General features: G+C 46.5%; 9 protein-coding genes across 15 annotated transcripts in view; 4 read left to right on the top strand and 5 right to left on the bottom strand.

Annotated features, from left to right (window-relative positions):
* LOC124692607 overlaps positions 1–4268 on the bottom strand; it is a 4930-nt gene extending 662 nt beyond the window's left edge. Inside the window, exons 1-10 of one of the 3 annotated variants that reach the window (XM_047226009.1) lie at positions 4034–4268; positions 3751–3948; positions 3517–3669; positions 3299–3415; positions 3151–3191; positions 3015–3059; positions 2567–2638; positions 1991–2047; positions 1838–1851; positions 1636–1748 (exon numbers count right to left, since the gene is read on the bottom strand). In XM_047226009.1, coding sequence (XP_047081965.1) covers positions 1847–1851; positions 1991–2047; positions 2567–2638; positions 3015–3059; positions 3151–3191; positions 3299–3415; positions 3517–3669; positions 3751–3948; positions 4034–4176 — 831 coding nt within the window. In that variant the 5' untranslated portion in view covers positions 4177–4268 and the 3' untranslated portion in view covers positions 1636–1748; positions 1838–1846. Of the gene's footprint in view, positions 1–1635; positions 1749–1837; positions 1897–1981; positions 2048–2566; positions 2639–3014; positions 3060–3150; positions 3192–3298; positions 3416–3516; positions 3670–3750; positions 3949–4033 lie in introns of those variants that run through there. The other 2 variants (XM_047226008.1, XM_047226007.1) reach the window with 2 other exon arrangements.
* A 152-nt stretch (positions 4269–4420) lies between these two features.
* LOC124692608 lies at positions 4421–6880 on the bottom strand. Its single transcript, XM_047226010.1, has 6 exons — positions 6805–6880; positions 6107–6253; positions 5894–6010; positions 5734–5774; positions 5608–5652; positions 4421–4979 (listed from the first exon to the last, which is right to left on the bottom strand). Exons 2-6 carry the CDS (start codon positions 6226–6228, stop codon positions 4873–4875), a joined length of 432 nt encoding a protein of 143 aa, XP_047081966.1. The 5' UTR covers positions 6229–6253; positions 6805–6880; the 3' UTR covers positions 4421–4872.
* A 2676-nt stretch (positions 6881–9556) lies between these two features.
* On the top strand, positions 9557–11038 carry LOC124687714 (probable aspartyl protease At4g16563). The gene has a single exon (XM_047221467.1). It carries the CDS (start codon positions 9557–9559, stop codon positions 11036–11038), a length of 1482 nt encoding a protein of 493 aa, XP_047077423.1.
* A 12987-nt stretch (positions 11039–24025) lies between these two features.
* On the bottom strand, positions 24026–25746 carry LOC124692606. The gene has a single exon (XM_047226006.1). It carries the CDS (start codon positions 25711–25713, stop codon positions 24268–24270), a length of 1446 nt encoding a protein of 481 aa, XP_047081962.1. The 5' UTR covers positions 25714–25746; the 3' UTR covers positions 24026–24267.
* A 254-nt stretch (positions 25747–26000) lies between these two features.
* On the bottom strand, positions 26001–35020 carry LOC124692605 (RNA-binding KH domain-containing protein RCF3-like). 5 transcript variants are annotated; one of them, XR_006999599.1, is made up of 10 exons: positions 34907–35020; positions 33538–34331; positions 32922–33422; positions 31355–31609; positions 30911–31168; positions 30325–30395; positions 30130–30238; positions 29887–30048; positions 27570–27685; positions 26001–26372 (listed from the first exon to the last, which is right to left on the bottom strand). XR_006999599.1 is itself a non-coding variant. In XM_047226003.1 (9 exons), exons 2-8 carry the CDS (start codon positions 34318–34320, stop codon positions 29905–29907), a joined length of 2121 nt encoding a protein of 706 aa, XP_047081959.1. In that variant the 5' UTR covers positions 34321–34327; positions 34907–35003; the 3' UTR covers positions 26001–26372; positions 29887–29904. The 5 variants fall into 5 exon arrangements, 3 of the variants coding, with proteins under 3 accessions (XP_047081959.1, XP_047081960.1, XP_047081958.1); XR_006999598.1 differs by having other exon boundaries at positions 33538–34327; positions 34907–35003; XM_047226003.1 differs by lacking the exon at positions 27570–27685 and having other exon boundaries at positions 33538–34327; positions 34907–35003.
* Positions 35021–44581: 9561 nt separating this feature from the next.
* Positions 44582–46745, top strand: LOC124692603 (transcription factor MTB1-like). The gene has a single exon (XM_047226001.1). The coding sequence runs from the start codon at positions 44582–44584 to the stop codon at positions 46415–46417; it is 1836 nt and encodes a 611-aa protein (XP_047081957.1). The 3' UTR covers positions 46418–46745.
* A 4257-nt stretch (positions 46746–51002) lies between these two features.
* On the top strand, positions 51003–56342 carry LOC124692602 (exportin-2-like). The gene is made up of 2 exons (XM_047226000.1): positions 51003–54087; positions 55893–56342. The coding sequence occupies exon 1, from the start codon at positions 51139–51141 to the stop codon at positions 54085–54087; it is 2949 nt and encodes a 982-aa protein (XP_047081956.1). The 5' UTR covers positions 51003–51138; the 3' UTR covers positions 55893–56342.
* Positions 56343–58685: 2343 nt separating this feature from the next.
* LOC124692601 (WPP domain-interacting tail-anchored protein 1-like) lies at positions 58686–63074 on the top strand. The gene is made up of 5 exons (XM_047225999.1): positions 58686–58785; positions 59402–59923; positions 60001–61121; positions 62119–62277; positions 62714–63074. The coding sequence occupies exons 2-5, from the start codon at positions 59422–59424 to the stop codon at positions 62915–62917; spliced, it is 1986 nt and encodes a 661-aa protein (XP_047081955.1). The 5' UTR covers positions 58686–58785; positions 59402–59421; the 3' UTR covers positions 62918–63074.
* Positions 63075–63401: 327 nt separating this feature from the next.
* On the bottom strand, positions 63402–66224 carry LOC124687713 (heme-binding protein 2-like). Its single transcript, XM_047221466.1, has 2 exons — positions 65890–66224; positions 63402–64075 (listed from the first exon to the last, which is right to left on the bottom strand). The coding sequence occupies exons 1-2, from the start codon at positions 66108–66110 to the stop codon at positions 63631–63633; spliced, it is 666 nt and encodes a 221-aa protein (XP_047077422.1). The 5' UTR covers positions 66111–66224; the 3' UTR covers positions 63402–63630.
* Positions 66225–68770: the final 2546 nt, after the last annotated feature.

The raw sequence follows: 68770 nt of genomic DNA, 5'->3' as shown, positions 1-68770 counted from the left end.
TGCTGAGAAATTATAACAGGTACTTCTCTTTTTAATTGCTCCGGTGACCATAACCTGCAAGAAAAAGAAAGAGCATGTGCTTGGAACACCAAATGTAAAAATTTTGTAATCATCCAACTAACCTATTGGTTGTTCTTCGGCTAACATCATTTAGAGAAAAATTTAGCTCATTGTAATACTGACATTGGCCGCTCGATCGGTTTGGCTCCACCATGCAGGGTTGTGAGACTGGATCACTGGTGACGGTTAGAGAGAAGCTCTCAAGTCATGACCGACTGCAACATCAATCTAGATGATAATGTGGCGGATTGTCAAGACAATGGTGGTTTCGAAGTATGAGCAGCCCTTAGATGATCATTAGTTAAGCATTGCATATATGATGAATGCACAAAAAACACCAAGACAGGGAGGATCAGCCATCAGGTCAGTTCACGTGGGGATTTTTTCACTCACGTAGCAAGCAAAATGGTTGTGTAAGTACGTTGCTGAAAGTGGCATCGAGGTTAAATCAGAAATTTCTTGATCTTTAACTGCGGCAGTTTACAGAGACTTTAGAATACTTGTGACGGCAGATCTGAAATACTTGAAATAGATAACCATGCAGAAGCTGTGAGAATAGAATCAGCGACAAATAGCCACAACTAAATTGGCAGCAGATGTGAAATCCTTGATTATAGAATTCAGCTTGCATATAGAATTCACGAACCCATCTCCGAAAGCATCTGAGCACTTCCGAGCACAAATCGGAAGTATCTCTCGCCGAGCAGTGCACCAGCACTACCACGTCCCCCAGCTAGCGTGGTGTACTCCATACTAATGAAGAAGGCAAGACGCTGGACCATGGACTGTTGTACTTCCTTGGCTCAAGGTTACCATTGTAAGACGATGGTTGTTGCCCTGCATGCGCAAGGAGTGGGTGTGGATGGCGGTCCAGCAACCATGTAGATGAAGATTGCGCCGTAGACGGGTTGTATACCATCTCACGCGGCGGCGAAGCTGCACTGGAGGTCGAAGCCCGACATAGACCACCGTGGAGAATGAACGTGGACAGACGCCTGCAGTAGAGAAACAAATGGAACTGGGACGATAGCAGGCTGGTTAAAAACCACAGCGACTGATTTGAGAGAGAGAGAGAGAGAGAGAGAGAGAGAGAGAGAGAGAGAGAGAGAATATACACATAGTGGAGGAGCCAAAAGAGACATCAGTTACATTTACATAGTTCTGGAGTGATCGACTATTACTGACTGTCTAATTGTTAGTTTAATGTTCCGCTGTTCATGGGGAGAGGAAGAGCCTAGTGAGCAGAACGTGCTTCCTATTGCCGTCGTTTGGTTTTTTCTTATACTACCAAAATGAGAAAATAAATGCCCACTGTATTTCACGGCTAGCTGTAGTGAGCAGTGACCAATCAAGAATAAGAAAAATTGATGGACCTCATGCCGAAGGTCTCCTGTGGTTTGATGAGCATCAAGACACACTCTGGATGAGCATCACCAATCACCAAATAAACTTAACTCCCTCAGAAAAATAAGTGAAAGAAATAGTGAAAATGTTAGCTGAGGTGGCATGGTGAGGTGGATAGGCTGCATGTTGAGAGAAATAGGTTAGTGGGGATGAACTTCTTAGTTATATAGGATTAGCACGAAAGCCTCGAGATTTCGATTCACCTGTCTTAGCCACTGATAATATCCCAGAATTTTCAGCCGAATTAATCACATCGCCAAACATAGCATACCAGACAGGAGCACCTACCAGAAAAACATTTAAAGGGATTAATTTGCTATATATAGAAATTTTCCCTAGTAGAAAAATGACTGAGGCTGATCTACGAATTAACCTGTACCATTCACTGATGAGATGAAAGATTCTTAGAATGTATCACATTGCCAAAAGTATCTGCAATGACAATGCTAAGGTATTAATTGCATACATGGAGGTTTTTCCTAGAACGAAGATGGTCGAAACATTGGAAGTAATTTACCTGCATCAGTTGTTAATGGGACCGAAGATAATCTAGGGTTTATCACATTGCCAGTAACAGGAGTGCCTGCAACAATAACAATTTTAGGTATTAACTGAGCATAGCGGGGACTTACGCAGTTCAAAAATGATTGAAGGAGTTTGCCTTTACTCCTACGAGCAAATGGGGTGGGGCAATGTGCATAGCAACCGCTAGTGCAGTAGTGTTGACTACAGCACTACAGGTGCGTTGACTACAGCATAGGCAGAGCACTACGGTAGCCATACTGACAAAATCAGAGCAGCGAATAAAAAAGAACAGTTTTGTAAGGACAGTGGCAACACAAAGCACGGTAGTGGCAACTTTAGAGCAACATACAATGCATCAAAGTAGGCCAAGAGTTAGTTAATTCCAATTCTTAAAATGATTGGCATACAAGTGCTAACGTCTCCAAAAATAATTTGATGTCAAAATCAAGCAAAGCAGAGAAAAAAAGATATATGAAATAATGTTGTGACGATCGCTAATAAGATTCAACATAGCCAAGACACAAAGTGCTGATTGGCTCAATTTAAGGTTTGGTGGATTAAACAAGTGTGGATTTACCTTCCCACGGACTCGACTGAAACGCACACCCTTGATTGATCTCCAGGCATGTAGCAGCTTTAATGCATTGCTCTGAATATTAGAATATCACACCATTTCATCAGTTCATACTCTAATAAAATGTGCCAGCATTGAACGGATACTGAAATCAATTGGAAAAGTTGAATTACTCAAGGGAAGTGAAGTAAAAGTTGATTACAAATATAGACCATGCGTTTACACAATTTCTGGCTAGTCAGTACTAAGCATTCAGGCGAATGGGAACGGTCTAATGAAAAAGATGCAGCTTGATGGGTTGCACAGAAACGAAGTGTGTGGAACTTAGAAGCAAGGAGAGCAGCACAGGCTCTACAGAAATCATAACATACATGTGAATACTACTAATGAACAGAAGGTTAAGCACAACGTTCAATGCTTATACAGAGTGAAACCAGAGACCGAGTCCTACCAAAAATTCTCCGAAACCAATCATCCCGTGCCTTAGCTATGCTTTCTGCAAATGAGATTAAAAAAAGATTGTTTACAGTATTGCTTGATGGCAGAAACAGTTGCATAGAGAGAAACTAGCTAAGAATGAAGTATACCAGGTGACAACTCCTGGCTGCAGTGTCTGGAAGAAGGCAGGCTGAAAAGAGCAATGAAACATGCATGAGAGCGTGCGTGTGAATAAAACGGAAATGGCATGCATCCTGATCGAATCGAGGTAGGACGATAGTAATATCAGTATATTACCTCATCCTCTTGTCAAAATAGATATTAGCTAGGCGACGGGTATGTTCTTCACGTGCATGCTTGCTCGTAGGATGGGTACATTTCTTGGCGTGCCGCCTCTGTCGGAAAGGAGCGAAGCTGGCAGATACAAGCAATCAAATGACATTGATTAGTAAGTTGCAGCGTGATCATGGATTGCCACTTTGATAGCGATGCACTCGCTGTGTCTGCGTGCATACCTGAAGCCGATGGGGAGTATGTTCTGGGGACCCATCAGGCCGTCCGGCAGTAGCAAACGGTCTTTGAATTCTGGAGTTCTGTTAGCCAAATCCCGGACAATCTTTGCTGCTCTAGCCCACATGGGCCTCCAGTCCTGAGAAATCTTACTGATCCACAGAGTAGTACTATGAGTAAGAATATATTAGTTTGATCTGTATACTGCGAGAGAGGGGATATAAAAATATTCCACGTACCTGGCTACTTCCAATTGAAATAAACGGTGCACGCGGAGAAACTTGACAAGGACACTGGCCTCGAGGCTGGGCGGTGAAGAGGGCTCCAGCGGTAGAAAGCGAGGGAAAATGTAATCCAAGGCTTCGTTCCACAGGCCCTGGGACACGAGGCGCACCAGATGAAAGACGCAGAAGTAGTAGTTTGTCTGCTTCAACATTCTGCATCCATGCATTCTGTTGATCAGCAAGCAAAGGTAGATCAAAGCATTGGCAAAGCAAAAAAAAATGGGTGGTGGATGCATACGCGACGAAGGTGGAGCCATATCCTTGGAGCCTGAGGAAGGTGAGGAGACGCCTGTAACGGAACCGCCTCACACAGGGGTACTCTCCAGGGACAGACAGTTGCAACTCCTGGCCACACACCACCGCTCGCGTTCTCGTCATCATCTTGGACGGTCGCCAATTTGGGACTGGGGATTGTGTTTGGGGTTGGGGACATTTGCCGATTTGGGGCTGGGAATTTCCAGTAACAGAAGCACCTGCCACAGTAACAACTTAAGTGAATGATTGAATATCCAGAGGATTTCCACAGTTCAAAAATGATTGGCGGCATTTGATTTTATTGTTTACAAACAAATGGATGGGGACAATGTGCAACTGGGGTTGCAACAGTGTTGAATACATTATTACAGATCTTCTTCGGATCCAGCCCAATGAGCCAGAGTGGGCCAACAATCGAACTGTTCATATAAAGGCTATTGGGAAATCCCTGCCAACCCTATCCAACGTCTAGCTCCGCCAATGTTACACGTGCAAGTACCCCCCACAGAGCAATAATGGCAAAATCAGAGCAGCAGATAGAAAACTATTGTTTTGTAAGGATGAAGGTAACAAAAGACACAGTAACAGCGAAACAACAGCAACATACAATGCATCGAAGTAGGCCAAGAGTTAGTTGATTCTAGTTATGCAAATGATTAACATGCAAGTGCTAACGTCTTCAAACAAACCTGATGTTAAAATTCACCAAAGCAGAGACGGAAAGCTGTATGAAATAATGTCATGACAATGATTTACAATAGGATTCAAGGTAGCCAAGATATCGATTGAGTGGAAAGAGTGACAGATACTTATTGACAAAATTTAAGGTTTAGTGGATAAAACAAGTGTGAATTTACCTTCCCTCACACTCGATTGAAGCACGCAGCCTTGATTAAGCTCCAGGTGTGTAGCAGCTTTAATACATTCCTCTGAATATAAGAATGTTACTAGTTTATCAGTTGATACTAATAAAATGTGCCAGCATTGAACAAATACTGTTATCCATTTGAAAAGTTCAATTACTCAAGGTTAGTGGAGTAGAAGTTAATTACTAATGTAGACCGTGCGTTTACACAATTAGTTTCTCCAGTTTCTTTTAGCACGGCGGTAGCTACTCTTTTTTTGTCTCAGAGAAAGCAACTTCATTATTGTGGCAAATATTGTACCTTAATCAAGAAAACTATAGTAACACACAGAGCGAATTTTGTACCCCTTCCAAATTAGAAGAATGTAAAATTTGACCTGCTGCTGCGCCTACCAACCAACCCTTTGTTTTTTTTTTCTGGCTAGTCAGTACTATGCATTCAGGTGTGGGTTTGATAATACAAACAACAACATCAAAGCCTTTTTCCCAAGCAAGTTGTGGTTTGATAATGGTCTCATGAAAAGGATGCAGCTTGATGGTTGCATAGAATTGCTGCAAGTGGAATTTAGAAACGAGGAGAGCAGTAGGGGTTGTACTGAAATTATGGCATACATGTGAATACTAGTAATGAACAGAAGGTTAAGCGCAACGTTCAATGCTTATATGAAGTGAAACCAGAGACTAAGTCGTACCAAAAATTGTCTGAAACCAATCATCCCGCGCCTTAGCAAAGATTTCTGCAAACGAAATAAAAGAAATTGTTAAGTGAGGCTACATTATTGGTTGCAGAGATAGAAGTAGAGAGGAATGAAGTATACCAGGTGACAACTCCTGGCTGCAGTGGCTGGAAGAAGGCATGCTGGAAAAGCACCGAACCATGCATGAGATTGAGAGGCGCGCGTACAATGAAATGAGAAATGGCATGCATCCATCCATCCAGATAAAGAGAAAATCTAGGTAGGGGGATTGAAAGATTACCTCGTCCTCTTGTGAAGATAGATATAAGCTATCCGGCGGTTATGTTCTTGACGTGCATGCTTTGTGGTAGGACGGGTACATTTGTTGATGTGCCGCCTCCGTCGGAAAGGAGCAAAGCTGATCCGGATATATACAAATAGAATCAAATAGAATTGATTAGAAAGTTGCAGGTCGATGATGTATCACAAGTTGGTGGCTTGGTGGTGTGCATACCCGAAGCCGATGGGGAGTACGTTGTGCGGACCCATCAGGCCGTCCGGCAGTAGCAGCCGGTCTTTCAATTCTGGGGTCCTGTTAGCCAAGTCCCCGACGATCTTAGCTGCTTTAGCCCACATGGCTCTCCAGTCCCGAGAAAACTTGCTGATTCATTCATTCACAGACAGAGTAGTAACTATGATGAGCAAAAAGTGTCTTTGACACATGGGCACCAGTGCTCCCTTCAATTTCAGATTTTTAAATTTTTTAAAATCTCACACTTCTGTTTCTCTAAAAATTATGGTGTTAAATATATAGATAGATATGTACAGTATGGGTGTATGCAAAAAAGTCCCGTTAAAAAATACGTTATATTTTGGAAAATATAAAAAAGACAAATTTGTGACAGTAAATGGTAGTACAATAGTTTTAAAATAGTATGTCTTTTTGTCAAAAAAAATTGTTTATTTTGTATTTCTCAAAATTTAAAGTATTTTTTACTGGGACTTTTTTGCATAGAATCCTCCTATACATATCTATCTACATATTTAATGCCATAATTTTTAGAAAAATAGAAGTGTGAGATTTTAAAAACATTAAAAATCTGAAAGTGGAGGGAGCACTGGTGCCCATGTGCACCAAATCCCTATCCCTATGATGAGTAAGGAAATTTGTGTGTAATTGCGAGAAAAGAAAGGAATACTCCAAATAAATACCAGCAGGCTAGTTCGTGGAACAAGTGGTGCACGCGAAGAAACTTGACGAGGACACTGGCCTGGAGGCTGGGCGTGCAAGGGGCTCCAGCGGCAGGAAGCGAGGGAAGATGTAATCCAAGGCTTTGGTCCACTGGCCCTGGGACACGAGGTGCACTAGATGAAAGACGCAAAAGTAGGAGTTTGTGTGGTTCAACATCCTGCAGCAGCACCGTGCATTCCGGCCGGCCGGTTATCAGCAAGCAAGATAGATAGATAGATGAAATGAATGGCAAAAGAAAGAAGGGAGGTGGGCGCGCGGGTACATACGCGACGAAGGTGGAGCCGTAGCCTTGGAGCCAGAGGAAGGCGAGGAGACGCCGGTGACGCAACCGCCTGACACAAGGGTACTCTGGAGGGACAAACAGTCGCAGCTTGTGGCCGGACTGCACCGCTCGCGTCCTCTTCATCATCATCGACGGTCGCCTCGCCGATTTGGGACCGGGAATTGGGTTTGGGGTCGGGGACAGTCGGCGGCGATTTGGGGCTACGAATTAGGTTTGGGGCTGGGGGACGGTCGCCGATTTGGGGCAGGGGATTGATTGGGTTCGGCGACGGGGCAGGGACGGGGGCTCTTATTAGTTTCGTCCACCTCCACCTCGAGCGGGGCGAGGGGGGCGAGGGGGGCTGTGGGGAGGAGGGGGGAGACGAGGGGTGGGACCCACGTATTATTTCGCGGCCAACGAGCGATACGGGAGAGGGACCGACACATTGGGCATGTAGCCTGCGCCGATTTTTTGCATGACTGCGATGCGAGATGAAAATCCATGCGTGTTCAGAAAAGGCTATGGGCTAGAAAACGCCACTTATTTGGTAGTATGTGTAGAATTTTTTGGCCCAGCAGAAACAGATGGCTCAGTCTATTTGGTTTCATACGAGTCCAGTTTAAGCCTCACCACTTATCCCCATGGTGATATTACCTCTCACCTCATCACCTATCACAAAGCTTGACACCATCGGAAGAAAGCTGCAACATGTTGCCGTCGGCGTTGTCTGCCGTCGTCCGCAGAGAGGAGAAAAGACGGCGCCAGCGCGAGGCGCACCACTGCTAACTGTTAGCAGTGGCGCACCAATTGTGGGTCATTGGTAAACCAAATAGCAGTGGCCCACCACTTAGTGTGTCACTGTTATATGGTCGAGGTGCGCCACTGGTAAAAATTTGAAATTTGAATCTGGATTTTTTCGATTTTTTTTGTGTTTTTTCGTTCTAGTATGCAACTTGTTATGTTCTCTGTGATGTGAAGCTCTATTTGCAGCTGAAGAAGAGGAAGGAATGAGAGGATGAGGAGGAGAAGGAGGAGGAGGATGGGAGCGGAGTTGGCACGACTTCTCTTCCTTCCATCTACTAGCCATTAAATAATGAGCGATCCCTATATCAAATTGGAGGGATTTTACAATTTATCACACTTTTCTTTACACTTCTATTATTGGCTATTTTATGTCTCACTGATATGTGGTGGTCATGTGGTCTGGTGGAATGATATAGATTGGCTTTTCCTCCCCTTCTGATGCAAGGGATAGAAAAATCAGATGCTATGTAAAAAAATAAAACCTGCTAGGAATGATATAGGTTTGTCAATGGCAACAGACCTGACAAGAAATTAAAACCTAAAAATTGGCTTTACACACAAATGTCTCAAAATGATAATCTATATTACTCTTATCCTTTAACTTTTCAAAAAAAAAATCAATGAACTAACAAAAAGACATGCATATTCCAAGAGAGCATCCTAATGAGTTTGGTTCCATTTTCCCAAAATGTTTTGATATATGGCTTTCAAATTGACCAAGATCTCTGCCATTTGGCTTCGCTCCGCAAGTACAAGCAATCATTTATTTCAGCCATTAGTACAAGTTAACAGGAAACAATAATCCGCCTTAAGGGTTATATAACAATGGAAAGGAACCCCACCTTTGGACCTGATCTATTGTCAAGAGAAGGTAACACATTGGCCTACAACATGCCGAGCCCTTGAGCTTGATGAATCCAAATCACAGTATTTCAAATCTTCAGTATATGAATGATAAAAGCCTAATATATACTGGTAAAAAAGTAGACCAAATATCCAATTTATTTTTTCCCAGTGGATGAAATTAGGGTCTACGTTTGTGGATGTCTGATGGAGATGGGAAACACGGGGTGCCACCACAGCCCCCTCCCTAACCCTCTCTTCTTTGCCTATTCCATCTCCCTCTGTCTCCTTGGATTTGTCTGCTCCAAGGCTACTCGTCAACTTTTGCATAAGATTTTGAAAGCATAGATAATGCCATATAGTGTCCGGTTTTTACTAAGATAGCAGTACAAATTTAAACTAAGACTCCAAACCTTACTGTACATCGCATCAGAGGGAGTACACAACTGAATCTTTGTTCCGGAATTTTCCAAACTTTAGAACGTCATTTTAGAATCGCTCAAAAAACGAGATCCATGTAGGCCGAGCTATGAAAGTCCGCACTCGTCCTACTACCTACACGCGACGACGGTGCCGACCGCTTCCTGCACGTGATTTCGCACAGCGCCTCTATTGACTCCCAAGTCCCGTCCGCACCGCGCGCGCCCGTGACCACCCTCTCATGTTTGATCCATCCATCATAGCGGCCTGGACCTCGACCCCACACACTCACACTCATCTCCTCCTCCAACCCCACGCAAGGCACAAATACTCACACGACGCAAAACGCGTTTAAAACCCGCGCAAACCCCTCACTCATCCGCATGCCAATCACCGCCATGCCGATGCCGTCGCCACTCCCCTGCTTGCTCCTCCTCCTCCTGCCCCTCCTCTCCACCGCAGCACCGACCACCACCAAGATCCCGCTCTACCGCCACCTCCCGGCCGCCGCCACGGCCGCGCACCACCACCCGCTCTCCCGCCTCGCGCAGGCCTCCCTCGCGCGCGCCACCCACCTCCGAACCGGCCACCACCACCCGCAACCCTCGGGCTCCCCCGTGCGCACAGCGCTGTACCCGCACTCCTACGGCGGCTACGCCTTCTCCCTCTCCCTCGGCACGCCGCCGCAGCCGCTCCCAGTCCTCCTCGACACCGGCAGCCACCTCACCTGGCTCCCCTGCACCTCCTCCTACAAGTGCCTCAACTGCTCCTCCGCCGCCTCCCCCATCTACCACCCCAAGAACTCCTCCACCGCCCGCCTCGTCTCCTGCCGCAGCCCCGCCTGCCTCTGGATCCACTCCAAGCCCCACCTCGCCACCTGCTCCGCCTCCCCCGCCCAGCCATGCAGGCCCGGCGCCGCCACCTGCAACGCCACCGCCAGCACCGTCTGCCCGCCCTACCTCGTCGTCTACGGCTCCGGCTCCACCTCGGGCCTCCTCCTCACCGACACCCTGCGCTCCGCGGCCACCGGCCGCGCCGCCAAGCGCGGCTTCGCCGTCGGCTGCAGCCTCGCGTCCGTGCACCAGCCGCCCACCGGCCTCGCCGGCTTCGGCCGCGGCGCGCCCTCCGTGCCCGCGCAGCTCGGGCTCACCACCTTCTCCTACTGCCTCCTCTCCCGCCGCTTCGACGACGACCACGCCGTCAGCGGCGAGCTCGTCCTCGGCTCCTCCTCCACCACTGGCAAGACGCCGACGCAGTACGTGCCCCTGCTGAAAAGCCCGGCCTCGCGCCCGCCCTACTCCGTGTACTACTACCTGTCCCTGACCTCCCTCGCGGTGGGCGGGAAGCCCGTGCGCCTCCCGCCGCGAGCCTTCGCCCCCGGCGGCACCAACGGCGGCGGCGGAGGCGCCATCATCGACTCCGGCACCACCTTCACATACCTCGACCCAACCGTGTTCAAGCCGGTTTCGGCGGCGATGGTGGCCGCGGTCGGCGGCAGGTACAACCGCTCGAAGATCGTGGAGGACGCCCTCGGCCTGCGGCCCTGCTTCGCGCTGCCCGCGGGGCCGGGCGCCAAGACCATGGACCTCCCCGAGCTGTCGCTCCGCTTCAACGGCGGCGCCGAGATGCGGCTCCCCGTCGAGAACTACTTCGTGGCCGCTGGGGGCGTCGGCAGCGCGCCCGAGGCCATCTGCCTCGCCGTGGTGTCCGACGTCCCGAGCGCAGGAGACGGAGGTGCCCCTGCTGCGGGCGGGCCGGCCATCATCCTCGGGAGCTTCCAGCAGCAGAACTACCACGTCGAGTACGACCTCGACAAGGAGCGGCTCGGGTTCCGGCCACAGCCGTGCTCGCCGGCGTCGTCCTAGTTCAGCCTTCAGCTCGCGTCGGCGAACTGAAGCGCGCGCGGGAGCTAATACGTAAGCTCCTGCTTAATTAACCGATCGGCTGCATGGTTTCGATCGAGTTGATTACTCCACGTCGTAGCAAAGTTGATGGCAGGGCCATCTGATGGTGCAGCTTTGCGATCTACCGCTTAGATTCGAGGATTTTAGCAATAATAAAATAGTGCATGCGTGCGTGTTTGCTTGCTTAATCTACATTGTTCTTTTCCTGTGGGTGAAAGAAAAGACTGGCGCTCTGCTTTGCTCTTTTCCTTTGGCGATGGAATTGCTTTCGGGAAGAGGAAGCCAAACCAAAGCATTTCGTGCCGATGCTTTTGTGGACAAGCTTAATTAGTTATGCTTGAAATGGCATCTGTGACTACAGTACTCTAGCTAGCCATAATGTTGGCCATTTCGTTTGGTTGGGCTAGCGTTAAAACTCCCACCTAGACACCCTGTGGCGGCGTAAATGGGCATGTGCCCTGCCCCGCTACTGACGCCGTAGTGATGACAGCTAGCTGCTGCTTGTCGTTCAATTCCCACGTAAAGCTCTTCTGGCCGGCAGTCGTGCACCGCGTTGCGTTGCATCGCAGGCAAGGTCATGAAAATCTCTGCACGTCCTCAAGGACACGCGACGGACGTGTATGATTCCAAACTTCTCCTTCACCGATTGGATTGGAATCCAGCGTGCAGAGACCAATTCATCTGCCTGCATACCCCATGCCGTATATGGCGTGATTGGTTACCCATATGACGCGAGCTCTCGCGGTGCATCGAAAGTGTGGCCGGAGAATTTCGGGTGACCGTCTGTTTAAAATAGGTATCCTGTTTAGCTTCACTCTCATTGCTGAATCACAAATCCACCATTCCCCCTCATTTGAGCTATTCCTCTTTCGAGATCTATGGCGATGGCGCAAGCTTCTTCACCGGCTTGGACATCGTCAGTCGTCGGTGGCGTGCCGTCTCCATCTTCCTCGAGCCGTGTAGTGTTGAAATCTCTTCCGTTATATGTAAGAAAGCTCTAACCATGGATGTATAAATTACATCTGTGTAAGCATGCTAGATGTGTGTAGATTAGATATGCATGATAGATGTGCCTAGATATGCTACATATGTACTGATTGACTGATTTAGGTTACATGCAACACTTTTTCTCCGTCGATGGTCAATGTAAGGTTTCATTTCCATGGTTAAGGTGTAGCTGGTCATCATGCATTCTTCCTCGTCTAGCACGGCCAACGGTGGTCCTACATTCTTCTCCGTCTAGCACACCAACGGTTAACGCTCGTGTTCTGGTGACGTCCCTTTTTCCCCGACCTCTGGTCTAAATCATACTCCTTTGGTTGTAACTTGTAAGAACCTTTGTCCCTGATTTTATTGCCCTTGTGGAAGCATGTATGTGCTTCCTTGCTAGAGATTGATTGTAGGATGCATGCTTCTGTTACCATAGTAGTTTAATACTTAATGTGTAGCTCTTTGTGTAAGTCATTATGCATTGTCCCGATCTGATGTGCAAGCCTAACCTATCTTAGATGCAGCCTCACAATGCAATTCCTTATCCAGCTATGTATCTTCCAAAATTTACAATAGTGTAGGAACCATCTCTGTCGGAGTTCATCCTGAATAGGGTTTGTGAGCATGTCACAAGCCGGGTAGACTACTCCAGAGGCTTCAAAAAACGTCACATCCATAGTGTATGCCATGATGTTCTAGACTTCAGAGGCCTTAGAGTGACCTCTACTCAGGTTTACAACCACCTTAGGAGGTTGAGACACAAGTGGATGCTCGTGTGCAAGATTAGGAATGTTCAAGGACTGACAATTTGCAATGAGAGCATGACCTTAATGATGGATGCCTACAAGTTCTCGGCACACCTCATGGTCAGGTTCCATGTCACCGCTTAATTGTTGTACTTGTTCATTCCCTTCTTAGTGGGTTGAACTAACAGAATGTCTTCTGAAGCTTATCATTCCCCGAAGGGCATTGATTTGTTGAACAAGTCCATACTAAATTACAATCGGGTGAAGACAATCTTCGATCCTACACACGTGCCAAATGAGTTTCTCTTCACTCTGTGCAGACTCGTGGATGCTATCAACTATCTTGCGGACAATAAGGCCCATGGAAGGAGCCACTAATGCAGAAAAGCTTATAGCCGCCAGGTGTTAAGTGACAGGCAAAATTATGCCTGTCACTAGTAAATATTCTAGTGATGGGCACACACATAAGCCTATCACTAGTACATAACAGTATTGACAGGCTCATAAAAAAAGTCTGTCACTAGTGTTTTTTTAAGAGACCGACCAGAAGAGAAAATATGTTAGTGACGGGCTTCTATAATTGCTTGTCAATGTGCGGACTTTGTTTTCTCGCACGCCTTTTCCTAGGATGGCCCACGCACACGCCTCATCTCCATGTCGGCGTACCGTGCGACGCCTTAGCTGGGTTGGCCACCCGCACACATTCTCCCTGGTAGCTAGCTCGGTCTAGCCAAAAGAAAATCACAAGTCAACTGAAACCCAAAAAAAAATCAGGGATCACTAGATCGAGCCGCCGCCCTGCTCCTCCAAATCCCCAACCAAATCAGAGAGAAGGATCTGGCTTAGAACTTGGCTAGTGGTAGCACTTCTTGTTGCTATGTCTCATGCTTTGTAGGAGGGGCATGTGGCCACGATCTGATGGGCTAACTACCTCAATCACACAAAGATTATACAGGTTCAGGACTGGGATAAAACCTCGGTAAAAGCCATGTGTCCTGGTGCGATGTCTGTATTTGACAAGTGTGAGGTGCTCAATGTTTTACAAAGGAGGACAGCTTCCTAGCCTAGCCGGCCATATGACTACTCCTTCCTCTAGCCGGCTAAATGATTACTCCTTCGTCTACCAAACGGCTAAAGGAACGCATTCGTAACTCACTTTTATCCCGAAAATAAAACTCATGATCCAAAATCAGGGAAAGATGCACTCATTTGGTATAATAATTTTCCCATATATATACCCGGGAATTGGATAAATTATGCACTGCATTTTTAACTCACTTTTATCCTAAAAATAGAACTATGAGGCAAGACGCATAATTATTAGTTTTAACCATTTACGAGATGAGAACTTGATAAAATGTTACCATAATTTCTCCTATAAATGTTCTAAGAGTACCCGCTCATTGGAGGCACCTGAGAGGGGCAAATGCATCTGGTGCGTCCGTTTTCACCGCTACAGTAACACTGCCCACCCACTTTTCACTCTGGCCGTCGGATCTGGTAATTTCTTTCTCACTCCTTTGTCTTCCAAGCAGGTCCATGACATGTGGGACCATCTATGTGTGCGGTCCAGCAGTCGGAGGCAGCCATCAGCGCTCGTTCACGTCGCTTGTTTCATTCGTTTGTGTTGAGCGGTGAAAACCCTAGATCGAGATTGGTCCTCTCCTCCCCCAATCCACGCCCCCCTCTCTCCACCCCGACACCTCCTGGCTTCCTCCCAATCAGCCGCCTCCTGGCTGCGGGAGACCCGACGGTGGCGGCGGACGGAACGGAACTGGTCAGCGGCAACGGCGGCTGTGCTGGCCGCGGCAGACGCCCGGAGCGCGCATGGAGGTTTCGGTGGCGACACCCACTCCTTTCCTCGTTCCCGTCCTCTCCTCTTCCTGTCGCGGGACCTCCGAGGGCGACGACAATCGGGTAGCAGCGGGGCTCGCTCACCAGGCGGCTGGACGTGGTGGGGCTGGGCCGGTGCGGGTAAGGGCTGCTGCTGGTTTTTGCGGGAGCTCCGACGGCGGCGGCGGTCAGACGGCACCGGGGCCTCCTCACGGTGGAGGCTCTCTCACGCTGCCCCTCCTCGAGCGACGAGGCACAATAGGGCGGAGCTGAGCAAGGGCTTCACATGGCGCCCCCTCCTCCAGCTCCCCAAATCGAATCGGCCAAGGCACATGTACGGCAAGAGGAGGCGCCACAGCGTGGTGGTGAGGCATGGCGCGCCGGAGCTGCGTCCAGGTGGATTGCGCACGAGCGAAGTCGCTGGCCTCCTCGCAGGTCCGAGTGCACAAGCGCGGAGGAGCGGCGCAAACAATCTTGATGAGGCACTCGGTGAGTTTCTTCCCATCTTCCCCTCCGCTGTGTGTGTTGCTAGATTTTCTCTTTTGAAGGATGCAAGATGCAGAGGAGGCCAGCGTGATTTTCTCTTTCGATCTCGCCAGACTATGCACCATCCGCGGCTGTCGCTGCTCGTCGAGGCCACTCTCCCGGCCGCCTCTATGGAGGACAGGGGTTGGAGCGGAGAAGGGGACACGGGCGCGTGGTCCTGCCGCCAGGCGCGCGCGGCTCCGGCTCCGCCCCCTTTGACTCCTCGTCGTCCGCCCGCGGAACCGGCCGACCATCTCCAGAGAAGCTCCCGGTATGCATGCGCTCCCCCAATCCTATTCCAAAACTTCATCTTTCCCCCAATATTATTATCACTGAAAGATGTTGCTTCTTTTGACCAACCAGCCGGACAAGAACGAATTCGTATGCGCCAGCACCTTGTTCTGATCCGACAAGGCCATCGTCATCAAGGTCCTACCCTGCTGCAACCCTCAATACTCACACAATCTGAATACAACCATAGCACCTTGCTTTCTGTTTGTTTAGTCTAGCTGCAGTTTCAATCAATCGAGCTGCTGGTTTTGGTCTCACCAAAAACTGAACCATCATGTTGTTTGTTTACCTCACATACACGTTTGGTCGATGAAAAAAATCCTATTAAGACAATACGAATTAGAAAATAAATCATGTCATGTCTGTGTGTGTGTGTCAAGATCTTGATCCTGGCCATGTTACAGAGTTGAGGATGCTGGGACATAACTGCATATAGCATCAACGCAACTTGGTTAATTGAGTCTTTTGATTACCTCTTCAGAGTACTAAGCACTTAGCAGTCCATCTTGTTGCTGCAATTTAATGTTTTCAGAATATTGTTTGAGCTGAATTATATGCAGAATACTGAGTAGCCTGTTACACACAATTTACATCTATCCAGATCACTCATATGCAGAAATACTTAATTTTGTCTCCTCTTGATAGCTGACACTGCCTTCTTTCACTGCATTTTTTCACTGGAGTAGTAAAATGGAAGTGCGAGCAAAGCAAGCAAGTTAGCAGAGATGATCCGCAGCCTTGGGATCCCGGTAAACTGCGGCTGCATGCTCGACTACGAGGACAACTAGAACTGCCAGCTCCGGACCAACCAATGCCCGTCGGGCCCGCATAGCAACGGGTGATGGATTTTCTTAAGATGCTGCTGAAGAGGGATATACTCCATTAACTAATGCGGATCTCTTGAAGGAAGTCCTTGCTTGCTTGTGTAGTCCATTACTTCCTTGATTGCTTGGTGTGCTTTTATGAGTAGGAATTGGCATGCATGAATATCTTGATCATTCAACTTAAATACAGTCCAAACTGCAGTTTAAATTCATGCATCTTTTATGATCTTAATGATGCCATACAATGGAGCCAGTGGAAGAAGTAGATAAATGGAGATGACATTATCATTTCCAGGTACATCTATGACTTGATAAAAAACTGCATACTTTCTTTTCCTTCCAAACAAGCTCGTTGGGAGCATATTTGATTGTATATGTAATAGGGGTATGGTTTTTCTTTCACCATTCTACTATGACAAGCCTTGAGATAATTTTTTTAAAGTTTTGTGGTTTCAACAGATCATTGTGTACATACAGTTCAGTAATTATGTTTGCTTGTGAGAAATGCAAGGAGTTGTTGCTTGTTGCTTGTGAGAAATGCAATTTTCAACTTGCAACTGATATGAAGTTTAAATACGGTTCAAATTGCTACTGCCAATACTCCTATCGCTACTATCAATACTCCTACCGCTACGGCGTATTTCCTATTGTTACTGACATTATTTTAACACGTTGTTATACTCCAGGACGGTGGTGTCTTGGCGATTCAGCATGCCGCAGGCAACGAGCAGCTTGAGGTGTGCATGATCTTGTCCAGGAGCTGTGCGTGAATGTTCAATGTGAGCCAGCCAAGGAGCACCAGTTATCACACATAGTGGCGTACATATGAAAGATGCATACTGCTCCACTATACTTCAACATCTTCGCAAGGTGCATCACTTTCCTAATCTTGCATCTGCTTCTAGAGAACTCTTTATTTCGATCATCTGTTGAAATACAAGTCTTACAACTCGACTCGCATGTTGATTCCGATCGTCATCTTCTTCGGGTGGAGGATTGCAATTGAGGTCAAAGAATTGCTGAGCCATGCGCTGGTTGGACATCGCCCACCGCTGCTTGCCAAAGATCATGCACCGAAGATTGCCGGAGATCACGGCCATGTTACTTGCCGGAGATCACGGCCATGACCAGGTGCTTGCCGGAGCTCACGCCCTTGAGATTGCCGGAGATCACGGTCTGGTGCTTGCCGGAGATCACGGCTTCTGGGGCTGGAGGTGGCATCCATGGGAAGGGCAGCAGATAGAGAAGCAGATCGGGCCGGTGGTGGAGACGATGGGGAGGGTGGAGGGCAGATGAGGATCTGCGGTCTGTGGTGGAGTTGATGGGGAGCGGGAAGACAAATCGAAGTTGCGGCCGGCCGTGGAGTCGATGGGGAGGGATGATGGCGGAGGAGCAGCTAAGGACCGGTGGTGGTGTCGATGAAGGGGAATCCATGGCGATGGCGGTCGGCGGAGGACCAAGGACGAGCGATTAGGGAAGGGTAGAGTCGTCATTTCACATGGTTTTCACCTGGTCGGACCGGTTCCCAAACGTCTTATATTCCGGAACGGAGGGAGTAGTTCTTTGGGCTGCTTGAGGTTTTCATGATACACTTGAACTATCTGTAATTCAACTGAGCCTATTCTGTATCCGTTGTAGCTGCTCTTTGCTCACTGAATTTCTCTCAAATGCTTTATTGTGTTTTATCTGATAGGTGTTCTTTGTGCGGTGCAGGTTGAGGCCTTGAACGATAAGCTGCAAGAGCTTCTCCATAAATGCTAAATGGCAGCTGATGGAGTGTAATTATTTGGGTTGAAGAGAAACTTTTTGTTTCTCTCTCGAAGATGCAGTAGATTTATTGAGGGGCTTGTCGTTTTATGATTTATCACACTAGATCGCCGTCTCGACCCACGTCTTCAGTTCCGCCTCTGCCCATGACATTGGGAATGGCTATGGTTGGGCTTCAAGCATGGCAGGATCAGGACCAGCGAGGAAGACGAGTCGCCCCGACCATGGCCATGGTTCCACCAACTCCCCCACATGCCTCCACTCGTTGATAAGTTAATTGACGGATCTACCTTAATACTCGAAGACTAAAATTCTTAGAACTGTGCCATGCCACTTCTCTAATTATTGTTCGTGTGTTATTCAGAAAACCTCTTACGATGCAAACAAGGACCTGTCATGTGTGGATCCTTCGGCACTATCCCTGAGCAGCGAATTCCAGTTTATGTTTTGAATCTTCTTTTGACCACGAGGATTCTTTCTGTACCGGCAAGACCTCAGATTCACCCAATGTTGGTAAGATAAACTATGTCTCCAACTTTTCTAGCTTTGTTTCTTGAGCATATTAAATGGAAATTGTGTTTCCTAGGAAAAAAAACTCAAACAGAGTTTTACAAAAGTTAAGTAGAAATTAGGTGTTCGTATTACGCGTAAAAGGTTACTTCAAATTCAAAAACTGGTGTACTATAGTAGTAGAGATAAAAGATGAGAGATGTATACATCAGTTTTATATCTTGCTTGCGTTGTCTAGATTCTTAATCTTTGGCTTCGAATTGATTTATGCAATTTCATGACTTGCTATAAATGGTAGGAAGGGTTTCAAGCAGAACAATCAAATTAATGATGAGGTCCCGTTGATTTTCACTTTGGCTTCTCTTTTTGTACAATATTTGCAGTTGCTATTTGGACCATGGTGGAGTCGGCGCCCTTGCTGCAGCCTACGGCTCTCCCCTTGCCCCTTTGTCGAAGCCATCGGAGAGGACAAGGCCAGCAACCCATGATGATACACTCACAGGTCTGCACTTCACCCTCTGCTATTTCTTTCATGCCATGGATACAATTTTTCTTTGTGTCTCAAGGCTACTCTCATACACCATCTCTTGATTTAGACCTCCCTGGTCCTCCCTCGAATGTCCTTATACTGCCATCAGTGGCACCACTCGAGATCAATGCCATGAGGTTCAGATCTTTTCTTGCTTGGATGCTTGCCATGTTAGGGATTGGTCATTTCTCTTACAGGTCTTTTAACTGTTTAATAATTGTGTCCTTAATCACGAGTTTGACTTTAAAATTAGAACTTGCATACGTGTTTTTTGTTGTGACAGAGTTCATTTGATGTTTATTGATTCTGAAACTAATAATTGGAAATTATGTCTTGATGACTATTTGCAGTACTCTGTTTTAGTTAACAAACACATTATATTGGAGTAGCCTGGCAGCAATAGCTTAGTACATTGCTCATCTTAGCTCAAACTAAAATCGATTGTGCTAACTAGAATGTAAAATATGTACTATTGATCACCTAAGGTGAGGGAAGCATATGTTGCTTTACCTACAACTTAAGCATGGGCGGTACCTCTGCTTGTCCCTTAGAGATTCATCCAAGTGAATTGTCTGCGTTTGTGTCATTTTCAAGACCATCAAATTCAACTCATCCTTTCTTAGATTCTTTACTTTGATACTTTCCTGGAACCATTTAGGTTGTCTACCATGTGCTTCCAGAGCAAATTTCTGCATTAGCTGCTATCATCGATGTTTCTAATGCTGTGAATACCGTTGAATCCCTTTGGTATGCTTAGTTATCTGGTTATTTGGATCAAATATAATATCATCTATTAATCCTTTACAATATTCTACAGTCACATGAAAAAATCATAATTGTTTCTCGTCGAGCCAAGGTCCACTGGACCCATGCATTTTTCGTTCATGTTTGTTTGGATGCCTCCAAGAGATAAGGTGTCAGATCGTTTTATTTAGAAACTTCTTTTACTCCAATGAGGGATACATATTCTATAAGAACATTGTACATATATTAGAGGAAAATAAAAGCTATATTTTGAAGGTATTTTTCTATTATATAAACAAAATTGTATCTAAATTTTGGTTCAGTTTTATAATTTGATACTAATACACTATGATTGGCTAAGTATAAGTAATGCACTTTCTCCTTACAGTCGTCGTGTAATCTTGGTAGTGAGTGGTTTCTAACCCTGCTACGATGTACATATAAGAACATTATACATATAAGTAATGCACTTTCTCCTTACACTACGATGCAGTGAGTGGTTTCTAACCCCGCTAAATTTGCATTCATAGCTACCTCTATGAAATCTTGGTAGCAGAAAATAATTCAAACTTGACTTAGCTTGTTTTAAATGGGTAATCTATCTATTTACATAATGAATCATATGCTGACCGCCGAGTATGATAAAGTTGACCAAAGTGGCACGGAACCCTCCCTTGGTTGTCCGTTGTTACTTTCCATCCGCGAATTCATATGAGTTGGATATCACCCTGTTTTAATGGTAGCATAAACTTTCTGTGGTGAATTTGTTAGATATCTATTGTAGCTAGGCATAATTATTGTTATTTTATATGAATATTTGCAGGAGGAATTTTTTGATCATAGAAAGTCGTTCTTCTGAAAACTGGCTTGAACTTTTACGTGGAAGCATGCCTATATATAAATTCTGAAAGATTATTTTCAGATTATCACCTTTGATCTCCCGCACTCCAAGCTTTTGCTTCTATGGAAAGACAATCCATCACTTAATTGCTCTGATGAAAAGGGTAAGACAGCTTGTATGCTTGCCAAGCGTGCAAGGCCTTACTTTACAAGTTTGTCAAACCAGGAATAAATGATGTAGAACGAGTGAACCAATTAATTATTCCATCTGTATATACAATTTCACATGCTTCGTAAATATGAATTTTGTAAATAAAATTATATTGCCACTCTATATCAGTCTTTCACTTTCAATGGTCAGGCACATTTTTTATGCATCCTGCTCATATCATGTCATGGTAATATGCTGTGTTCATCCGATAAATTCCCTGATGGTAGATAACCCTGGCCATTCCCGGATTTAGACGGGTTTTACACTTTCCTCAACCTGGACCGTTGGCCGCCATTTTAACTGGTCCAGTCTGTTTTAGACTGTTGATAAATAGTACGATATGACAGTGTGGTCTGAGCTGGTTTGTCGGTCCGTGCAGTTTCACAATTCCATTCGGTGTTTTCAATGTCTGGAGAAAGCTTCATCGCCACTGTCCCTTGCTTCTTTCCGTCTTCCACCGACGGTGTCCAGCGTGATATTCACCGGCCATGCTGCAACGGCATCCGTTGGCTCACCATTTTCATGCTAAAGTCATTATGGATGGTAGTCCATGCCAGCCTTCCATGGTAGATTCACCAAGAACCGTGAGGCAGCCACAAGGGGTGTCGATTGTCGAGTGAGCAGCAACAACAAATGAAGCAGTCTGCGTGTAGTTACTTATGTTCTTTGCTCAATTTTTCGCGGGATTTCACTTCCTTCTTGTTTTCCAAATTATGTAAATCCTACTAATTATAGTTTCTTATGTAGATATATTTTATCATGCCTTTGTTAATTATCTATTCACACTGATTTGCATCTTTTGTTGTGTTCTCTGTAGGTATCTATGCAGATTGTTCTTTGCAGCTTTGTCACTTGCGGTGTTTAGACAATTTTCTGGTGCCAGTAAACATTTATTGTTTCATGTATATGTTTTAGCCAGGCAAATCAGGATAACCTGGCCACATACATCCTATTTTGAATGTGACCAGTCCTCACTGCTTGCTTTTTATTGTGGTCTCTTTTCTCTTTTTGGCTTAGTAAAAATGTTTTTCCTATAGCAGATAACTTGTGCTGAATTGTGCAGATGTTTTAGTGCCTATAGAAGAGTACCCAACTTATATAGTATTGTTAATTGGAGACTGATATTGATATTACAATTATGAAGTAAATACAATGTAGTTTTTCTTCTTTCTGTACATTGAACACATCTTTTCTATAGAATATGGGAAATGACACATTCTTTACATATTTCATCCAAGTATATGGTTGTGTTTATGAAATTTACTATGGTCACCATGATTATGCGTGGTGGGCCATATATCCATGGACATATACAAAGAAGCGTGAGACACTATTGCATAATTAACACAAGTAGTTATTTCACAAGTCTAAAAACCTCAATATCCATAATGTAATCACATGGCTTGAGTAATGTCTTTCTTTTTTATTTGGTCATCTATGGCATGTATGTTTTTTATAGTCAGTATGTATGTCATATTTACTCAACTGACAATTGCTTGGAAGTTTTTATTTTCTTTTGAAAAGATTGCTTATACGAGCTTAAGGGTTCTTAAGGATATACTAAATTCTTGAACAACTAAGCAAACATCAGCCGAGTAAAACTTATATTCATATTTTAAAAAAGATTGCCTATATAGGTTTATGGGCTTTCAAAGATCTATCAAACTTTTGGACAACCAAACATACATCAGCAACATAAAATATATGGTTACTGTACTGTTACATTTGCCTGTGCGCCGGGGCGCACCGGGTCATCTAGTTCTCTAAATGCTTGAGCGTTATCCTCACCATGAACTACCACCATTATTAATCTTGGAATTTTTCTATGGAGGACTTAGAAACATGCACTACTAGGAAAACCCCTATAGGTTCTACCACTTAAAGGTGCATGCTCCACAAAATTATTTCCGTGACGCATGAAAACAGATGCTCCATAGAATTTCTAGCGATTCTGTGGCGCATGCACAACTGGTGCGCCACAGAAACTGGCCTTTCTGTGGCGGATGTACACAGATGCGCCACATAAACTTTATGAGGCCCACGCGGGGTCCACCACTGCACACGGGCTAAGGATATTATGTGATGCATACACCAACATGCGCCACGGAAATTCAAACTTCTGTGGCGCATGTATCAACATGCGCCACAGAATACCGTGTGAGGGACCACCACCGACTTCACGAGGCCATGTTTCTGTGGCGCATCTATCCGTCACAGAAGTCCAAGTTTTTGTGGCGCATATTAGTATATGCGCCACAGAATGTCCACAGTAGATCTAGGGCTTTGGAGCATCTCTAGCCGCGTCCCCCAAAAGGATTTGGGGACGCCGGACACATAACCTCTCCCAGTCACGCGCTCCAAAGGCCGCTTCGGTCCGGACTTGCCCCAAACATTGTCCGGCGTCCCTAGCCCATCCCCTGTGTATAGAGGCTATATCAGGGACGCCGGACACGATTTTTACACTTGCTTTTTGTTTGGAGGTCATGTTTGGGGGACGCAGTTAGGAACGGGAGCTCCCCCAAACGCGGATTTTGTTTGGACGTCCTCCAAACGACCAATCCGGCGCTTTTGCCGGACGTCGTTTGGGGATGCGACTGGAGATGCTCTTGGGCAGCTTTACCCTCTTCTCTTCCACCCCACCACCCTTTTCATTCTTGTCTCCTCCAACCAGCTCGTGTTGCTTCTCTCTCCCACTCCATTTTGGCCATACTTTCCTGCATTGTTAATAGCTCTAAACCTATTTTGGTTGACATATTTGTGAAGGGAAGCCACTCCAACTTGTAGAGGGTACTAAAAATCACAATTCTCTTTCCTCCTCCACTTTCCTTCTTGCATGCTTCATTATTTTCTCTCCACCATCCCATCCTCTTGCTCCGCCATGGTTGGTAGATTTGTGAGAGGTTGAGTAGTATTGGATGCATGTTTTGTGTGTATGGATGTTTTGTATGTGAAGATTATCGCGCTCTCGGGCGGTGTGCGGTAGCGAGACGATGATGTTTCTACGTTAAGCTTTGTGTTATGGTTGAATGTTTGCTTGCAAACAACCTTATTTGTATTGTTGTTGTTGTTGCTACTGCTTTGTGCCGAGCGTGGTGCACAGATGTTCAATTTCTAGCAGAGCCATGTCTCTCGCTTGAGTTCAGCAATATACTTTCATTGACAACGGCAGCTCTGATCGAAGTCAGAACAGTTTTCTTCCTTCCACATTTACAAAATTACTTACATCGATTAGCTAGACTGCCAAGCTATACAACACACACATGGTTCAACATGCAGTAATTTTTGCTCCTTAAGCGCTGTACTAGTTACAGAGAACAAGAACATCGCGGCAGGCAACGACATCCCATGCACATATGCATGGATAAAACTTTCGCGCTTATTCAGTGGCAGATGGGGCACATCATGAGGCCGTTCTCATTGCACTTGCCGCACCTCTCGACCACGCCGCTGCTGACGCTGCCGTCGCCGCCGACCACCACCTTGCAGCTGCCGCCGCACTCCATGCACGGCACAAACCGCGCTCCACCGCACCCCTCGCAGCCGCGCCCATCCTTGGCCGCGCACGCCTCCCCGCGCGCCCTGGCCCACCGCAGCATCTCCGCGAGCTTCCCGTTCTCCACCAGCTCCGAGCAGGCCTCCGCGCCGCCCAGGTACCGGCCCATCACGAACAGCCTCGGCGGCGGCAAAACGCCGGCGCCCTGCTCCTCGGCTTCGGCCAGCAGCAGCTCCCGGAGCTCGCGCAGGTACTCCCCGTGGAGCGCCACGTCGCGCTCGTCCACGGTCAGGCCCGCCGCCTCCGCACACGTCTCCACCGCTGCGCGCGCGCGCTCGCAGTCCTCGAACGTGCGCCTCACGCCGCGGAGCGTCGTCGTGTACAGCACCACCCCGCCGCCGCTCGCGCCAGGCGGGCGCCGCTCGGGGTACCCTTCGAACGGGTCCCTCCGGCGCCACTTGGGCGCCGCGGCGGTGCCGTCCGCGTTCTTGGCCTCGCGGTCCCGCAGCAGGAAGGGGTTCTCTTTCACGACGCGCCGCCCCGTGAGCTCCGGCAGAGGCTTCTTCGTCGTGGCAGCATCTCCAGAACCAAGAACGTATGGCGTCGCCGGCGTAGGGGCCTTATTGACAGCCTCGCCTGTCCGGGCAACGGAGGGCGACTGTGACGACGGCTGCTCCTTCTGCGGCGGCGTCGGCTCTGGTTGAGCAGCCGGCTGCTTCTTGGTCTTCTTCTTCTTTTTCTTCTTCTTGGGGACAGGCTTGGGGTCCGTGGTTTGCTTGGAGTCGAGCGTGGGCTTGATGTCTTCAAGAGCCTTGCTCACCTCGGACCACGACGCCGGTGCGAGCTCGTAGCCGTCGAGCTTGTCGAGGATAGGGAGCGCCACGCCGGTGGTGGGCTTCTTGGCGTCCTGCACTTCCTCCTCCTCCGACTCATCTTCTTCCTCTTCGGATTCGTCATCGCTGTGCTCGGCCTCGACCTGATCGCCGTTGGCAGCAGCGTTCTTCTTGGCGATGAGCCATGGCTCTTCGACGGCGCTGACGTCGAAGAGGGAGACGCTCGCTGCCGGAGGGCGATATACTACGTCGGACACCACCGCAACGTCCTTGGAGCTCGTGCAACCCATGGTGCGCCTAGAGCCTTCAAGCTTGGTGAGGTGAGGTCTATTGGCTAGCGAGCTTTCTGGCTTTGTGGCTATGGAAGGAGGGAAGGAGAGCTTGGAGGATATGGAATGGAAGCTGTGGAGGGAGTGGGCTGCACTCGTAGTGATAAGATGGACCCTCGGCCCGGTTAACGTCAGAGCGGCTTGCAAATTTCGCCTGCCTCTCTGCGCCATGCGATTGCATTTCCCGTTTGCTTGACCATCCTCAAACCGGTGGTCGAGCTTAAACCAATATATACACAGTAAATTATATTGCTCAATCCTCTAGAAAACTCGTGCTTCAGAATAACTCTTCGAAAATTGGGTAATCTACAAGATACAACACTTTGCAAAAAAAAAAAAATCTACTTCACCTTTTCACATAGCTGTTTATTAACTATCAAAGACAGAATTCGGCTGCATATAAGAAAGATATAGCTGAGCAAGATGTAATTCGATGTGGTAATATAGAGATTTGGTCCAAAACCAAACTACTTTTCTTAGATTATCCAAAACAAAAAAACTACCACTGAGAGATTGAGCGGTGGGATTGAAGTGAATATGCTTTCACATACTCGGGTGTTCTGTCTACCCGGTTTTTAATTCATACCTCTTTTTTAGTTCATGTGTTCATTTAATGTATGGCTACAACAATTCTACGTACATGACAGAACCAGATAGAACGATCCGCAATGTTACTCCAGCTGCAAAGCGCATTCCATGGCCGATCATGTCCTGGTTGTTAGCTATCCACGTAGACTACGGAGAAAAAATAGGAGCGATTCCAGGACAGTTGCTTTCATACTTGGCTCCATCTCGTCCGTTCCATTCATGGAGTCCACGCCACTTGCTTCCTGGTAGAAACACTTTTGTCATTTTATAAGATACACACTACAGCTGGATACTGGATCATCATCGGGACATTACAGCTTCAAATCAGAAATAGCCACTTCTAGGTACAGTTTATTGTTTGTTACAAAGTTGCATGCACGGATATTTAAAGGTGTTCTATGATCGGTCTTCAGGGCCATCCGCAGGAAACACACATGAACGGTTCGGCAGCAGCCGTAAAACTCAATACTATACAAAATATATTTTCTTTTATTTAGAAAAACCACAAGGGAAAAAATGTTAGTCAGTGCTGGAAAATTAGGTATTATATAGGAGTAGCTAGATTCCACACTGAAAAGACTAGAACTCATAGCAGCAATTAAATCGTCAGGTTCAGAGTCCAGGGCATCGTCATGTTTCTAGCTAAATTAGTGTGTTATATAGGAGTAGCTAGATTCCAAACCTTCAAAAATGAAGAATTCAGAATGAAGATTGCAATCAATAGACCATTTGGTTTGGGGGCTGAAAACACGAACCAGTATGATTTGGATTTGACCCGTCTGGTTTCCTAAACCTAGGTTGCAGCAACCAGTTGAACAGTAGGACATGCTAGTACTAGACGAACATGACGATGGCGCGGCGTGGCGCACCGGCTACTTAGCAAATCAGTGTCAACAAGCTCATAATTTTTCACCTTTTCCTACCAAACTAAACTAAGAGCCAAATGTCACAAACGTAGCCAACCCATCCAAGTAAACCAGCATTCAGAACGATATTACAATAAGCTAGTCTGGTACCATCTAGCAGCCTTTTGTTGGTAAATACTTATTCACTAAGGTTTGCCACTGGTACCCACTAAAGCAGGTTAGTGTAACATCAATAACCTATAGGCAGAGTATTGTCACCAAATTTAACAGCATTTCAGAAGATAAATTTTGGTAGCAGTTGTACATGCAAACTGTACAACTGCAAAATGTACGACTACAGGAACTAACAAGTAATTTCTTGTGGGTCTATATCTAGTTATCTACAGCTGGTAACACAAGAAATATTATGGTAATTTGCTTGTGAAATGAAATTGTTCTAAGCTTTAGTTTCTAAAAACGACAACCACATACCACAAAAAAACAAACAAAAAGTAGGTATGTGCAGCCTTGTTAATAAAAATTACTTCTACCGAAAACAAGTCAAGCAATCAAACAGAACTACAGTGTTCATACCTTCTACGATGCAGCCTCCAATGCTGACACTGCAGCAAAGGATAACCAAGCAGAGATGGCAACCAACTGTCTGACTACAAGGAACTAGCAGCTGACAACTCACCAAAATTGCTGACCTTTAAAGACAAGATGCATCAAGCAAGCAAATGTCATTTTTGTATCATCATAGTTTACTAGTTACCAAAAGCAATGCAGGAAAAGTAGGTGCGAAGAAGCAAAAGAATAGAAGAAAGTACAAATAAAATCTAATAAAAATGGTCTTTCTCATTTATTTGACTAATCTAACTGCGAATAAGGCAAAAAAAACTACAATGGGGGACAGGCTAGGATGAGCTGTTTCAGCAAAACAGAATGGGGGTGCAAGTACAGGTGGTTATTTGCTTTGTGCACGAGTGATGCATCTCAAAATTATGCAAGAATTTAAATGATGTTGAAACCTTAGTCAGAATCTAATTATGCATCTCAATTCATACTAAGGTTGATCCATGCTAAAAAAAAGGATTGATGCATGTTGATTGATATGCTAATCACTTAACGAAGGTGGACTCTATGTCTGGCGTTTGGACACCAGAGAAGCTCGTTTTCTCAGTTCCTACGAGCCTGCCCAATTCTTGCCTTTGAATCTATCCGCCAGGCTACCAGATGCAACCTACCAACCAAATGACAAATCAAGGTGATTAGAATACATGCTGCATTAGCTATGAAGGTGAATGGATGAGCCAGCCAACCAACAAGGCAACAACCCTCTATGTTCCTGTTTGCAAGTCCTAACACACTTATGCAAAGAGCCTTTATCGCAGTCAAGGAATTCAGTTTCAGTAAATTCAATAACATGTTCTACTTTTATCAGCTAATAAAGCTGTGGAAATAAAGGGAGTGATTTTGTCACTGCCTTATGGGTGTGTTTGGTTACGGTAATTAGTGGTGGCTTCTGGCTTATAAGCTAAAAGGTCAATCAAGCATGTACTGGTGCAGCCGCTTTTCCACAACATACAGCCCACAGCCATAAGCTGATTCCTCACAGCTCAACCAAACATCCCTTATAAGATAACTGACCTAACGCTTAGTACTAACATTGTTTGAACCATTGAATGAGACACTCAATAAGAAATAGATAATCATCCATAAATATTATAAAGTATATTTCCTCTGTTACAAACTTAAACTGGTTTAAGTTTAACCAAGTCTATAAAAAATGTGCTCAGATCTACAACCTCAGCACGTATAGTGCGAAGATAAATTTTATGATGAACCTAATGAAACTAGTTTGGTATTGTAGATGTTGATATGTTTTTTACAGGCTTAGTCAAATTAATTTTTGAATACTTAGGAGTTAGGACAGAGTTAGAACTTTGACTAATTTGGAACGGAGATGGTAGCTTTCAAATGGTAAAGGAAAAATGTATACCGTTCAGGAAGCCGACTAAAAAAGAGAAATGTTTAGCACAAACAAAAAAAATGTTTAGCATGCAGCAGCATTTGTGAACTAATAGTACTCATATGTTGCCGATACACAATGAAGTTTGCTAATGTATATAAATATTTCTGTCTCAAATAATAATATAGATAAAGTACAAACAGCCAGCAAGGCTGTATATGGAAGACTCAAATGGTTGACAAAGACCATCATCATTAGACCAGTGTAGTAAGCAGTGAGTTATAGCAGAAATAATGCTACCAGCAGCTGCAGTGGCCCTTTTGTTCCAACGGTGCCAATGCATTCTGTTAGTACACTGCTGCGCTATAGCCAATAACAGCCTACTGCGTCATTGCAAATGCCTTGAGGATAAATGTTCTGCCTAAATTTGCTAAAAGCAATTACATTCTAGTGAATGATTTTATAGGATGAGGCACTGTCAATATTTGATAGATAATAGGGTACTGGTCCAGTGAAATGTGGTCGTGTCAGTGCCTCTTATAGATCCAGTGATCACTGACAGAGTCACGGGTTATTTCGCTTCATACAAGTTCACAGCATCAAATGATGGGTTCTCATACAAAAAGTTCAGAAGCTTTCCAACTCCAAGCTACATCTTGCACAAAAGTGATAGATTTTGGCAGCTACCCATAATGCTTTGCATATCTCATAAGGGAGAGTCCACGATATTTTCAAAGAACCTAGAGAACTTCCACAACTTGAATTTTTGTCTCTGTTCAGCATAATTAACATTTCAAGCATATGCAACTCTGAAAACAGAGTCGTTAAATTTATAAATTCAACACACATGAGGTTACTAGCTTCATTGTCCATGCAAACAGCATCACCGGAGCGTATGTTCTCCCCGAAGGATCAAAATATTAAAAGGGGATGCATCACCTTCAGAGATTTGGAATATCATGGGGCAGGTGGTTCACTCAGAACAAATGCTTGAATAAGACTTCGGGCTGCATGCATCTGGTCCGGTGTGCCAAATATCATAACGGATGTATCCATGGAATCAGATAGAGGTTCATCAATTGTTATCTTAGCTCCTGAAAACTGCACATGGAATTAATTATGTCAATCATACACACTATAGCTAATCAAACACGCTACACAACACAACTTTCGAATACAAACCTCACGAATCATATTCAAGCAACCTCCATCTTGACCACATAGAGCAGGTATAAGAAATCTTGGGACCATGATATTTCCAGTTATGTTTGGTCTAGATGAATGAACAGGACTGCAATTACATTTTATTAGTAAATACACGATGTCTCTAGATGTTGATAAAAAAAAGAATGTTTAAACACAAGACAAGAAACAAACCCAGAAAATCCACCCATTCCTCTATGTGCCATTCCAGGGACACCCGATATCGACATCGGATCACCAAGATCCTGCATGCACTACAAAGTTAGGAGTAGGACCACAATGGTAAAAGGTTGTAAGCAAAAGCATAATGAACTTGACGGACACAGAAGCTGTTTGCCTGATTACTAATCTACAATCAACTTTTAGATTACTTCAAAAAAAATTAGGCAACAAGTCTGGCACAAAAGCTCAAGCAGACATCTTATGCAATGCCACACTAACTGGTGAGCAAGTTTGATCCCTAGCCATAATCACTATAAGCAACCTTTAAGAATTTTTTAAAGAAAAGTACGAGTAGCTTTACTTAGGATGTGACTTTGGGAACTGATAAAACAAAAGGGGCTGAAGGCTGTAGGTTCTTTCCATCAGAACAAAAACATTCTGGCTGGATCAAATGTACATGGAACTTGTGATATCAGTTTGCGAGGGAATCATAAGCATCTAACAAGAAGGGGGAATAGAAAAAATATGCAAGAAATCTATAGTTCCTCTTAGCATGGCCAATAACACATTACATGAAAAGAATAAAATGGGTTGACACCTTTGTGGTCCAAGGAGCAGACATCTCATCTAATGGCCGTCCCATGAAATCTTTATGAAACTGAGGCGCATTAGGAAAAATCCTAGGAGATGTAGATTCATGGATTCCTGCAAATGCACCAAACTGAGGATCGAGCAAACCAAAAGGTGGCTGCATATTAGGACCCATTGAAGCCATTCTGCCCCGGAAAAGATTGTTGCGTAGCCTAGCAGTTATCTGCATCAGAGCCTCCTGAATAGCTTCAGAATCCCCAGTGATCTAAAAGAGTAGAAATTCTGCAGTTAATTGATAACCCCCAAAAAATACAAGCATTGTGCAAAACAAGCTAGCCTGGGTAAAACGAAATGCAAAATAACAGATGGAGTAGACATTCATCAAGACAAAGAAGATCTGAATGAATTGTTTGTAGTATTGGAGTATAGGATTTACAATACAAAAGCACACCTGAACAACTTCATCATTTTCTTGGACACCCCTTGGGATCTTGTCTTTGCTCAACACTATAATATGAGCTTTTGACAGCTTCCTCATTTCAGCTATGATACTGCCACCTTTGCCAAGGACGCAACCAACTTGGTTAGGTGAAACAATCAGCCTAGATATTGCAGGACCCTCCTTGTTGTTATTGGTAGGTGGCGTAATTTTGCGCTGCACATGCAGAATTGCATTCTGTGCTGGGGAAATTCCATCACCCGGATGCTACAGAACCGAAAGACAAATCAACACATTAGAAAGACTATGTTCCAGGCATTTGGATAACAGCTATTCAGAATTGAATGTTAATAACAAGTACTAAAATAGGAGAAAACTTCAATGGAAATCACAACATGACTTGTTATAAACCTTAGTTCTCAAGGAAAATGGATGCCACATGTGTCAAAAAACTAAACAAAAGTTGCAAAACTTATTGTACCGGAGTATAAGGAAAGAAGTATAAAATTCTTGAGCCATAAAACTTTCTAACTAATGCATTTATCATGTTCATAAAAACAACATCTTTAGCAGATTATCATAAATATCACCAACATTTATGGCAGGCTCTGCCGCTCTGGCAACCACATTTCAGATTTCTGACTGTACTCCCACAAAATGGTACTGCGTACAATGTACTGTGCTACCAAATGGTAGCCATGAAGACAAGAATGCAAAAAAAAGTACTAATTTTGCCAATATCACATTCAAAGAATTGAATTCTCTAGACTCAATGCAGAATGCAAAAAACATTCAAGCACGTCATGAAATGGGCTAGACAGGTTGTCACGTAGTGGGATATACGCCGAACCCGTTTTGTTGATGGGGAGCGGCAACTGGACGGAGGATGAAAGGTTGCCATCTTTGCCAGTGCTAGGGTTACAAAGAGGAAGTTCACCCTTCTCCAGCCTAAGGATCGCCAAGTTGTATGCGCATGTCTGCTGATCAATGTCGCGCACAGTACCGGAGAGGCTGTCCACCTTGACAGCGAGAGCCTTCTGATCTGCAGCGAGTTTCTTCTGATCTTCACACATGGTGGTCTGCGCGTTGCACAGAGCCAGCAAGGATTCCTGAATCTTCTCGAGCTTTTCTTCCAAGGACATGGCGACGTCGGACATGGTGGGAGGGATGGGAGGGAGGGATCTGAATCTGATACCAAATTGTCACGTAGTGGGATATACGCCGAACCCCTGGACCTCTGCAGCGTGACTCCAGCTGTGGAGGGGTGGTCGCACAGGCAGGGGAAGAAGCAACATGGGAGGAGATACTTAGATCTGATTATTTCTTGATTTCCAGTAAGAGTCTAGGGGCAGGCATAAATAGCCACATACATTACTTGAGGCCTAAGGCCAGAATCCTAACAAACTTGGAAAGTACTAAATAACTTGGAAACTACCTCTAGAGTCTTAAATTAAAAGAATACAGATTGATTTCCTACAATTTGCTGCACGAACTAAAGCCTTCACGTGACACAGGTACTGAATAGATACTGGGTTTACTTCATGAAACTGCACTATCAAGGGAAAAGTAAGGTGTTTACCGCAGGTCCAGAAATAACTATGACGTGATCTTCTGATTTTGGAACAGTCTCAACAATCTTTATTTCACAACCTGTATCTTTCTGAATAGTCTTGATACTGTTTCCACCCTTCCCTATTATACTTCCGACCTTGTCACTTGAACATAATAACTTGAAGGTGAGAGGTTCTGGAGGAACTGAAGCATGGCCATGCATTGCATCAGGAAATGTGGGAAAAGGGGGAATGTTTGAGCGCTGGTCAGGAAATATGGGGAAAGGAGCGTTATTTGGCCTTTGGTCAATAATATCAAACGGTCCCCTGGCATGGGATGGCCCTTGAAGAGGAAGATGGAAGTTAGGCTGCATTCCTGGAGGAAGACCATCTGACCGATTGAAGGCATGTGATGATGAACCAGAAGGATGAGCAACAGGAAGTACATCACTTTCCCTAGGGGTGTGAGTAAGGAGCACTTGAGCCACTGCGTTCAGACCTTTCCTAACTGATTCAAGATCTCCAGTGATCTGCAGAAATGATGTATAACGGAATGTAAGAAATAATCTTCTAAAAGCAGAATGTTGGAAAGATTGCAAACGATGGTGGCACAGAACAAGTAAATTCGATACTGAAAAAACCTACCTGGCAAAGTTCATCTTTAAGCAAAGCACATAAAGGAAGTTTCTCCTTTGAAACTCGGATTTCAGTGCCACTATCAGCGGACATTTGCTTAATCGCACTACCACGATTCCCCAAAAGCCAACCCACTTGGCTATCGAGCACCAGCAATCTGAAAGACACAGGAGTTCTCTGGCCCGATGCATCCTCAGTCCCATTTTCAATTTCAGTTATGAAAATCCTATCAAACACACGCAGAATGGCATTCATCGCTGATGGCATTACCCTCTCAGACTCCAGCTTTGTATCTTTTGCAACAGACGAATCCTCCTTTTCTTCCTTGCTGTCATCTCTCTCTGGGTCATCTTTTTCTTCCTTACCATGGACATTATCTGAATCATCTTTTTCTTCCTCCTGGCTGGGGTCTTTCTCCTTCCCATGCTCGCCATCAGCAGAAACAGAAGGACCTCCATCATTCTCTTTACCTGTCTCATGACTAGCTTCTTTATCCTTCTCAACAGCAGTTATGACGATAACTCTCTCATCGCAGCCAGGGACTGCTTCATCAACTCTAATTTTCACTCCGTTTTCTTTCCTTATCTTTGCAATGATGCCGCCACCTTTGCCAATGACATTCCCGCATTTTTCAGTAGGGCAGAGAATGCGGATAAGAGGAACACCAGGCTGTATTACCAGCTGAGGCTGCTGCGAAGAAGCGTGCTTTGTCTTTTGCCACTTGGCGCGACCATTGTGTTCTGAAGAATTCTTCTGGAACGGTCTCTTCGAAGGGTTCACATTCGAAGCCATGCCTCACCTGCCTGTCAGACAAGCGGAGAACAACGTAAATAAGAAAATAGGTACATCGCTAATAACCGACAAAGAAACACAAGTATTAATTAGCTAGCATCGAGAATATATCAGTGGACCAATTTTCACAAGTAAATGACAGAAGGATGGAAACAGAAACCAAAACAGGTTACGGGCACTCAATTAACCGGGGAAAACAGCATCATAGCAAATATACTGCTAAACGTACATGGCACATCCATATATCAACGGCGATAGATCAAATATACACTACTTGCAATGTCAGGAATGCTAACAGGAAAACACACTAGTGTCTAGTGATTGCTACCATAACAAGCCCTAGTTCATACACCTACATCCGAGGACGGGCCTAATGAAGTTCCTGCGGATTCAGTTGGAAACATAGACTTCTGCTAGTGCCCTACCGAGTAGAACGCGGGGACTAATACAAAACAAAACTTTCCGAGCAACCTAAGCAAGTTAGGGTTCGTCGCCAACGGAAGAAATCAATCAAGTGCTGGTGGATCTCCACTTCACCGAAGTACAGTAGAGTGGAGGACGGGAGGAGTACTAGATGGAAGGTCACCTTCGAGATAGGCGCGCTTCGGCGGGAGGAGGCCTGGAGCCGCGGGGGTGGTCGGCGGAGAGGCTTCGCCGACGCCGTCGGGAAGGGAGGACGAAGAGGAAGCTCTGTTGCTGGACCCTTTTTTCAGATCTCTTTTGTTGGGCCTTAGCAGGAGCTCTTAACTTGAAGGTCCTACTGGGCTGAGCAATGGCTTCACAACGGCCCTCTCCAGCTGTTTGCCTGTTTCATTGCTGCGTGTTCACCCAGCAGCTGTTTCATTGATGATGATGATGATTTTTTTTTTGAAAACATAATATATTGAGCTAGTAAGCCGCCTCATTAAAAACCTTCCAGTCCCTTACGATACCTGGGTAAGGAAAAGAGTGCGTCTGGAACTTGCTGCTCCACAATTAAAGTTTGGTTACATCGCTGATGAGTTGCGGAATAATAAAGCAAGGGGGTTCATTGATGATGATGATGATGATTATGCCCTCGCGTATTTCTTTTTCAAAACCCCTCTCCTATTTCACTTTTACCGTTCAAACCATTTTTATTTTAGTATTTTTTTTAGAAACATAGTACAAACGAAACGCTAATATACATGTACATACACTCACCCCTATAAACGCACACACGCACACCACTTTTATTTTGTTTTTTAGCAACCTCTCATTTTGGTTAACCTACCCAATCTGTCGTCGAGATTCGCACTTGACTCTACGTGCCTATATTAGGCCTTACAAGCGTTTTCTCCATCCCATAAAAATAAAACTATATTAGTTATAGTATCATGAAGTGCCATATTTTCTTTTATAGGGTAACCACGTATCAATCGATTCATTAGGATGGGTACGACCCACACGTTAGCCACTATCTATAGGCAACTAAAAGATAGAGGGATCAACATTTTGCAAAAAGAACACATAAATCCTTGAGTGACGCAGAGGTAAAACAACCATCTATCACCATTGTACGCTATCGTGGCCAAAACTTCGCCGAACACATGAGATGCACCAACTTGGGCAGGGCTAAAGAAACGCCATAGCAGATAAAGCTGCACTGTGAGCGAATGAAGCGAGTCGCCAAGCGACCCAAAACCTTGTCGCATGTTAACGGGAGAGCTTCCCCGATCTCGTTGGACCGCAGCTTCGAAGAAGGGACCCAAAGTTGCCAACCTGCTCTTGTATTTCTCTTGTCAGACCCATTATCTTCGAAGAAGGTAGACAACGTAGTATCTACCTTCGTGACTCCAGAATTTAAGCGCAAGGCCACCACAAAAATCGCCACCGACGCAACGTCGCTTAACATCACACCTCCCAGGTCCATTGTCAACGCAAGCGAGGAGCACCTAGTTGAGAAGGGAACTGAAGGAATTTTATTCACCGCCTCCATCTCCTCCGCCAAACAAAATGCCATGGCTGGCCGAAAACACCTAAACAAGCTAACCTAAACTACAGCTATACAAACCGCGTGTGGCCCGGCGACCGCCCTCAACCAACGACCGGGAGGTCATCAGCGGAGGAGAGCCGCCGGAGACGACCGCGGGAGGGAGAGACGTGACACGGTGAGTGGGGTGATTCTATTAGTACATTTTTTTTAACAAGAAAGGACCCGAAGGTCCAAGAAGCTGCATTGATTTTAGGCGGTTACAGACCAAAAAACACACATGACCTCATAAAGCATGAAAATTACAAACACATCCTGGAAATAAGCACAAAGGACCCTAAACTGATAACAGGAAATGCAATCCGGTCCGAGGTCACCGCCAAGCCTGAAGCTCCACCGTCGACCGTCAACTGCACCACCGGGGACTGCGCCACTTGGAGCGCAAGCGACGAGCAATGTCGACAAGGAGCTGATGAAGGGCCTCCAAAAGAGGAGGTTGAAGAGATGCTTCCATGGCAAACCAGGCTCCACGAGGGCCGCCATTCGACCTGAAAAACAGGGGCAAGGCGAAGAACGCCGGCAAAAGTTCCCTGGTGAAGAGCTCGTCGGAGCGGCCACCACTTCCACAGCATCAAAGAACGCACATCTGCAGCTTCATAGCACCACCACGGCAACCAGCACCGCCGAGACCCAAGCGACAGCAAGCAGAGATCATCCTCACCCTCGCCACCACGGCCGGCCGAGAGAATGAAGAACGCTTGATGCACATCAGACAGGCGATGAAGAAGGTATCTCCACTTCAGAGCCGGAGACAAGTTGCTGCAGCTTATCTCCTCTTTGCCACCAAGGCCAGCCAGGAGACAAACTGAAGCGCGCCTCGCCGCACCATCAAGGAAATCCCCTTTGCCTCCACGGCCAGCCGGGATTCCTTCGATCTCAAGGCACTCCAGCGGACGAAGAAGATCTGCAACCACCAGATTATTAAAGGAGATGGCGCCACTTCTCCTCACGCTCAGCTCCGGCCAGAGGAGCAAAAGTAGAGCCAACAACAGCCTAAGAAACCCACGGATCCGGCGGTGAAGATCCACAGGACTGCTCCAACTACGGGGCAAACACCCAAACTCCGGCATAACGCCAAACAACAAAAGAAAACAACTAGATCTACACCTAAACTACTCCGGCGCCGCTCCAAGACCGACTCCGGCCAGCTAATCTGGCGGAGAGGCCGTCGGAAGGCCCGGTCAACTCCGGTCGACCCTCAAGATACTGTAGACGCACGAGAGCTGGGAGGGGGAAAAAGATCGCCCAATTCTATTAGTACATAGTTCGTAGAACATCAAACCAGAAGGTTAATATGAAGTCGATTATATCCACAACTTCGTATTGAAAATCTACAAATGAGTAGACTAAGTGAGAGTTATGGTACTAATCATGATACTATGCAATGTCTCCGCATAAAAAAACAATACTGGAGTGTGACTCAATAACTAAATTAGGAACATGCATTATCAATGATACTATGCAGTATTAATACAGTAAATAAATTAGTGTCATGGATTTGCATGATACTGATAATGATATTATGCAATGTGAGAGATCTAAATTTTAATAATAATAGTTCATGCGGTGGGGTTGCGTCGTCCGTTGAGTTTTAGAAAAAGTGTCGGAACTAAATACAAGTAGTTGCACAAACAATAAGATTGACCCGGAATCGATGAACCAAGAATAAGTAATTATTAGTTATCATTTTTCTTAATATAGCCCACTTGGGAATAACGAACCTCGTCGGTATAAAAGTAATAGGAATGTCATGTGTAGGTGTACTCTTGGTTTTGTAGTTGTATCCTAACCAACGCGAAATTATGAAAGATAACATTGATAACACTCACATTTCCTTTTCTAGGCATTGCAGATTGCCTTCAACTATCGAGCTAAGTACATAGGAAAATCGTAACTTCTATACTTTCTGAACGAAGAAAATTTCACAAATCCAACAACAATTGGCATTGCTTAACACTACAAAAAAAATAGTTGCTAAATTCAATCCGCACCTAGTGAAGGCCACAACTTTGCCAACACATGACTTGGGATGGTTTAATTTATTGGCTTTGTCTCGTGGACTTGTATGCCCATGGATTTCGTGTCCGCACACAGTCGATGCATAATTATGTAATTTCCCTTTCATTTAGTAAATCGAATGGATTATTTATATTCCGTACAACGTAGACCGTTGGCTTTGCTTTGGCCACGTTGCTGCGGTTCTTGCTCTTATTTATGGAGGTCATCCTCATCGCCACATCTGCCGCTACCTAAGCCACAAAAAAAAGGAGTGACCGCCACCTGGAACTCATAGAGGGGCCGGCAACTTGCGAAGGGATTCTGAAGCGTCTGGCTAAAGTCATCACAAAATGAGTCCTACACGCATCGTAGTACATATAACGTGAATCTACTTGAGAACAAAGACATGACTAAAGTGGACAACATAAATCATACCAACATCATCCTAAATCAGACTAGCAATATCATTGCAACTGTGGACAACACAAAACCTAGCTAGATCATGATAACTCATCACATTTGGGACAAACATGGAATGGTAAATGTGGCACCCTAGAAGATCATGTTAACTCAGCACATTCAGGCCTAATCCGAGCAACAAGATCAAACCCTAGCCACAGGGATGGAGCCAGAAATGAAGTATAAGGGGGGCAATCTTAGTATGAGGGGGCAGAACTAGCTAAAATCACACAAATAAGAAGCTACCATGACTTGTGTTCAAAGGAAAATCATGAGCATAGGGGGGGCTGGGAATCCTTACAATCATCGTCGGAGGTGAATAAGTGCCGCACCAGTAAGAAGATGAAGCCGTTCAGTTGCAGTCGCTGCCGGCACCATCGCCGACCAAAGATCTGTGCATCTCTTACCTGCTTGCCGACGGGAGGGGGAGCTCGAAGTTTGGGGGGAGAGTGGAGGAGGTGATGGGGCACGGCGGGTGGTGACAGAATCTTTCACGCTCCCTTTTTCGCTTTTCGCCGATGCGCGTCGCAGCTCCTAACATCTCCCTCCTCGTTCCTGCGCGCACGCCGAAGATTCTTTTTTTCATCAGCTTCGTGCGAGATTTGGGTGGCCCACTAGAATCGGCCGATCCGGCGTTGTTCCATAGCCTAATCCAAGGATGCTTTAAAAACCGCGCGATGCAACAATGTAGATAAGGTCAGGCAACTAAATAAAAATTACAGTACCGATACGAGTCAAGGTAAGACCATGCTACCAAACGAGCCCCATGTGGCAGGGCCTTTTTTTTTGCGAGAAATCCACCGATCTATTAATAATCATCAACAGTAGTACAAATAACCCAAAAGGTAAAGAAAATTACAAATTGGTACTCGGACCACCTAGCGACGACTACAAACACTAGCACGAGCCGAAGGCGCGCCGCTGTCCTCGCCCCTCCATCGCCGGAGTCAGGCAAAGCTTGTCGTAGTAGAGCTTGTTGTAGTAGACAGACGGGAAGTCGTCGTGCTAAGGTCCCAAAGAACCAACGCACCAGAGCAGCAACCATCGCCAATGATGATAACCGTAGATCGGAAGAGACTATCATGAAACCACACCAATAAACACGAAAACCGACCGGATCCCAGGAGATCCGATGGGCATACAACTCCAGGCGCCCTCCGTCAGCGCTAGATGCACCACCGGAGCGAGGATAGGGCGGAGAGGACCTTATTCAGGATGTAGCCGCCGCCTCACCATCCCAAAAAAGAGACTGAAAAACAAACTAAATTAAAAACGGAAACTCCCCGCCGGCGAGGGACCGTGGTCCACCACACCTCCAAGACCCAAGGCCACCGGAGGTGGAGCGGACCGGCGCTATCGCCGGCGAGGAGGACGGAACACTAGATGGTTTTGTGTTTCTTTCCGCCGCCTCCTAGTTTCCTTCGCACGTACCGGTTTTCATGTGGCAGGGCCTTGTGAGTCACCTCTAGTGCATATCCAAATTCCAAAGCTCCTCCGTCCTGTCCACATCTTTTCTTACTAACTCGCGTGAGAACAAAAGGTGAGAACCCCACCAACAAGGTTGTCATCCGCGGAGTCTAATTTGGCCCACGCAAACTATTCCTCACGCATAAACAATCAAACAGCCAGCGCCCAGCCATGCATGCATGTGATCCACTGTTCGAGAAGCAAGCAAAATGCACTTATAAACAAAAATAAAAAGCTAAGTGATGATTGAAAGGATTCTTTTCTGCCACCTCGCGTGCGCACACGTACAAGCAGGGTTACCCCGACGCAACTCGCCGGCGCCGGGGACCGCCGGGATTAAGTGATTAACCACGCGCAGGCACGCCGGCCGTCGCGCACGCCTCCACGGCGGTGCCGTGAGGTGAGCCGCTCCGGCGAGGGCGTTGATGAGGAGCACGCGTTTCACGTTGGACCCATCCCATCTCCCCACCCCCGGCACGTCTTTTCTCGCTTTCCTCACATCAGATGGCGCATGCTAATCGCCCCGTTACGCGTACCGGCAAAGCTACCCGCGCGGACACACCACGAAAACGCGGGGCCACCGCGTCAGCGGAACTAACCCAGGCGGGTCAGGCGCGGGTTCCCGTTTAGATTCAGCACACAAACGTGTCAAGCGGTCTCGCGCGCTCACGTTTTCCTTAAATAGGGTTCACGTTTCCCACCACCACCCCGCCACGCCCCCAAGGCCTCTCTCCACCCGCGCGGCAGGGTGGGACCACATGTGCGCGTGGGCCCCGCGCGTCAGCGACGTGTTTGGAATAGACGCGGGTGCGTGAACGCTCTCGTACGACCTCGGGGGGCGCACGGGTCACGTGGCGTCACGAGCCTCCCCTGAACTCCCTCCCGTCCCGTGTCCCGTCCGATCAACGCCGGGGACACGTGGCGACCACGTGCTCACGCGCCAAGCCTGAGCGAGCGAGTACTTAGTACGGCCTTGCCCGCCCGCGGCCGGCTCCTGGCTCCAGCCGAGCCGAGCCGGCGCCAGCCGGGCCCGCCAGTTCACGTGAAGGCCTCGTTTAGCGTTTAGCAGTTGAAGGAGTAGCGTAGGGTCCACCGGCGCTTGGAGTGTGTTTTACATGTACTAGTCCTCATCTTCTGTAATCTCTACGCACAGGGTGCTGGAAAGGACTTGGGGCTTATCCGGCGGGCACGAATCGACAAGCGTTTCTCGGCATCACCTAGCTAATGTTTAACGTGGGGTTCAGCAACAAAACTTGGCGAACCATCGAGGTTCCAGACAATGTTTAGCACTCCATCTGCTGCGTGTGGAATTGCTTGGCCACGTGTGTTCGCCATTCTGCATCTTAAGAAGATATGCAAACCATCCATCCAGACAAGCTGCTGCGTGTGCATTTCCTTGGGCGCATGATTTCGCCATTGTGCAAATTGAGAAAAAAATGCGTGTTCATATAAGAAATACTACCTTCAGAGGCATGGTTATAATCTATAATATTATACCACCTCCGATCCGTAATACTTATCGATGAACCGGAGGAATGTACACATTTTAGTGTGTCTATTCATTCCTTTCAGGCCAAAAATAGTACTAGTCGGAGAGAGTATTTTCTTTCTATGATGTAAAACAACTATTTATTTGGAAACAAAATGAATGGGCAGGAAGCAGGATGTTTACAATGATATAAGATGTACAATGCACACGTCAGCGCACACACACACTAGAAAAGACAAGTCACATACAACCTAAGAGCCTCTTTGGTCCAAAGGTCATCAAAGGATTTTATTAGGATTCTAATTCACGGGAATTTACCCCTTAAAGGGCATCTGTTTCAGAGGAATAGTTTCTCAGAAAAAAATAGTACGAACTACTTCTCTACATTTCATTCCTATATAAAATTTCTAACAACAGGACGGACCTTTTGGGAAATTCTTCATATTTTTACGACAACGGTGACACACACTCAGCTTCTACAAGAAAATCTTTTGTTTCAAACCCCTCGGATAATATGCCAGAATGTATAATGGACAGCGTATCATAAAACTGACGCAACCCTATTATATGTTCCCCTTATATCACCGATTCACACGATTGTTCTTATGAGCATTCGTGAGTCATTTAGTCCGTTATGCCCACATCCCGCTCTGGCTTATGGTTCTCTCCATTGCCATCAAAGCCTCCTCCCATGCTTGGCCCCGTCTCCCATGGAAGATGCCGCCTCATCAAAATAGTGGAAGCCGCCGCCCTGAATTTCTTTCCTTATCCTCGTTGCGTATCCTTCAGTCGCCATGGCCGTCGCTGCCGCCGCCGCTCCACCAAACCCACACCTGAAAACATGTAACGACAGAACAGCAACCATCAGCGGTGAACCTTTACTCGGCTGGAGGAATTCCAACTTTGTCACCGGTGATGGAGAACATCGGTCACATCGATGAAGAGACGAGTGCTCGTAGACCGCATCCTAGCATGGAAGAAACCCTGCCTTGTGTGGTTTTCATGCATAAATGATCTATCAACAGAGTGAAACCATGTAAGATTTTCATTGAAACATTGATTGCAATTTATATTTACTGCACCATACATATAGGTATGGGATCATATCCTGATCATATCTGCAGAAGCTCCCTTTCTTTTGCTTGAAAGTTTGATCCGTGTGTGAATGTGAACTGTATTGAATTCCACTGATAATTTGGTGCCAAAAATAGCTGCAGAAAGAAGAAGAATAACTAAACTGTTATTAAAAATTAGCAAGAACTGATTTGACTTGGCAACGTCCTTCATCTCCACTTTTCTTTAGATATGAGTCATGAAATGTTTGATCGGAGGTGGTAATTACACTAGAGATCAGTGGAGTACATCGTAGTAAAGTGCGGTGCTTTTGTTGATAATCCCCTCGGCTAGGCTCGAGCCGACGGGGCAAAAAACATCCCGCGGCGCTCGGCTCGGGATCCTCCAAGTAGAAAAGGGGCCAGCCCTGGTTTTCCCACAGCAGCACAGCAGCAGGGTCGCCTCCCCCTCCCGAAATCCCCTCGGGCGCCACACAAAAAACTACTCCTCTACACACCACCGTGGAATCCCTCTCCCTCCCCCTACGCGCACGCCGCGCCCCGAGACCCGCGCGGGCCCCCATCTCCTCCGCCACGAAGCAAGGAGAGGGCGAGGGAGAGGAGCGCCCCTTCTCGCACCTCGGCTCCGCGCGCGCGGGGGAAGATCCGGGCTTCGCCGTCGCGGCCGGGGCTCGGATTCGCCGCCACAGCTCCGGGGGCGCTGCCGCCCTGCCCGCCCTGCCCGCCCGCCCGCGCTGGATTTCGCGCCCCCGCTGCCGATTCGGGCTCGGGAGCCCCTGTCCGGTGAGATTTCCGGCCACCACTTCTCTCCCCCCGTCTCCCCATGTTTCCGAATTTTCCCACCACAAGACACAGTAGCTCCCCGGTACGGCGCATCTTGTCGTGGAACGGACTGATTGCAACCCGTGCGTGGGCTGTCGCGTCCGGCGGGTGGGCTGCGTTAGGCGGAGCGGTGAGGCGCTATGTCGTGCGGGCGGTGGTAGACTGGTGGTGGAGGACATGGCTGTTTAGGCTGGATTCTAGCGGTGGCCGCGATCGGGCACGAGCATGCATATGGCTGTGTTGTTGTGTGCGGTTAATACTGCCATGGGGAATGCGATGTCCAGTGTGGGAGTCATGTGTCCCTCGGGGAACTAAAATAACGGGATACGTATCTCATCTTCTGGGTGCTGATTTTAATGTCAAACGTTTTTGTGTGCTCCGAATGGGTCATCACGTGATTCCATGACTTTCCTCGTTTACGTGTGTATACACGCAGCACTTATTAGTTTCCTGTTATTACTGGTTTAGAGCGTCTTCCATCACTCGGTTAGACAAGGTATATACTATCTATGTGTGCTTGGTTAATTCTGTTAAGCACTGAATTATGTACACGTTGAACTTACACACTGTATTAGTTTCCTATTATTACTGAGATAGAGCGTCCTCCTTCACTCACTGACAGATTAGACAGTTTATATCTCTCACTGTATGCCTGGCTAATTCTGTTAAGAAGTGAATTCGGAGGATACCAGCTACAGCGTTTACAAATTTATACTTACTTTTTGGGATCCAGATCAGTGTGTGTTTACCTTGAACGGTGGTTAAGAGTTTAGTTATGTTTTGTTCTAAGTTCATCCCTGTATTCCCAATTGCAGTAAAATATATTATTGCCCATGTATGTTTAAACTGTCATTCTCAGTAGTTTGGTTGCCAATTATTGCGACAAAACACTGATGTATTTAGTGCACTTTGACCTGATCGACGCTGTTCTGAGCAGGTCCTATGGTAGTGAAGATGGAGGTCGAGGAGGATGGCGCCAACGGAGGAACTGGTGCGGCGTGGACCGAGGAGGACCGGACGGTCAGCACCAATGTGCTCGGGAGGGACGCGTTTGCCTACCTGACGAAAGGAGGCGGTGCCATATCCGAGGGCCTCGTCGCTACGTCCTTACCTGTGGACTTGCAAAACAAGCTGCAGGAGCTCATCGAGTCGGACCACCCTGGTCCTAGCTGGAACTACGCCATCTTCTGGCAGCTTTCACGCACAAAGTCCGGTGATCTCGTCCTTGGGTGGGGGGATGGCTCGTGCCGTGAGCCTCATGACGGTGAGGTGGGGGCTGCTGCTTCACCGGGCAACGATGATGCCAGGCAGCGGATGCGGAAGCGCGTGCTGCAGCGGCTGCACATAGCGTTTGGCGGTGCTGATGAGGAGGATTATGCCCCTGGCATTGATCAGGTGACGGATACGGAGATGTTCTTCCTGGCATCTATGTACTTTGCATTTCCGCGCCGTGCCGGTGGCCCTGGTCAGGTATTCGCAGCAGGTGTTCCCCTCTGGGTTCCAAATTCTGAGCGCAACGTGTTCCCGGCTAATTACTGTTACCGGGGGTACCTTGCAAGCATGGCAGGATTTAAGACTATCTTGTTGCTGCCGTTTGAGACTGGGGTGCTCGAGCTGGGTTCTATGCAGCATGTAGCTGAGAATGCTGAGACTCTCCAGACCATAAAGTCTGTGTTTGCGGGGACAAGTGGCAATAAGGATACAGTTCAGAGCCGTGAAGGAAATGGTCATGTTGAGAGGTCACCTGGTTTGGCAAAGATTTTTGGCAAGGATTTGAACCTTGGTCGGTCTTCAGCTGGGCCAGTGGTTGGGGTACCAAAGGTAGATGAAAGGCCATGGGAACAGAGGTCTGCTGGTGGAGGCACCTCACTGCTACCCAATGTCCAGAAAGGGCTGCAGAATTTCACTTGGAGTCAGGCCCGGGGCCTGAATTCTCATCAGCAGAAGTTTGGCAATGGTATACTAGTAGTGAGCAATGAAGCTACACACTGCAACAATGGAACTGCCGACAGCTCCACTACTACTCAATTTCAGCTTCACAAAGCACCCCAGCTCCAAAAATTACCATTGCTTCAGAAACCGCCACAGCTAGTGAAACCACTGCAGATGGTCAGCCAGCATCAGATGCAGCCACAGGTGCCTAGACAAATAGATTTTAGTGCAGGCACCAGTTCCAAGTCCAGTGCCCTGATTACAAGAACAGCTGTTTTTGATGGAGATAGTACCGAGGTGAATGGTTTCTGTAAAGAGGAAGGGACAACACCTGTGATAGAGGACCGACGACCAAGGAAGAGAGGAAGAAAGCCTGCAAATGGGAGAGAGGAGCCACTGAATCATGTCGAGGCTGAGCGCCAAAGGAGGGAGAAGCTTAACCAGCGGTTTTACGCATTGAGAGCTGTTGTGCCCAACATCTCAAAAATGGACAAGGCCTCCCTGCTGGGTGATGCAATAGCATATATCACCGACCTTCAGAAGAAGCTCAAAGATATGGAAGCAGAGAGAGATCGATTTGTCGAGTCCGGTATGGTGCCCACTAGACCGGACGTGGACATCCAGGTAGTGCAAGATGAGGTTCTTGTCCGAGTAATGTCTCCAGTGGACAAACATCCGCTAAAGAAAGTGTTTGAAGCGTTTGATGAGGCGGAAGTCTGCGTGGGTGAGTCAAAACTCACAGGCAACAACGGAACGGTAGTCCATTCTTTTATCATCAAGTGCCCTGGCTCTGAACAGCAAACGAGGGAGAAAGTGATTGCTGCAATGTCTCGTGCAATGCAATGAGCTAAGCCTAGAATCGGTTGAGGGGAGTGTCTGTGCGGTAGAGGTGGGTTACTCTGCTGGTCGCATACAAAGCGTCAGCCCTTTGACACCTTCCAGTCTGTTGATAGAAGTTGTAGGTCTGAGACAGCAAGCTGAGATTTCTGACTTAGCAATGCAAGAAAAGCACAAGTTAAACCGCCATTGTTGTAACGGTAGGTTCTTGTGGCCCTTAGTTTTGATGTTTCGTTGGAAAGATACCGTTCTCCTAGTGTATGGCTTAATTATTGCGGAACATAAAAGGTACATTTCGCATGGATGAGTTAGAAATTTATATTTAGCAGTTTTTTTATTCCCTTTTGCTCCTTAATGAGGCAGCGATTGCTCTTTGTTTATGTACACACCCTGGACCATTGGGCTGTTCGGTTTTGGTAGGTTTTATCAAATTTGGCTACAGATTGCCGATTGGTTTGATTCCAATTTTGCCAGGAGGCTGGGTAACTAATCTGTCCACCTGAATTTTTGCAGGGCAATTGCATAACTTATGAAACTAAGCTTGTGTTTTTAAAATATTCATATACCAAAATAAAAGGGTAAAAAGCAGATGGTCTAATGAAGTTTGCCCCGTAGCTGAGGAACCATTTTCGTGGTCAGCTTCCTCAACACAATAACCTGCAGCTACTTTGGGTAGAAGCAAGCTATATGAGAGCATCTCCAGCCGCGTCCCCCAGACCGCGCCGGATTGAGCGTTTGGGGGGGGGGGGGACGTGTTTTGTTCGTGTTGCCTTTAGGGGACGTCGCTCTCTAGCCGCGTCCCCAAACATTTAAAATACTTTTTTTAATATTTTTATTTCAATTTCCACAAACTACTACATAATTGGGAATATGGTTTACACGAAGACACAGTTTGGAACATGGTTTTCTACAAACTAATACATAGTTTGAACCATGGTGGACACAAATATAAAATTTTGCAAAGAAACTAAACCTAACTAGACCGTGCATCGAAGGTTTCCTGTGTTCGCTGCTAAGAAAGAACACTCGAGGGCACACCCAGTCACCTAAACTGGAAAATCTAGCGGGAGGATGGTGCCCTTGTTGGTTCTACCGATGAGGTGAACATCCAGTCGTCATCCTCGTCGGTGCTGTTGCCGTGGTAGTCCCGGCGGTAGCGCGTCTCGTCGAAGATCTTGACGCTCATGTCCCTGTCGCCGAAGTAGGAGAACAGGAGGATGAAGCCGGCTTCGAGGCTGTGGTGCCGCGCGAACTTCTCCCAGCCGATGTTGAGGTACATCTTGTCACGCGCGTCGTAGATCACGTCGACGATCCACCGGTACTAGCCTCCCGCAGCCTCCCGCAGATGCATCGTGCGCGGGCGGTCGTCGCTGGCGACGTAGTCGGCGAAGGAGTCCGGCAGCCTCTGGATGCCGCGCGGGTCGCCCTTGAGGACGAAGACGAACTCGAACAGCACGTCCGGCTCCACGTCCATCTCCGACGATGAAGCCGACGGCGTGGGAGGCGACGGCGAGCGTTCAGCTCTGCCGCGGCCACGACCACGACCACGACCACGACCACGGCCGCGAGGTCGGCCTCCGCCTCTACCAGACATAGCGTCGAGTCTTGTTGAGATGGTAGCGGCTAGGGTTTGGGAGAGAGGCGCTAGGGTTTGTGTGTGAGAGGGACGATGAGAGGCGGCCCTTTTATAGGCCGGAGGGAGGCGGAGGAGCGGTGGCGCTCATTAACGCCGGCACACAGAGCTAGGCGCGATGGGACACGTCGCTGCGGCTCTGCGGGAACTGCACCGTCACTGCGGGAACTGCATCGTCGCTGCGCGCCAATAACTTCCGTCGCGAGGTAGGCGACGGTTAGGTTAAAATTTATTGTGCCGCTGACGAGTCGGCCCCGCCTCCCCGCCTCGCTTTTCGGTGTGTCCGGCGTCCCCGGTGCGTCCCCTGTGGGACGGGGACGGGCTCGGGGCGCCGGACACCGTATCGGGGCGCGCCGGATAAAAATGGGCTTTGGGGACGCAGCTGGAACGGTTTTTTGGTCCGGCGCGCCCCAAATCCCTTTGGGGGACGCTTTGGGGGACGCGGCTGGAGATGCTCTGAAACTTGTCTCTGTCGATGAGTCAGCAGATTTTCTTCCAACCTTAGTAACACACACAAGCGAGCATCTCCATCCGCGTCCCCTAAACTGCGCCGGATTATGAGAATATTGACTTCGGCTTTTGTTTCGTTCAATTCTAAGAATGTTTTCTGTATAATTTTTCTGAAATACAAAAACAGCAGAAAACATGACTGACACTGTGGCATCTTGTTAATAGGTTAGTGCCGGAAATCATGTAAAAGTGTAACGTAGTGTAAACAAAACATATATGAATTGGTGTAAAACAAACATGAAGCATCAAAAATTACAGATACGTTTGAGACGTATCATAGTGTCGGCGGCAGCGTGTCTCGTCGAGCACCTTGACTCTCATGTCCCCCTCACCAAGGTAGGAGGACGTGAGCACGAAGCCGGCTTCGAGGTGGTGGTAGCGCGCGAACTTGTCTCAGCCGATGTGGAGGTACATCTTGCCACGCGCATCGAAGATCACGTCCACAATCCACCGGTAGTAGCCGCAGGCAGCCTCCCGCAGATGCAGCGAGGACGACTCGTTGCCGGTGACGAAGTCGGCGAACTTGTCCGGCAGTCTCTGGATGCCGAGTGGGTCGCCCTTGAGGACGACGACGAACTCGAACAACACTTGTCGCTCCTCCTCCTGCATGGCTGATACGTCCAATTTGCATCACTATTTTATATCATAATTTGCTGTTATTCATTGATATATTTCATATTGGGACACAATACTTATGTTATTTCATCTATTTTGCATGTTTCATGATTATTTGAAGATCGCACACCGGAGCCAGGATTCTGCTGGAAAAAGCACCGTCAGGATGCGATATTTCGGAAGATCAACTGTGGAAGGAAATTTTACCAAAAATCCTATTTTTCCAGATGACGAAGGAAGCCAGAAGGGGGAGCCAGCTGGACCCAAGGTGGGCCCACACCATAGGGCGGCGCGGCCCATGGCCTGGCCGCGCCACCATGTGGTGTGGGGGCCCCACAGCCCCTTTCGCCTCCTTTTCTTCGCGAAACTCTTCGTCCCGAAAACCTAAGCCACAGAGGGATCCTCACGAAGGGTTACAGCCGCCTCGCGGGGCGGAGAACACCGAGAGAAAAGAGCTCTCCGGCGGGCAGGAATCCGCCAGGGAAATTCCCTCCCGGAGGGGGAAATCGACGCCATCGTCACCGTCATCGAGCTGGACATCATCTCCATCACCATCACCATCACCATCATCTTCATCATCATCACCGCCATCACCACCGCTGGACATCGTCACCGTTGTAGCAATTTGGGTTTGATCTTGATTGTTTGATAGGGGAAACTCTCCCGGTATTGATTTCTACTTGTTATTGATGCTATTGAGTGAAAACATTGAACCAAGGTTTATGTTCAGATTGTTATTCATCATCATATCACCTCTGATCATGTTCCATATGATGTCTCGTGAGTAGTTCGTTTAGTTCTTGAGGACATGGGCGAAGTCTAAATGTTAGTAGTGAACTATGGTTGAGTAATATTCAATGTTATGATATTTAAGTTGTGGTGTTATTCTTCTAGTGGTGTCGTGTGAACGTCGACTACACGACACTTCACCATTTATGGGCCTAGGGGAATGCATCTTGTACTTGTTTGCCAATTGCGGGGTTGCCGGAGTGACAGAAACCTAAACCCCCGTTGGTATATCGATGCAGGAGGGATGCATGACAAGATGATGATTTGTTTTGCTAAAAACTCGTAAAGTGGCAAAGCCTGCATGACAAGATGATGATTTGTTTTGCTAGCCATTGCCTTGGCAAGCAAGTAAGTGTGTAGGACAAGTTGTTGACCTGTAGTCAAGTGGTGATGAGTTGACTAGTCAAAAATTGCTAGTACCAATTTATCTTGCGTGGCAATGTGTTGACTACTATGACTGGTAATAAATGACTTTGTTGCTAAGCAATCTTGTGTGAGAAGATGGAGTTGCACAAGCTACCATCTTCAGTCGATTATATAAGATGGCCACAAGGAGCAAGAGGCATGATAGATACAAAGATACGAGCAAACCCAAGTTTGTTAGTTTCTCTTTCATGTTCCCGTGTATCTTAATTTTGGAGGTTATTAACCTCTAACTCACCAGGTTTATGAATATCTTTAAACCTTTTTTCTATAACTTAGAAGTTGCAAAATCACCATAAGCATAAGGTATATGGGGTTAAAGTCTAAACGGTTGTTTAAAACACTCAAGCTACAAAAGGGAGGTTTGAAATAGACAAATAGTGTTCTATTGTGTCGCAAAAGAAAAAGTATACTCCGTAGTATTTTTTTCTCCACAAATTATCTCCGAGGCTGAAAGTATTTTTTTTAGAGAGAAAGAGGCCGGAACTACTATACTATCCCACTCCGGGCTGTCTCAGCCCAGTAACCTTCTTGTCGAAGCGGCCCAAATATCCATCACTTGCTCTCTCCCCATATCCTCCTTTCCATTTCTTCCCTGCGTCGATCAATCGAGCGAGGATTTCCTTGCTTGCTTGACCCTAAAAGCGCCCCCTTCTTCCTCTCTCCCCCACCAGATTTTGAAAAACCCTACCTCGCCATCCACCCTCTTCCTCCCGATCTTGCCCACCCAAAACCCTAGCCGCCCCAGATCGCGGCGGAAATGGAGGTGCCGCCGGAGACGCTCGACACCCTGGCCGGCTGGTTCGCGCAGACGCTCTCCCCGGACGCCGCCGCCCGCCGCGCCGCCGAGCAGAGCCTCTCCTCCGCCGCCTCCTCCCCGGGGTTCGCGCTCGCGCTCCTCGCCCTCGCCTCCTCCCCGCGCCACGACTTCCAGGCCCGCCTCGCCGCCTCCGTCTACTTCAAGAACGAGCTCCGCCGCCGCTGGCCCAAGCCCTCCCCCGACTCCTCCGACGACGCCGCCGACACCCTCCCCGCCACCGACTGCGCCATCGTCAAAACCCACATCCTCAACCTCCTCCTCACGGCCCCGCCCCTCATCCAGTCGCAGCTCTCCGAAGCCCTCGCCGCCGCCGCGGCCGCCGACTTCCCGGCCAAGTGGGACTCCCTCCTCCCCTCCATCGTCGCCTCCCTCGGCACCGCCCTCACGGCCGGCGACGTCCCCGCGGCCAACTCGCTCCTCGCCGCCGCGGCCTCCCTCTTCGCCCGCTTCCGCAACGCCTTCGACACCAACACCCTCCGGATCGACCTCAAGTACTGCCTCGAGGGCTTCGCGGCCCCGCTCCTCGAGGTCTTCCTCTCCACCTCCCGCCGCCTCCAATCCTCCCCAGCCTCCGCCAACCCGCTCGAGCTCCGCCCCGTCTTCGACTGCCTCCGCCTCTGCTCCGAGATCTTCCACTCGCTCAACTCCGTCGACCTGCCCGAGTTCTTCGAGGACCACATGCGCGAGTGGATGACGGAGTTCCGCGCCTTCCTCACCACCTCCTACCCGCCGCCCGTCGAGGCCGACGGCGCCCCGGACGCGCTCCGCGCCGCCGTCTGCGACAACCTCCAGCTCTACATGGAGAAGTACGAGGAGGAGTTCAGGGGGTATCTCAAGGAGTTCGTGGAGGCCGTGTGGGGGCTCCTCATGGCGCCGACGGTCTCGCCCTCGCGCGGGCAGCTCGCTGTCACCGCGATAAGGTTCCTGACGACCGTCGCCGAGAGCGTCCACCACGCGCTGTTCGGTACGCCTGATGCGATGAAGCAGATATGCGACAGCGTTGTCGTGCCGAACCTGAGGCTGCGGGACGAGGACGAGGAGTCGTTTGAGGTCAATTGGGTGGAGTATGTCAGGCGTGACGCGGAGGGGAGTGACACGGATACGCTGAGGCGCGCTGCGTGCCGGTTGCTGAGGGGGCTTGCGGCCAACTACCGGGAACAGGTGGCGGCGCTTGTGTCGGCGCAGGTCCAGCAGATGCTGGCTGCGTATGCGGCTGATCGGGCCAGCAACTGGAAGGAGAAGGATGCTGCAATATATCTTGTTATCGCTCTTATGCAGAAGCCTGGCGCCACTGGCGGTGGGACGCCTGTGGTTGACATGGAGAGCTTCTTTGCGTCTGTGATTGTGCCCGAGCTGCAGGCTGCTGATTGGCAGTCTGAGCCGATGCTGAAGGCAACTGTCCTCAGGTTCTTGAAGGAGTTCAAGGATCAGATACCCAAGGCTACTGCGCTAGCACTGCTTCCAAGCGTGACGAGGTTCCTGACGCATGAGTCCAATGTTGTGCATTCCTATGCTGCCATCTTTATCGAGAACCTGCTGATCACCAAGGATGTGGTCCAGGTACCAGGGGCTAATGTGGTGACAAGGACTTCACGGTATGTTGCTGCTGATATCAGTCCATTTGCCCAGCAGATTATTCAGAGCCTGTCCACGGCGCTAAATTATCCCGATTCTTATGAGAACCCCTATCTGATGAAGTGCCTGATGAGAGTGCTTGGGATTGCTACCATCGCTGGCCAAATTGTCCATGAGATAACTGCTCGTCTTGTGGGGATTCTCATGGAAGTTTGCAATAACCCCAAGAACCCTGACTTTAACCATTACCTGTTTGAGTCTCTGGCAGCAGTGATTGGCAAGGCTGGTGAGCAGGACCCAGCATTAGTCCCTTTGTTTGAGGCAAGCCTCTTCCCAGTACTCCAGAGGATATTAGTTGAGGACATCTCGGAGTTCTGGCCATATGCTTTTCAGATATTCGCACAGCTTGTCAATTTGAGCCAACCACCTCTCTCGCAGAATTACATGCAGCTGTTTGGTGTCCTGCTCAGCAATGCTACCTGGGACCGACCACCATGTGTTCCTGCCTTGGTTCGCTTGCTGCGGGCGTTCCTTCGGAAGATTCCAAATGAGCTTAACCAAGAAGGCAGGCTGCCAAATATCTTGGTGATATTCCGTAGTCTTGTTTCGCGTGCCAGCACTGAAGATTCTGCATTCTACATGCTTAACACGCTTGTGCAAAACGTTGGTCTTGACACTATGAGTCCACACATTGGTGAGATATGGAGTACTCTCTTCACTCGGCTACAGACTAGGCAAGCAGTGAAGTTTGTGAATTCTCTTGTGGTGCTCATGTCCTTAGTGTCCGTCAAGTACGGGCCAGGTGTTCTTGTCAGTTCTGTGGACACAGTTCAGCCGAGTCTTTTCACCACAATTCTTCAGCGGTTCTGGATTCCCAATCTCAAGTTGATCAAAGGTTCTCTTGAAATCAAGCTTACAACGGTTGCCTCAACAAAGTTGCTTTGTGAGTCTGCGGTGCTGTTGGATGCTGCTGCAGCCCAGACGTGGGGCAAATTGCTCGATAGCATAGTCGCACTGTTTTCCAGAACGGACCAAGATGGAGCACAAGAGCAAAATGATGGAGCTGATGCAGCGGATAGTCAGAGAACATCAGGTTACTCTGTCTCATTTGTGCGCCTCCAGTATGCTGGGAAGAGTGAAGATGATCTGTTGAAAGAAGTAAATGATCCAAAACAGTTTCTGGTCACATCCTTGGCCTCACTTTCTGCTCAGTCTCCTGGAAGATTTGGTCCTGTCATTGAGCAGCATGTGGATCCAGCAAACAAAGGTGCTCTTCTTCAGCTTTGCGCTGCCTACAATGCCAACATTGTCTAGGTAAATAACTTCCTGATCCCTCCCATTCATGTTTGAACGCATTTTGATCAGTGGCCTCAAAATCGAGAAGATGAAAGTTGTTCAATTGATATTATCAAGTTTATTTGCTGCGTTCCTTCGCTCCCTGTCCTTCCAATGTGCCATGATGGCCTGTAGTGTATTGACAATGTTATTCATATCTGTGACCTAATACAAACATACAATAGAAGCTGGTGAATGTAGTATGGGGTTATTTTTTTGGATGCATAATAATCACTAGCTGCACAACCAACCTTCCTCTGGACATGCAACTACCAAGTTCGGTGATGCTATAAACTGTAGTGTGCTTCTTTGCAGTACTTGTTCTCTGTTGCTTCAAGTAGATAATTGGAATTCCCTGTTCCGTATTAGGAATAAATGTGCACACTGGGGTAAAATGGCCATTAACAGCTACCGAGTCATCCACTAGGTTTAGTTTGTACAGTCTTTTAGTGAGAAAACTATCAATTGTGCCAGATGATTATCCATTATCATTTCCTCTGGCTTAGGATGTATAGCAGTAACATAATTGGCACATCAGAGTGCATGAAACCATTCTAACTCACTTATCAATACTCAAAGGTTAGTTGCAAATTGCATTGCCCTTAGCCCATACCTGCAAAATTTGAACATATCAGATAGTTGTCTCAAGTTATACTTTTGTGAGGTTTGCTGCTTGCGCACACTTAATGGTGTGAACTTTATTTGATAAATAAATGTTGGGATTTACTTAACTGGTATTCCTGTTAAACTTTGCTTTCATATTAATATATGCCATTGTAGACTGGTCGCTAGTACTAATATTGCAATATGTGTGGTCAAACGTACATGGAACTGAATTGCTGTGAGAATTTACATCCTTGAGCTGTTTTTGTTAGTTCTGTCCCATTAAGAAGGTATTTGAATGTAAATGAGTTTTTTTTTTGCTTTGAACAGCCGGAAGCTGTTTTTGTATTCATCTAGTCTGTTCAGTGTTGTTGATTACTGTGCACAGTGGGCATAAAATGGCTATTAGCATGTACTGAGTCATTCATTAGATTTATTTTGTGCAGTTTTCTAGTCAGAAAACTATCAAGAGCGCCATATGATTATCCCGTATCATTTCCTGTGGTTTAGGATGTATAACAGTAAAATAATTGGCACATCAGAGTGCATTAAACAATTCTAGCTTTATCTTATAAGTGCTCAAGTTAAAAATTTGCAAACTGCATTGCCCTTAAGCCCATACCTGTAATGTTTGTACATTTCAGCTAGTTATCTCAAGTTATAATTTTGTGAAGAAATTGATTGCTGGCTGTGTTCACTTGGTGGTTTAAACTCTAGTGATTAAAACTTATTAAGATTTACTTACTTAGCTGGTATTCCTTTAAAACTTGGCTTTCATATTATAAGCCACTGCAGCACTGGTCGCTAGGGACTAATATTGCAATATGTGTGGTCAAACGGACCTGGAACTGAATTGCCGTGAGAATTTACATTCTTGAGCTGCTTTTGTTAGTGCAGTCCCATGGTGAAGGTATTTGACGTAAATGAGTTTTGTACTTTGAACAGTCGAAAGCTGTTTTCGTATTCATATAGTCTGTTCAGATTTGTTGATTACTTCATTCATTCCTAAGCTTCTCTTGTTTGTAGTGCCTTGTTTGTAAAACCCTGACGTGTCATTTGTTCCAGACCTATTGCCCTTTGAATTGGTTAATTCTGCTTCCATTGCTAATGTTTTATTTGAGTTTGGACGCAAACTTTGTTTCTGGCTCATCTATCTAACCTTTGTTGTCTGAATATTTCAGAAGCAAGGAGTTTTTTCTCCGCGGATGAGTCTCCCGGTGTCATGTGTCCATCAAGTTGGTTTTGGTTTCGGTTTCGTCCTTTGCTCCAGTGGAATGTGTAGAAGGCTGGTCGTGGGATGCGAAGGATGCCAAATCACACAGTAGGAGCTTAGGATGAGAAAATTGAACTATGTGGAGAATGTGTCTACTATGTTGGTTGTGAATTTTGTGTGTGTGTGGAAGAGGTCTGTTTTCCCAGAGAGAGTACTGATACTCACTCGTCGAGAATGTTGTCAACATGGTCTGTCTGTCATTCCTGGTAGAATCTGCTGTAATACTGGCACTGGGAAATGGTATATTTGTGGATGTGATTGGACCATCCACTGTTTGTCAGGTCAAACCCTTTCAAAGAGTCTTGAATTTGAAGGTTGCCATTTGCAATCCCCCTTTCAAATAGTCTTTGAGTTTGAAGGTTGCCATTTGCAATCCTTGCTGCAATAGCTGTCGATCGTGCTAAAGAATTGTGGGGTTGATTTTGGTTAACTGGGTCTGTTTGGTTCCACCAAGTTGTCTTTGGGTTTTACGTCTTATATTTCTAGCGGAAACTGAGTTGATCCGTTGTACTACACACATTCGGTACACGTACATAGGTTCGTTTGCTTGAAGTTGACGAATACGCGTGGTTATTCCATGTTCTGTACAGACGGGCCGACGGCTGCCTGTGCCAAGTATAGCTGGATTCGCTTTATTCTCTATCGTTATCATATGGATTGATAAATAATGTTTAGAATGGACACGACGAGTCTCCGCAGTCCACTCGGAGAATCAAATCTTTACCTACTAATAAAGGAAGTAAGGTTTCTCCCCTAAATTTTCGTCCGTTTTCTTATTGCCCATATTCTTTTTCAAAATTACCAGCAGTGCCACCGCTCGTAGTTGTAAAACGGTTCGCTCGTTCCGTATATTTTCGTCCGACCGCTATCCTTTGTCAGGCTCGCTACCTTGGACATCGAAGACCGAAGTGGGCCAGTTTATAATGGGCTGAATTGATGCTTTGCTTCCATCGTATGCCATAAGGAAAGGTCACACACGTACAGTTTATTTTATTCAATTGTCCCACCTCGCTTCCTTATAACAAGTGCCACCACTTTATATACGTAATTTTTCTGGGTTATGACAAGTTGCCTTGGAATAACAATCAGATACGATATTGGGAGATGGATTGGAAAAGCTGGCTACGACGAATTTGCATGCTCGCATGACGAAGGATGAATTGGAAAAGATGGATGGAAGTGGAAGACGAGCTGGTCATCCATATGATGCGAGCTGAAGGGAAAGGAGGACATGGAGTGGATCGCTAGAGTAGCGGCGGCCGAAGCTTGAAGCGGCATGCTGGCGGCGCAAGGAGAGGTGGTCTCACATCAGGGTGTGCAGCGACAGCGGGACCTGAGCCACGGGAGTGTGTAGCCGCCGGAGCTGCTCCTCCATGGTGCGGAGAAGAGAGCGAGTCGGCAGCGCGGCGGATTATACACGGCTCATACGCGACTTACTGCATATTCTTGCGGACATATGCGACGTCTACGAAGGTCGGAGTGGGGTTTTACTCTGGTTTTTTTCTTCTTACCTTTATTTTCTATACTGTTTTTTATAGGACAAAATCATTTAAAATAAATACAACATATACATAATATTGTCAAGCATAGAGTAAAATAGCAAAACAAAATAGGGTTTGCAAGTATTTTCTAGGATTTAGCAAGAGCATGACAAAAATATGCAATGCCACGATATTACGATGACGCGTATTTTCGTGATATATTTCTCTCTCCTGTTGCAACATAATTACTATCTATGCTACTCCCTCAGTCTTTGTGGGTTAGGTCTCCGGGTATTTCTAGGTTATTAATTTGACCAACCTGATACATATTGTACAACATAAAAAATTATATCATTAGAAAGTATGACCTCTCTGCTTTCTAAAAAATTATATTTTGTAATATATAACTTATTTTATTAGGTAAAATTGTGAACCTAGAGATACGCGTAGACCCAACACACCGATACGAAGGTATATAACAGTGGTTTCTTGGATTTTATGGGCTTTATGATGTTCAAAAATACACGGTATAAAAGATAGGTTCATTAAAAACTCCAATGTACTTCGATTTGATCGACACACGGGCATAAACATATTAAATGATACCCTTTTATTTATTGTGACACCGTAGCAACGCACGGGTTTTGTACTAGTCACATTAAAATACGATCGAGAATCAAATTTAAACTTGGCGATTCGGGGACAGCTTTCGGCACCACCGAACAATAGTCTCCAGGAAGCGTCTCGTCGTCTTCGTCCGTGCGCGCGTGCCCTCTCCTGTCAATCCAACCCACGCCTGCCACGTCGGCGCCACGTCACCCCTCGTGCCACGCCGCCCAACGTTCCTCCTCCTCGCTCTCCGCCACATGGCCGCGGCCGCACCCGACGAATCAGCGGAAACGGTAACCAAGGCCAAAACCCCTCCTCTTTCCATTCCCAACAAATCCTCAAATCCTCCGGGGATCGCGACGCGACACCTACCGGCGCCGCGCGAGCTCGGCGGCGACGGCGACGGACCAATCCGCTCGCCTCCACGCGTGCAACAGAAGGTATCTTCTCCTTCCCCCTCCCCGTCCTGTCGCCCCTCGCGCTCGATCGCCGCCGCGCCGTGTATGCCCTCGCCCAATCATTAGGCGCGCCGGTCGGCCTCTACGGCGAGCCTTCATTTCTGGCGCGATTGAGATTCAGACAGGAATACCCAACCCCAACCAGGAGTCAGCAAGGTCTATGCGCGCATAGCCCACGATACGGAGCGTGCTGTACACGTGTGTGGCGATATTGAGCCCGGGCGAATTTTATCGAGATTTGTTTAAAATTAAGGTTAATTTACTTGTTTCAACAGTGGTTTACCTGATAGTAGTACCATCTTCCTTGCTTCCGAAACAAATTATTTTATTTATTTATCAAGCTAAACATCCAAGCCGGGCCAATTTCGTTAGGCAATTGATTTCATTCCCCAGCCAAATTTGAGCATACAGCACAACAGTCTGATTGCTTGTTAACTGAGCCCAGCAACCTGATTTTTTTTTTTTTTTGGCTGCTCATCGGCGAGCTGATGCCCGGTGCTGATGCCTTGTTTTAACAGTGGTTTACCCGGTAGTACCATCGTACCTGTTTCCGAAACAAATTATTTTATTTATCAAGCTAAAGAGCCAAGCCGGGCCAATTTCGTTAGGCAATTGATTTCATTCCCAAGCCAAATTGGGGAATACAGCACAGTCTGATCACTTGTTAACTGAGCCCAGCGAGCTGATTTTGTTTTTGGCTGTTCCTCGGCTGAACTGATGGACGGTGCTGGAGCAGAGGCTTGCTTTTCGTTTCTTATATCCTACTAGTCCGCTCAAATATTTAGAGGAACGAAAGTCTTATTTATAATTTTTTTCTTTACATTATTTTTTTCGAGAATATTTTCTTTACACGATTTAACATGTTGCAGAGGTATAGAGGGGAGGGATCATGGACTTCGAGAACGCTCAGGCCCGCTACTACTTCCAAGAAAATGCTCCGTCGCACGGAGATGGATCAAATGGAAGGGGAAACGTAGCCGACGCCATATCTCGGGTGGAGCTCGAAATTAAATATGGCTCCGAGAAGCTGCTCAACCTACAGATGCTACTGATGGAGGTGGCTCATCGGGCGTACGATATCGAGGCTCTCATGCTGGACCCCGACTCGCTTTCGGCCGAGTCGCTCAAGAAGGCTTTCGAATTCGACACCCTGTATGGGATTGTAGATTCGGAAGTTAGCGAGTTGGAGAAGTTAGTCGGCTCTATTCAAATCGATATTGGTGATGTCGAAAAGGAGGTGGTGGTGAACGGGGAAGAATCAGAGGGCAGGCTGAAGGGTAGGCTGCACGCTGCCACGGAGTCCTTGAGGGAGATGCAGGAGCTGATCGCTACAATTAGAAGAGAGTCTGCAAATTTCGATAAAGCCATAGACCCTTCCCACCATAAAGCTGGTATGCTCTTAGCATTTTCTTTAATCCCTCTGTAAGGGTCGACTGCATCCGTTTCCTAATTATTTGCATGTTTACAGGTAATAGTGAAGGTGGTGCATATGAAAACGGACATGTTTCATCTCACACAACTATGCAGGCTGAGGACCAAAGGAACGTTCTGCATATGTTAGAACAGTCAATAGCAAGGGAATTGGAATTTGAAAAGGAGCTATGTGATTCAGGGGTTGTCGTGGAAGAACTCAAAATGAAGCTGCACCGTGCAGAACAGGAATCATATTTCCTGGAGGAATCGGTGGAAGCGATTTCTGAAAGAACGTTTGCAGCAGAAAATGCTTCCGACCTGTTTCTTGGTATTTCAAAGGAACTTACTGATAGAATTAGTACCATGCAGTCAGAGCTAAGTGCATCAGGTCGTAGGGAAGATGACCTTAAATCAAAGCTAGAGCAAAGCTTAGTGCAATTAAATGCTTTGGAAGGCTCATCAGAGATGGCGCAAGACATCAGTGAAAAGGATGCCAGCAAGGAAGCTATGCAGAGTCAAAGGTCGTCAACCCCTGAGCTCTTTACTTTACAGCATAAGCTTCAGAAACTGGAAGAATGGCTATCAGGAGGAGCAAATGAAAAAATGCAGAATATGTCAGTATCTGAGATAAGCACATTCGAGAATATCATCAATGATATTAAACATACCATTTCTAAAGCAGAAAGTAGAGCACAAAATGCTGAAGCAAGGTGCGTAGAGCTCACTCAAGCTAATGTACAACTTAATGGGGAGCTAAACTCTCTGAAGTCTCAGGGATCAAATAGGGCAGACTTATTGGAACAGAAACTTATGGAGTCAGACGCTCAATTAGAGCACGCAAGAGCATCACTTGAGGCTATTAGTGAACACCAGGGTATGTTAAGGTCTTCAATATCTGATATGGAACACATGATTCAGGATCTGAAGGAGAAGTATTCGAAAGCTGAAACCAGGGCTGAGAGTGCTGAATCAAAATGTACGTTGTTGACAGATACTAACTTAGAGCTTAGTGAAGAGCTGTCATTTCTGAGAGGCCGGGTTGAAAGTCTAGAGAACTCGTTGCGTCATGCCAACCGACAAAAGCTGTCCACTGCCAAAGATATTGGTATTAAAACTAAGACTATCTCTGACTTGGTCGCTAAACTTGCATTGGAAAGAGAACGCCTTCATCTACAGGTATGCGTGTTGTTATTATGGAAAATTCACTATTTTTACTATTGTGTGTATGTATGCAGTTCGGGTGTTATGAATTTATTATACATGTTTGCAGCAAAAAAGAATTATTTGTGCTTTGGTGCATATGCATTTTGTGTCTGGCTAGTGTCGTACAGAATAACCAGTTGTTCCAGGAATTTAGATGTCCCAGGAAAATGTAGGATAAATTAAAATCCGTCTTTGGGGTTCGGGTTCAGAAGAAAGCATTAAAAGGATGAAAATTTGATTGGCATCTGTGATTCTTAACGGATCACAGATTTTGGTCAGGAATCAAGAATTATATCATGCGTAGACAAACTGGAACTCTGTTTTGCCAGTATACTACACTATTTATTGCTGCATTTCATCTCAAGCAGACAAAATATGATTGATCCCAAAGCAAGAGTTCGATCACAAGTATACAAATGTGTTCAGTGCTCTGATTTAACAAGGAGAATAAGATATGAGGAGCACTGCGTGAAGGGTAAATAAATGATTAGTTAGAGTTGAAATTGAGTTTATACAAGATCGTGCATTATGCTGCATTGTCCTGAGCGTATGTTGACACCAGTTACTTGATATGTCATATCTTGCATGTTCTTTAAAACGTTTGTAACCGTTCAGGCTCATACCTGAAGGGAGTGGACTGATCTTGCTCTAACATCCAGTTGACCAACTTCGAGTTTTGGTTGCATCTATTTATGCAAGTCCATGGCATAGACTGTACATTATCTTCCTTTTACTTTTGAACTCTTTCAAGATTATCATGCGGCTTTTACCACTCATTTATGTGGCCTTTTCTGGCATCAGATATTGCAATAGACCTATCATTAATCAACAACTTTCTTCGGAAATTGTGTTTGGGTATTATCTTATACTGTTTACTTACAGTTTGCCTTGTTGTGAAGTGTGTATATGATAATCAGTGTAAATATAATGGCTATTTTTTAATCATCTTCTTGATGTATGTTCTTTATAGATTGTTGCGCTAACAAAGAAGAACAGGATGTTGGCTCAAAAATGCAAAGAGAATGCCAGCGAAGGTATCTTGTTGAGCAAAAGTATTGCTGCTAATGAAGGTGAACTCACTAATGTAACAGAGGAAGTACTACTGACTTCTTCACCAATGCAGACACAGGTCAGTACTTAGATCTCTTGCTTTCTTGTGCAAAAACGTAGGCAGCAAATTTCTTGGCTTTCCCACTACTGTTGATATGAACAATGGTTCTCATCCTTGTTCCATGCTATTTCTCGATAGTCCTAACTCATAATGCAAGTTGCTACTGACAAAACTTGAATGTATACACGTGCAGCTGGAATATTTGTGGTTTGATCGACACAGACTTTGGTTAGGGCTAATATACAGTATGGAACTTGTGTTATCCTATAGAATTGTTCTGTGTATAACCTCCTTTTGGGGAAAAAATGCAATTGTTCTGTAGACCTTTTTCCTTTTTGAATTTTTTACTAATACGATCAGTATGTTCAGCTTATACATCATGTAGCCTAAATGTATCATTTATGCCCTTGCAAAAAGAAGCAGAAAGTTCTGACATTTGCGTATGTGCTCAAAGGTGAAGACAGCAGCTGACAATCTTGGAGGGAACGAAGCTGTGATTGCTGCGTTACTGGAGGATGAATCTGGCACTCTTGAGACAGTGCGGTCCATCCAGCCAACAAAGCTTAACTGGAAGTACATTTTCGCGGCATTGTTTGTCTTGTTGGCTGCAACTCTTGTGCACCTACTGACACAATCTGTAGTGCCAGGTTTAGAATAGGTCATGTCTGGTAACCATTGAGGAATGCTTATCTCATTTCTGTCCTGACCTATTCATACGGATAGCCAATTTTGTAAGTAGCCCCTGTCATGTGTTTTCCCAGCATTTGTGCCAACTATGTACCCAGTAGCTCTCTTTAAGCTTTCTGATCTTTATATGGTCCTCCATGTTGTGCTGATTCTGACTTTCTCTGACTACGAGTTGATGAACCATGAGACTGACATAGAACTATGTTCAGGACAATTAACATTTCATAACTTGCCGTTTTACATTCCAATTCCATTGATGATACCCAACTTAAAAGGTTATATGTCGTCTGCATTTTACTTATATATAAGCTGGTACTGTTAGTTAATGTACCAGCACGTTGATCCCTTCCGGGTTGTTAAACTGGATTCAGGCTCAGCTCAATGAGAAGGCTTTTCATGTTTGGAATTTCACTGTACAACATTTTCGAATTCAGTTTGCATCTACAGCTATAAGATGGGCAAGCCAACTATTGACTGGAATGGCCGAGTGTAAACATTTCGAACACAAGATTATTCCAAGCGACATGGAGTAGACATGAAATCCATTGTGTTACTTCGTCACTGCTGTGCTGGATGGACATGACAGAGCCATCACAAGCATACAATAACCAAGACAACATATATATACAAGAGGATAGTGATGCAAGTCGGTTCTTTGGTGATGGCATACTGCATTAGAGCATTTCAGTATGCCTCGACCCCAGTAGATGTAGATTTGCAGTCGACGTCGAACCACACCTCGTTGACACGGCCGATGATGCGGAAGGGGCTGTTGTACTGTGCAATCGAGTAGGCGTTCTTGCTAGGATAGTTTGTGGAGTTGCCCCACGGTGACCGGCTCAAGCTCATGGCGAGTTTGTCAGCTTCATCGACAACATTTTTGTCCCTGGCGTAACCTGAGAAGCTCCTGACGGCGATGCAGTGGCCTGGCCACATATCTGGACGGAGGTTCAGTTCAGGCAGAGGGACAGGAGGGGAAGCTTGGAACTGTGTAGGTAGGTAGAGACGGACAAAATATGTTGAAGATTGCAGCGGCCCTGCGCCTGCGACGACGGTGCTTGTGAGGATAGGCGTCGTCATTCTGATCCTAGAGGAGTTGAGGTTTGCGCCCATCAGGTACTGGAACAACCTGGCAGGTATCAGGAACAACTGTTCAGCGTACAGCAAGAATTATTCGGACATGGATGCAAAGAAAACATCCAGGGATCATAATATCAGTTCCTAAAATGAAGAGAAGCCGCTAATGTACAGCTAAAAAAATCAGGGCAGAATCACTGAATTGTTAGTATTTGATGTAGACTACACCCCGCAAATTTTCATATAGCAGTAAATTTATTTACTATTCTATAGCCAACATTTCCACAAATGCGGAAGCCGGTATACTTATTACTAGTATTGATGCAGACTAAATCCTGGATATTTCCTTACAGCGGTAAGTAAAAAAACCATTATATTAGCCACCATATCTGCCGACATGGTAGTCCTATCATAATTTGGATAACCTAGTTATTTTAGAGTTTGGCCCTTTTCATACATCAAAGCAGCAAAGCCAGATTATATAGTAACACTATCATGCTACCAGGTTAGGAATGGACTATGTCCCATAATTTTGCAATTGGTCACCAGAATCAGGAATAGTTAGCCTTTGTCTATACTGAAGATGATTCACAAACCACAGGTTTCCAGCCTAAACTCTACCTGAGATCGGATCATTCTCGTGAAGGAATGGCTGGCCCTACATTTTCTGTGCGACAGATTCACCAGCAACCCAAATACTTCTCAGGTTAGAGTTGAATATAGGTTCACATGCTGCTGGTGAATATTTATATTTCAGAAATTAGCAAAGTTGATATATGGCATCAGTTGAACTTTTGCAAGGCTGGGTGGAAACATCACTCGGAATCGAGCCAACTGTTGGGGCCTATAAATTCTCATTTTCACAGTTCATTCATTTTTTTCCCTTGTTATGCATCACAATGGAGGCAAAAAAAGAAAGACATGACAGAGATCTTAATATCAGTTCCTGAAATGAAGAGACGCCCCTTACGTAAAACAAAAGAAGGCAGAACAGCCAAATTCCAGACAACACCCTGGATATCTCCTCATATCAGTTAAATATAGAGTATTCTATAGCCACCATGTCCACCAATGCGGTAGACCAATTGTTAGCATTGGAGCAGAATACACCCTGGATATTTCTTTACAGCAGTAAATAAAAACTATTCTATCAGCCACCATGCTTGCCGACACGGTAGTCCTATCATAATTTATGTAACCTAGTTATTTTTGGAGCTTGGCTCATTTCGTACATCAAAGCGGCAAAGTCAGATTATAGATAACAATGCCACTCTACCAGGTCAGAAATGGACTATGTTTGTTTACTTTTGCGGATCTTCCACAATTTTGTGAATGGCACCGGCATCAAGAAGTAGTTAGTTTTTTTTGTGTATACTGAAGGTGATTCACAAACCATAGGTTTCCAGCCTGAACTCTACCTGGGATCTGATCATTCTCGCGAAGGAATGTCTGACCCTGTACATTTTTGTGCTACGGATTCCCTAGCAACCCAAATACTTGTCAGGTTAGAACTGAACATAGCTACTCTCTTTCTCTCTACTCATCAGGGTCACATCCTTCTCACTGCTGAGCTGAGTTGTACAAGCACCGTAATGAAAGGCAAACTGGACCAAAGTCACCAAACCCCCTAACTTTCCCATCAATTTCTTGTAGTAGAATCTATCGATTTCTTGGTCAATTCCCCGTCCCTGCACAAGAATCAACACGCTCACGAAACTATAATCGAAGGGCAGCAAGATTTCGTCTCCATGGAGTGCAGACCCAGGGCGGCGTGCTTAGAGGCTCGAATGAATCGATCAATCAGGTGATTCCGTACGAATCCAAGCAAATCCGTCTTGGGGATCCCAAGGGATGGGCGGCTATTACCTATGGAAGCCGAGCTTGGTGGCGTCGTGGAAGGAAGCGTGGTCGGAGGGGGCGGACATCCAGACGGTGTCGTCGTAGAGTCGCACCTCGAAGTCCGACTCCGCGTGCACCGTCGTGTACTGCGGCGACTCCGAGCCGCGGGCGGCCGGCGAGAGCAGGGCGAGGGTGCTGAGGAGGAGGAGGAGGAGGAGCGAGAGCACCGCTGGACGGTGCATCCCCATGGTCGTCGCCGCGCCGGTAGCTTCGGTGTCAGTGTTTGCTCTGCACTTTGTGGGAGGCTGGGGAAATACGCGAAGGATGCGTGCACAGCGTACTTCCACCAAAATGGGGAAATGGGGAGCGTGTCATGCAAGGAGGATTGATTTTTCTTCTTTTCTAAACACATCACATAGCATACATAGCATACGCTCATCCCTATAAACGTACTCACGCTCTACCTCTATGAGAACCTCCGAGAGATTGAGTTAAAGAAACTTTATCTGACGGATCTTGAAATTACGTTTAGCTGTTGATGGGAACGTCGCTTTCACTGAAAAATATTCCGCCTTTAATGAAACAACACCTCATTGTGGACGGAAACGTCGCCTCCCACTAAAAAATATTCTGACTTTAATGAAACACCGAAGTGTCAAACTTGGGGGTTAAACTCTAGTAGACTGGAGGTGCACTGCCATCCTAACCACCCAATAACGGGTTAGTTCTCAAGACTGATCATTTTCTTTAATCCATGCCTCAACTCCTAAGTAGATGTGTCGATGGAGTACCAAAGGAGGTCGGCTGCCCATCAAACACTTCAATATCTTTTCTTTTTCAAAACAAATACCCACATATATTCATCTTTATAAATGCATATAAACTCTAGGGTTTAACGAAGTCACCACAAACGCCTCGCGGCGGGAACGTCGCCTCAACTTAAAGAATATTTCACCTTTATGGGCTTTAAACTCTAGGGTTTTAACTCTGGTGGGTTTGGGTACCACTGCTTTTTTTTTTTGAGAGAAACGGCACTTTATTGATCATAACAAATCATTACATAGAGTCTGCCGGATACAATCCGGAGCAAAGTTACTAAAAATAGTAGAAATAAAAAGCTCAGCAGAACGAGCTAGAATATGTGCCGATTCATTACACTGACGACGAACATGGACGATCGAAAAGGAAGTGAAGCCGTTGGTCAGGGATTTGATGTCCTCAACAACCACTCCAATTAGACTTCGATCCAGCTCCAGCGATTGAAAACGCTGAACCAAAGACAGGCAGTCCGAGATTACCATTACTTTGTCGAAACCTTTCTCACCAGCAAGGGAAATAGCGCGACGTAGAGCTAATGCTTCAGCAAGTTCTGGCATCGTGACCTCGTCTTGAAGCTCGCTGCAAGCGATCAAGCAATCACCACTCGTGGTTCCCGATCACGACCCCGATTCCCATTCGGCGAGTAGGAGGAAAAAGAGCTGCATCGACATTGATATAAACCGTACCTTCAGGCGGCGGAGACCAGCGGGGTGTGGAAGTCATGGTTTCACGCCTAGTAGAAGGGTCCAGGGAGAAAGAATGCAACTCAATCATCTCGACATAAGCCTTGATCTGTTCAGCAACCATACGGGGATGTTTCATCAGTTCACCATTTCGAACTCCATTTCTAGAAACCCATAGATGCCAAACACTGACAGCCAAAACCATTAGATCCCTCTCTGTTGATCGCGACAGAAAGTCGAAAACCCAGGTCTTTGGGCTAGTGAAAAACTTTCTGCGTAGATGTAAGCCATACAGAGGTTTGATCTCTCTCCATACTTCTTTTGCATATTCGCAAGATAGGAACACATGGCCAGCAGTTTCGTCCCTGTTACAGTACACACAAGCACTTGAAGCTGGAATATGTCTTCGGCACAATTGCACTCCAGAGTCTCTTCCACAAACGACCATCAGCTTCAGTACATGAGTTGGCACCTCCACCCTGTTTGCTACGATCCGAGAAAAATTTAACAGTTCTCGCCATATTATAAGCAGATCGAACAGTGTAGACACCAAACTTGGTAAACGGCCAGGACACAAAATCATCCCGGCCGCGTCGACAAACTGGAATCTGAAGGACCTGGTTCGCCACTTCCTCCTCAAAAACGGAACGAACCACAGTAACATCCCATGCACCATGAATTCCATCCAAGAGAAAATCCACAGTGGCACCATCTGGAATTGGCATCAGAGTTTGAAACGAACCCGGCACCACATTTGGAATCCAATTGTCAGTCAACACTTTCACTTTCTTTCCATCACCAATACTCCATCTGATCCCCTTCCTAACTAGCTGCATGCCGTGGCATATGCTGCGCCAGGTAAATGACGACGACCTTGGTTGAGTCGCCTCCCAAAACTCACAATTTGGGAAATATCGGCCTTTGAGCACACGTGCACATAAAGAACTAGGGTCAGTGAGTAGTCTCCAGCACTGTCGGCCTAACATCGCTTGGTTGAACAAGATCAAGTCACGAAAACCCATCCCTCCAAGTGATTTAGGAGTAGAGAGCCACTCCCAGCTACGCCAGTGCATCTTTTTCTTGCCTCCTTCGATGCCCCACCAAAAATCAGCCATAGCTTTACGCAGGGAATCACAGATTGAAACTGGGATTTGGAAACAACTCATTATATGTGTTGGAATGGCCTGAATCACAGCCTTTAGCAGCGTCTCCTTTCCCTTTCTCGACATTGGGCGGTCAGACCACCCATTCAAATGCTTCCAAGCTCTATCAATAATAGAACGGAAAGATGCTGTGGGGCGTCGGCCAATGCCAGTAGGCATGCCCAAATATGTATCTTGTAAGGCTTCATTGCTTACCCCCAAGTGATTCATCACCTCACTTTTAACCTGATCATCACAACGGAG

The sequence above is a fragment of the Lolium rigidum genome, chromosome 2 (assembly GCF_022539505.1).
Source record: "Lolium rigidum isolate FL_2022 chromosome 2, APGP_CSIRO_Lrig_0.1, whole genome shotgun sequence".
In the NCBI taxonomy this organism is placed as follows: Eukaryota; Viridiplantae; Streptophyta; class Magnoliopsida; order Poales; family Poaceae; genus Lolium; species Lolium rigidum.
This window is presented reverse-complemented; position numbering and strand designations above follow the sequence as displayed.

Excerpts from the sequence above, each read along its gene's own strand:
- LOC124687713 (XM_047221466.1), bottom strand. The coding sequence starts at position 66,110 with ATGGGGATGCACCGTCCAGCGGTGCTCTCGCTCCTCCTCCTCCTCCTC. Across the intron at positions 64,076-65,889 it reads ACCAAGCTCGGCTTCCATAG|GTTGTTCCAGTACCTGATGG; the intron begins GTAATAGCCGCC and ends GATACCTGCCAG.
- LOC124687714 (XM_047221467.1), top strand. The coding sequence starts at position 9,557 with ATGCCAATCACCGCCATGCCGATGCCGTCGCCACTCCCCTGCTTGCTC.
- LOC124692603 (XM_047226001.1), top strand. The coding sequence starts at position 44,582 with ATGGTAGTGAAGATGGAGGTCGAGGAGGATGGCGCCAACGGAGGAACT.
- LOC124692608 (XM_047226010.1), bottom strand. The coding sequence starts at position 6,228 with ATGTGGGCTAAAGCAGCTAAGATCGTCGGGGACTTGGCTAACAGGACC. Across the intron at positions 6,011-6,106 it reads GTACTCCCCATCGGCTTCGG|CTTTGCTCCTTTCCGACGGA; the intron begins GTATGCACACCA and ends TATCCGGATCAG. Across the intron at positions 5,653-5,733 it reads CAGCCAGGAGTTGTCACCTG|AAATCTTTGCTAAGGCGCGG; the intron begins GTATACTTCATT and ends TTTCGTTTGCAG.
- LOC124692601 (XM_047225999.1), top strand. The coding sequence starts at position 59,422 with ATGGACTTCGAGAACGCTCAGGCCCGCTACTACTTCCAAGAAAATGCT. Across the intron at positions 59,924-60,000 it reads CCCTTCCCACCATAAAGCTG|GTAATAGTGAAGGTGGTGCA; the intron begins GTATGCTCTTAG and ends GCATGTTTACAG. Across the intron at positions 61,122-62,118 it reads GAGAACGCCTTCATCTACAG|ATTGTTGCGCTAACAAAGAA; the intron begins GTATGCGTGTTG and ends TGTTCTTTATAG.
- LOC124692606 (XM_047226006.1), bottom strand. The coding sequence starts at position 25,713 with ATGGCGCAGAGAGGCAGGCGAAATTTGCAAGCCGCTCTGACGTTAACC.
- LOC124692605 (XM_047226003.1), bottom strand. The coding sequence starts at position 34,320 with ATGGCTTCGAATGTGAACCCTTCGAAGAGACCGTTCCAGAAGAATTCT. Across the intron at positions 30,396-30,910 it reads CTGCTCCTTGGACCACAAAG|GATCTTGGTGATCCGATGTC; the intron begins GTGTCAACCCAT and ends TAGTGCATGCAG. Across the intron at positions 30,049-30,129 it reads GCTTGAATATGATTCGTGAG|TTTTCAGGAGCTAAGATAAC; the intron begins GTTTGTATTCGA and ends TTCCATGTGCAG.
- LOC124692602 (XM_047226000.1), top strand. The coding sequence starts at position 51,139 with ATGGAGGTGCCGCCGGAGACGCTCGACACCCTGGCCGGCTGGTTCGCG.